This window comes from Hibiscus syriacus, unplaced genomic scaffold (genome assembly GCF_006381635.1).
Source record: "Hibiscus syriacus cultivar Baekdansim isolate YM2019G1 unplaced genomic scaffold, ASM638163v2 tig00111493_pilon, whole genome shotgun sequence".
In the NCBI taxonomy this organism is placed as follows: Eukaryota; Viridiplantae; Streptophyta; class Magnoliopsida; order Malvales; family Malvaceae; genus Hibiscus; species Hibiscus syriacus.
Window position 1 is genome coordinate 47,739 of NW_024063102.1, and position 72,089 is coordinate 119,827.

General features: G+C 34.6%; 1 non-coding gene and 1 pseudogene across 1 annotated transcript; both read right to left on the bottom strand.

Annotated features, from left to right (window-relative positions):
• Positions 1-28,856: 28,856 nt before the first annotated feature.
• Positions 28,857-30,373, bottom strand: LOC120163701 (annotated as a pseudogene).
• A 40,655-nt stretch (positions 30,374-71,028) lies between these two features.
• TRNAK-CUU lies at positions 71,029-71,101 on the bottom strand. Its single transcript has one exon. It is a non-coding gene; the product is annotated as a tRNA-Lys (tRNA).
• Between the last annotated feature and the right edge of the window lie 988 nt (positions 71,102-72,089).

A 72,089-nucleotide genomic window follows, 5' to 3' on the forward strand; every position in this document is an offset into this window, starting at 1 on the left:
GTGAACATTAAAGGAAATATATGATTTGTGTATAAGGAATAAATAAAGGAATAATGGAATAAAGAAATGAAATGGGATTGAGTTAAAGGATCAGACACGATAAAGGTTATATGGAAGTGTAGGTGATAATTTTGGATATACAAGTGAGAAAAGAGTGATTGGTGAAGTGAAAAGATTTTATAAAGTGTTTGTTGAATCATATTTAAAGAAGATTTAAGGTCGTGTTCTTGGTTAAATGATGATGGAAAACGAATTTGGTTATTATTATAAGGTAATTAGAGATGGATTTATGATGTTGATTGATGAAAATGGATTGAAGTTGCTGGTTGTTGTTTAAGTGATAAGTGACATGATATGAATGTATAAAGGAAAAAGGTAATTGAAAAGTTAAAAGATTGAAAAGTTAAAAGATTGAAAAGTACGTTTCCTGATGATGACAAGAAAGAGTAAGTAAATGAAGCAACATGAGAATATTAGAAGATATGTTTTATCAAAATGTTCAGTGAAAATTTGAGAGCGAATTTTCTTAAAAAGGAGGGGAGATTTGTAACATCCGCAATACCGGGTTAGTGACTAAATTGAAAAGTTTTAGAATTTGGTGACTAACGTAGAAGAATGAAATAATTTAATGATTATTGGAAATATATGTTGAAGGTTATTTAGTAATTATTAAAGGAAATTAAGGGTAAAATGGTCATTTGACCAGAAAGATTTTTATCTTTCTTTTAAGGTGATAAAAACGTGGAAAGGGTGAGAAGAAAAGAAAGTTCTGGAGCTAGGTCATCTCCTTCCTCCTCTCTTCCCGTAAGCTCCATGGCAAAGGTAAGTTTAATTTCAGTTGGTCAATTCTTGAGTTTTAAGCTTAGTTTTGATTCTTTGGGTATTAAATAAGCTTAAGGAAAGCTTATATGGGATTTAAACAATAAGATAAATGAATTAAGAAGGAATCTGTAATAAGAGTTTTAAGATGAAATTTTGATATGGTATGGTTGTTGAAGTTTTATGGATGAATTTGACTTGTCATCAATCTAATTAAGAAGTATGAAGTATTAGAATTAGAATTAGAACACATTAAAAATTTAGTGTGATTCTTGAATGCCATGTAAATGATGGAATTTTGGGTTTAAAGAAGTGATTATGGAATAGAAATGAGTTTAAATATGTGTATGGAAGTTAGGAATATTAAAGGAAGTAAAATATGAAGGTTTAAGCTAAAATGAAGTGAATTTCGAGCTCAAAAATGTGATTTCTGGGCAAGGGGAATCGGTACCCATTCAAGGGGAACCGATACCCCCTCAAGCGAGCCATAATTTACAAAATGTCAAGGGGGAACCGATACCCCCACAGGAGGGAACTGATTCCCCCTAAACGAAAAATGTGAATATTGGTTTAATAAGTTTGTTTAAGTTGCTAGTATCCAATTACAAGGTGTAGGTATCTAATGATTGCCTCAAAATGTACATTTATGTAGATTCTGCGCGTAAAGCAATTCCGGAACATTTGACAAGTAAGATCGATCAAGAGAAAGATAAGATATTGGAATTTACTAGTGAGACCAAGGTGAGTGCATACTAGTGATATGTAGTGTTTAATGGAAATAAGACTTGCGATGAGTCTATTTCCTAGAGTAATATGCATGAAGTCATGGACATGATTATGTGTTGTTATAATTATATGTGATTATTTGTATTACATTGATTGTATGTATGCATGACTAAAGATAATAATATGCTTTGTATATGTTATGTGATTAGGAATAGGTAGAAAGGAAACAAATGATGATATAAGAATCTATTATAAGATATATGATATGAAAATATGATAGTGAGCTATGTGAAAGAACTATGAGATATATGAGTTATATAGAAAATATATGTGAACAAGATATGACATCTATGTTTATGAAACAATGCAAGGTGATATGAGCTATGTGAGATATAAATATAAATCATATGAGAAGTGAAAAGAATTACATGAAAATAGACTAAGTGATTACATGTATATGTGAAAGAAGCTATATGATACGATCTATGTGATTACATGCAACATATGATATTAGATATATGTTTACACATACATGTGGTATGTGACAGAAGAGAAGGAACATATGATTATGAGATCAATGATTACACGTACATGTGATACGTGACTGAAAAGAAAAGATATGTGTTTATAAGAGAAAGAATATGAATAAGTAATGTGAACTGTTATAAATGATAACACCCATGTTATGTGATATGAGAGCTAGGGGTATAGTTGGCATGCCAAGGGTCGAGGGTTTACCTATGTTCTTCGGGACATATGGACTGTTTACCTATGTTCTTCGGGACATATGGACTGTTTACCTATGTTCTTCGGGACATATGGACTGTTTACCTATGTTCTTCGGGACATATGGACTGATTACCTAGGTTCTTCGGAATCTATGGACTGGTCCTTCGGGATATTGATCGAGCTGTGGTGACATCATATGTGCGCACAACCTCAATATACTCACATACCTTAAGTTCTCACTAGTGTACATGGGCTAATAAAGTGATTAAACAAGCATACTGAATGTGATATGTATACGATGGGTTTATAAATGGTTATCAAAGGTAAGTGGTTTGAAATGTGTTACATGAACCATATGATGTTATGTGTTTTCTTAATGATAATGATGGTATATGTTTATGTATGCTTTATGTTATATGAAATATTATATGTTTTATATGCCTCACTAAGTCATCGACTTAGCGTGTGATTGTTTCACACGTAGTTTGGAAAGCGAAAGAAAAGTAAAGAGGAATAAGACAGGTCAGTTACTTCTTACCGAAGATCAGATCAGAAAGATCTCTTGAATTAGATGTATTCTGTACATTGAAAATAGTTGGCATGTAATTAATGTTTTGAATTGTATATGCTCTGATCGGTTTTGTCAAAAACATTTAAGCTCTGAATAGTTCTGGAAATATTTTGAATAAGTTACATGTACAAAAGTTTTAAATTACTCACTATTTTATACGAATAAATTTTGAAAAGTCAATGTGACACTTCGGACTCGTATCCTGGTCGGATGCGGGTTGGGGGTGTTACACGAGAAAGAAGAACAAATAACAGTGATGTATATATTTGCTCTATAAGAGCCTAAGGTATATTCAAACTCAAATAAGTTAAATTTACGTTCTTTTAATGAGTTACAAGATGCCTATGATGAATTATTTTCGGAGTTTGAGACCATGAACTCCATATATAAGAAATTGATCTCCAAATTTATAGCTAAAAACGATCTTATTTTGAAAGCTAAAATAGACTTACAAAATCAAAATGAAATGTTGAAAAAGGAGTTAGAGCTTTCAAAAATAAAATCTGAAAACTTTGAAAAAGAAATTTTTGAATTAAACAAACTTCTTCTAGAAACTAAAATGGATTTTAAAAATCAAAATGAAATGTTGAAGAAAGATTTAGAGCTTTCAAAAATGAAATTTGAAAGTATTGAAAAATAAAATTTTGATTTGAAGGTTAAGCTTGAATGCTTAACAAAAGAAAAAGAGATCATTTTAAATAATTCATCTAGTTCAATAATGACAATATTTTCATATTGCCATTATCATGGTCATAAGGAATCTACTTGTCCTTTAAAGAAAGGAAAACGGTTTAAAATCAGACAAGTATGGGTTCCAAAAGGAACAAGAAGCATTGAAACTAACGTTCAAGGATCCAAAGCAATTTGGATACCAAAATCTACTTAAATGTATCTTATAGCTGTGTGGGAGCAATGGTGATGAAAGTAATGATATTCAAGATGCTCTAGCCACACATGAAAAAAGAATGGGTAACCTCTAAATTTAATGTTATTATTTTATTTGGTTGCTCATTTAGTTTATGCATGCATGAGGTTTTAAATCTTAAATAATTATGTTTTATCTCATGTACGTTGAAAAATGCTTTGTGATTAACAATCTAATTTTTTCCATAAATTTTTCATAACTTTAGTTCATCATAATAATTTTTGGTCAATTTTTTTAAATGTAAATGATATATCTTTAACAATTGATATCAAGTTTTTCAAATACTTTGGTTTTGTAAATTTTTGACCTTAAATTTCTTAATGTTTATGCATTGAATTTTTAAATATATATTTATAACAATTGATATCAACTTTTAATGCATAACATCTTTAAAACTTTTTGTATATGCACTTAATCTCGATAATCAAAGTTGCATAATGTTTTTTATGTGAATGGGTTGAAGCATAATCTTCTAAGTATTAGTCAATTATGCGATAAAGGATACAATGTCTTATTTGAATCAAATGGTTGTAAAGTAATCGAAATTGCATCTAATCGGATTATGCTTGTTGGTTATAGAATAGGAAACATTTACATGGTGCATTTAGATTCTATAAATATGACTAATTTATGCCTAGTTGCTAAGGATGAACATGATAGTTGGTTATGGCATAGAAGACTAGGACATACTAGTATGAGTGTTTTAAAAGACTAATTCAAGGAGATTTAGTAAGAAGGTTGCCAAAGCTAAAATTGGACAAAGATAAAATCTGTGATGCATGTGCTAAAGGAAAACACAAAAGAGCTTCCTTTAAATCCATTAATGATGTATCAACTAGTAGAGTATTACAATTGATCCATATAGATCTTTTTGGGCCAATTAAGACTGTTAGTTTGGGTGGAAAACAATATTGTTTTATATTGGTAGATGACTATTATAGATATACTTGGGTTCCATTCTTATATACTAAAGATGAAGCATTAGAAAAATTCATCTCGTTTTCAAAAGTAATCCAAAATGAAAAAGGTTACTCCATGTCTAGTGTTAGGAGTGATCATGGTACTGAATTTGAAAATCTTGGATTTACTGAGTTTTGTAATTCTAATAGAATTAGCCATAATTTTTCAGCACCTAGAACCCCTCAACAAAATGGAGTTGTTGAGAGGAAAAATCGAACTTTAGAAGAAATGGCTAGAAACATGCTTTGTGAAAATAATTTGCCAAAATATTTTTGGGCGAAAGCCACAAATACCGCTTGTTATGTTGTAAATCGAGTAATGATTAGGTCTATTTTAAATAACACTCCATATGAACTTTTCAAAAATAAAAAGCCTAACATTAGTTATTTTCATCCTTTTGGATGTAAATGTTTTGTTTTAAACAACGGTAAAGATAATCTTGGCAAATTAGATGCTAAAAGTGATGAAGAAATTTTTCTGGGTTATTCCTTAAAATCGAGTATTTAATAAAAGAAATTTAGTGGTAGAAGAGTCTATACATGTTGTTTTCGATGATAATCCCCTTCAGAGGAATGATTCTTGTGTTGATGATGACGTAAGTATTGTAAATGCAAATGACGTTGGACATGACGTTGAAGAATCATCATCAAAGAAAGAAACGAAAGATGAGAAAACTCACGATGTTCTCGAGAATCCAACTATTGAAGAAAGGGAAGTTTCTTAATCAAGAGAACAAAACTATGTCAAGGATGGTGAGATTATAGGCGATACATCCAAAGGGGTAACAACTTGATCTTCTCTTAGAAATATATGTAATTATGTTGCATTTATCTCATGCATAGAGCCTAAGAATATTCAAGAAGCATTAAATGATGAAAATTGGATTATGGCTATGCAAGAAGAGTTAAATAAATTTGAGAGAAGTAAAGTTTGGACATTAGTTGAAAGGCCTAGTAATAATCTACTGTAGGTACTAGATGGGTATTTAGGAATAAACTTGATGAAAGTGATAATATAGTGAGGAACAAGGCTAGACTTGTTGCTCAAGGCTATACTCAAGAAGAGGACATTGACTACGATGAAACATATGCTCCCGTAGCTAGAATGGAAGCATTAAGAATGTTATTAGCATTTGCATTTTTCAATGAATTTAAATTATATCAAATGGATGTTAAAAGTGCATTTTTAAATGGTTTTATAAAAGAAGAAGTGTATGTGGAATAACCTCCTAGTTTTAAAGATTTAAAATTTTTAGATCATGTTTTTAAATTGACAAAAGCGCTTTATGGTTTAAAACAAGCTCCTAGAGCTTGGTATGAAAGATTGTTAAACTTTTTAATTGAAAAAGGTTTTTCAAAAGGGAAAGTTGACACTACATTATTTTTCAAGTGAAAAGTTAAAGATATATTATTAGTTCAAATTTATGTCGATGATATAATATTTGGTTCTACTAATGATGCTCTTTGCCAAGAATTTTCTAAGCTAATGCAGAGTGAATTCGATATGAGCATTATGGGGGAGCTCTCATTTGTCTTGGGACTCCAAATCAAGAAAATAAAAGATGACATCTTCATCAATCAAGAAAAATACATCAGGATATGCTCAGAAAGTTTGGATTGGAAATGACAAACCCCAAGACACTCCAATGAGCTCATCTACAAAGCTTGACAAAGATGAAGGAGGTAAATGTGTAGATGTTAAACTTTATATGTCTATGATTGGCTCTTTTCTTTATCTAACCGCAAGTAGATCGAACATTATGTTAAGTGTTTGCTTATGTGCTAGATTTCAATCATGCCGTAAGAAATCACATCTACTAGCCATTAAGAGGATCTTTAGATACCTTAAGGACACTCCTAGTTTAGGACTTTTGTATCCTAGAGACTGTAGTTTTAGCTTGCATGCCTTCTCTGATGCGGATTATGGAGGATGCATAATAGATAGGAAAAGCACCTCCGGTACTTGTCAATTCCTAGAAAATATGTTGATTTCATGGGTTTCAAAGAAACAAAATTGTGTTGCATTATCTACCACTGAAGCGGAATACATTTCAACCGATAGTTGTTGTGCACAAGTTTTATGGATGAAACAAAACTTTTAGATTATGGAATTAAAGTAGGTACCATACATATCAAGTGTGACAATACTAGTGCTATTTGTCTCACTAAAAACCCCATCCAACACTCTAGAACTAAGCACGTTGAAATAAGACATCATTTCATTAGAGATCATCTCACTAAAGAAGATGTAGTTCTAGAATTTGTTGATACTTTGCATCAATTAGCTGATATTTATACAAAACCTTTAGACAAAGATAGATTTTGGACACTTAGGAGAGAATTAGGTTTAACTAACCTATCTTCACTTAGTGTTTAAAATAATTTTAACATTTTTAAGTAGAATTGAAAAATGCTTATAAAAATAACACTTTTGATTACATTCTTTGCTATCAGTTAGGGGGAGTTTATGATCTTTAGTAAAAATTAATAATATGTTCAAATAAAAATTAAGGATAGATTTGATTGATTGAACATTGTTAATTTTCGATATGAGTTGCCAAAACTTCTCTCTCTAACACTCCCGCTGTTATTCTCTAAAATCAACCAAATCTCCATTTTTGCTCAAAACCTTCAATACAAGTGGGAATTCAACTAGTTTTCAACGTACAATCCTACTACATTCATTAAAATCGTGCAAAAAACATCACATTCCACTCAAATCCAAAATTTCAAGGTAATTTTTCTAAAAATTCTATTTTATTGAATTTTGAACTTATGACTAGTTTTAATTAGTTCTAGAATGAATTAGATATCATGCATTTGTTAGATTGTAGTTTAGAACTATAATCTACAACTAATTTCATCAAAAACACACTATTTTTCAAAATTCTTTTTAAATTTTTGAAATTAAAAAAAATTAAAAATATTTTGATTTTAAAATTATTGTTTTTGATTGAATTATGTTGTTTTAATGAAAACTATAAATACTATGATTTTTCGAACATTGTTTTGCAAAATAGTTTTCAAATTTTTCCCATTAGGATATTTTTAGAGAACCTTGAATATTGAGGACTCATATTGAGTTTTGGGATTGATTGTATTGCATACACGTGTTTTCAAATTGCAGGTAACCTTATCCATTCTGATTCTAATCATGTCAAAACGTCATAAGTCATCTTCTAATCGGTCAAACCAATCTCAAAATTGACCTCCGATTCCACCTCAAAATCCAAACCAAAACGAACCGAAAATGACAATCCTAAATTCCTGTTTTAACCAACCTGACCGTCGAGAAAATCTCTACCATAGGCTTGTTAATTTATACCAGTCATATAAAATCCGGGAAGAGCGTATCCCCTCAATCCAAGCCATGATCGATATGAAATTCCAATATATTTCTACACTCAAAACTTGGAAATTTGATAACTCTTTCAGCTCAAACCCATCGTTTATCACCAACTAGTCTGCATTTTCCATTCCAATGCAGTGTATGTCCAAAACGAGTCTCAAAATGCCACCGTAGGGATTTGATCTTATCTCTTTGGTAAATTAATTTATATTAACTCTGACACAATCGCTAACACATTTGGGTTAAATAACGAGGGTTTAGAAAATGAAAAAGAAATTGTGGCTACCAATTATAGGGCTAAGGCGTGGGCGAGTACATTGTTAACTCATCATGAGTGTTTTCTTCATTTAATCATCACTTGGTGGTTTAGACCATACAGAGGAAGATACTTCAGCCTTAGAGCTCTAGATTTATGGTGGATACATTGTATCAAACATAATAAAAATAAATTTATCACAGATCATTTTTGCTGAGCTAGTAGAAACCGTGAACACGTCCCCTCTAAATACATTAAACTTTAGTTTACGGTTATCTTCTAAGTAATCTGTTTATCAAATCCAAACTTAGAGTCACGCTTGATGTAGCCATCCCCCTTAAGAACCAAATAAATCTCACAACCTTGAAGAAATCGAGATGGTTCAGGGAAAAGGATCAATGGGTTCGATCCACCGAGAAAACATCGGGTGCTAGTTCTTCACGAGCAGCACCAACACCGGCAGCTTATGATGATCCCGAGATTCAAGAGATCATGTGAGATATTGACGATCATGTACCCGATGACGAGCCAGTCCAACAAGAGGATCAAATGCCTCTATACTTTCGATCGTTTTTGGAGATATTTGATTTAAGGTTTGCATTCATAAAGTCCCAATTAACCGCTATGGAGGCTCAATAATTGGATATTCAACGGAATATGCGTGCTAATAATGAAGCTATTAACGATAGACTACATGCACTTTCACTCGATATAGTTGCGATGCAGTCACATTTTTCTCCTCCCGATCCACCAATGGATGATTAGGCCTAATCTTGCTTTAGTTTCTTGGACTGAACTTGAACTTATTGTTTAAACATTTTGATGTGTTTGGATGATTAAACTTGGATTTTTATGGATTTTGGATATTTTTGAATGATTTGATTTAATTTGCACTTCATGTTTATATTGGTTTTATTAATATTTACATCATTTACATTTTAGTTAAATATGACCAATTACCATTACACATTTATGAATATTGATTATGAACTAATGGCTAATCCTTCTCTTGATTGTGATCTTAGCAGCTTAAGCTATATCTATATAAATATCAATTGGCTAATTTTTCAAATCTGTTTAAAAACGTTTTATAAGTCTTTTTGATTTAACAAAAAGGGGAGAATAAAGTAAGGGGAGTAATTTTCAAAATTGATTTCAAAAATAATTTTCAAAGAAAATTTAAAATTACTCAAAAGTTTTGTTATATCAAAAAGTAAATTGTTGAAAACATTATGATGTTTCGATATAACAAATAAGCACTATTAAATTTTAAGATTTTATTCAATTTTAAATTATATATTCGATTAAATTATTCGAATATCAAAAATATTACTCCAAGTTTTCAAGTGTCAATTTTAATCCTTACTTAAGTGTAAAATTATGTTTTAATCATAAATATTTTTGAAACAATTTCTACAAAGTATTTCGAACCTTAATCTGGCCAAAAATGAATTTTAAAAAGGGAGGTACCGATACACTCTTGGATGTATCGATATACCACCAACTTCAAATGTAATATGGGTATCGATACACAGCTGATGTACCGATACACCCTTGGCTCCAAGAAACATCGAATGTAATTTGGGTACCGATACACTCTTGAGTGTACCGATACACTATGTCAACCAACGATCAAAATATTTGAATTTTACACTGAGTGTACCGATACACCTTGATAGTGAACCGATACACCTACGCTCCCAACATATTTTTTTAAATGGTATTCACACCACAACGACTCTATTGACTTCACCAATGATCCCTAATGTTCAGAATCAATCCAAGGTGTATTTAAACAAGTTCTAAAGCCATTGATCAACAACAATTGTGAGAAAAACAAAGAGAAAGCCTTAAACATCACGTTTGAGCAATTCAAGCCTAGTTTCTATTCAATATTCATTTGCTTTCAAGAACACCATTTGTACTCATTGTATTCATTCTTGAGTGTTCTTTCTTTGTTCTAGAATTGTGCAAACATCTTGCCTAGTGATGTTTTTCTGTAAGTTTGCAAAATTTGTATTCTTCTCTTTGGGAGAGAGTGTTCTGAAGAATTTGGGGTATAATTCTTGATGGAGTTGTAAGGTCACTCTTTGTCCTCAAAAGAAAGAACAAATTAGTGAATTTATTGGAAAATCCTTTGTGTGGATAACTAAGGTAGTGGACGTAGACTTTGGTTAAGAAAGTCGAACCACTCTAAATCGCTGTACAAATATTTTCAATTTTCTGCAAAAGCTTCCACCAAAATTTTTATTGCCAATTTAACCCCTCTTGGCTATTTCGTCGATCGATTAACTCAACAGATTCGATCTGGGGTGTCACATTAAGGCCATCGAAGCGACAATAAAATTCCAGGAAAATTAATTTTTTTCTTAAAACATGTAAAATCATAAACAATTTATAAATAAAACAAATTCAGAAAACCATTTATATATTACGAACAAAATTAAAATCATACAAGTTCTATACTCAGCATAAAAGTCCAAAATAACATACATGCCCCCTGATTACACCTGTACCGTACTCTCAAGCAGTGCCTAAAGAACTCATTACTGTTGTTTACAACTTCACAAGATAGATTTTTTAACCTAAAATGGTGTGTAACAAAGTGAGCTTTGGGAAAGCTCAGTAACACAAAACTACCATAAGTTGCTAAAGGACAAGCAAATAAATGGCAAAACATAAATCTAGGTATATAATGGTTCTAGTGATGAGTTAAAGTTCCACTAATATTTCTTTAGGAAATAAAAAGGAATCTTACAGTTCAGAGAAAACGTTTAGAGGAACAGATTTAGGAGATTGAAAATGGTTGTCTAGTGTGTTCCCACAAAACCAGAATAAATGTAATCATAGTTTAAAAATAGTAGTAGTTTATTTCATTAAAACAAATTTTTAGAAGCACAGTAATACACTCCAACCAAACACTCCATATGCAGTTCCCCAGAACTGCATCAATAAGGACTTACCCTAGGCCTAATGGGCGTAGGAGCCAACCTAAGGGAGCCCCTTGGGTCCATAAGGACTTACCCTAACTGAAGCGTAAGAGCCACATGAGGGGAGTGCCCCTAGATCCATAAGGACTTATTCAAAGCAAAACGTAAATGAGTCCCTAAATGTGAGTGCCATAGTGTCCATAAGGTCATACCACTAGGCCCACTGAGCCTAGGAGCCCGCCCAAAAGTCGTCTTGGTCCATAAGGATTTACCAGCCTGATAGGGGCTAAACCTGCAGAACTCCATAACTGGAGGCAAATATATCTAGTATCAGATACCAGAGATTAGAATCCAAAGATCAGAAAACATATTTTTATTTCAAATATCAGGGTCATACTTTTAAAACAAGAGAAATATTTATAAACATTTACTATGCATAAAGATTTAAAATCTTGTTTCTTTTTAAACTTTCACTGTTTCAACTTTTAAACTTTTATTTTATTCATATAAAATCATAAAATAATTTAATCACTGAAAAACAAATCCAATTTAGGATCTAAAACATTTTAAAATAATATATTTATACTATTCATTCATAAATAAGATTAATACTAAATTAGCCAATTTAAAGAAAATAATCCTAGTTACTAATACATGCCCTTTAAAAAAATGAATCTAATAAAGCAACCCAACATATATGATGTGCATGCCATTAATAGTCAAAGTTAGGATCTCTTATTGAAATTATCGATAGGTTTGATTTCCATAAGATGGTGGCAATCTCCTCACTTTAAGTCATCTACTTTATTCGAACCTATTATGAAAATCATCACGCGCTAAGTAAACTTAGTGAGGCAATAATAAAGCTAACATGATATAAAACATAATTCCATAAAATATAAAGAAATAATTGTAATTTAAATAAAAATTAAAACTTCAAACCATGCTAGTCAAGATGTTTTCTTCATGAAAACTTGAAAATCATCATCTCATGTTTTTATCAAAATCATGTAACTCAACATCAAATATCATAAATAACTTGTGTTTTCTTCATTCGAACATATTTCAAAACTTTATTTCCAATTCTAAGTTCCTTTCTTTCATATATTGTTATAAATTTCACATTTACTATTATAGCCCAATATATATGTAAGAAATATAGTTACGTGAATTTAAGGAGTGCAATAGGCACGACACAGTGTCAAACCATAACTGAAACTGTGATATGATGCACTTCAGTGCAATCATAACCTGAGCACCAACGGTGCTGAACATTTGTACACAAATGTACCAAAGCTGAACTGATAACTGATAACTGAAAAGTACTCACTAAACGGCATGAAAAATGTACCTGTGACTCTCAATGTAACATACAATGGGCTTATATGTATCACCATAGAATCATTTATTAATATGTGTCTGATAACTGTAAACATCTGATATTTGTAAATATCTAATAATTGTAATCATCTTATATATGTGAATATCTGATAATTGTAAACATTTAGAATTCATCATCATAAATATCATACTTGGACAGTTCATACTCAAAATCATTCATAAAACCTAATGAAAAATATTATAGAAATATTCCATACATAAAATTTATAAATCATAATGTAAAATAAAATATGGTTTACTTATCGCAAGTCATTCTGAATTATAATAATTAAATAAATAAATTGCACACACTTTAATACATTATTTTTTTAAAAATCAAAATATAAGCCTCAATAAGTTTAGATTTAAATCATTTGCCTTCCACAACTATCAATACACAGTTTATCGAAATTCATATTATGGCAGTTTATCTACCTTCAAACAATATTATTCTGTATTAATACATATACTGAAAAATTATTCTATTTGCACAACGAAAACTAGACTTGAATAAAATATAACTATAAGTCACTCAGTCTAGTTCCACTTGTACAATTTATAGTGAATTTTCAAATTTGACTGACTGACAGAAGTATTTTGAGCAGAATATGTTGCCCAATTTTTTGACCTATCATTGATTAAATTCATATATTTTTGTATACACCTCTAAATTAGTTTTCGTTTGTTCTAAACGAACTAGACTAATAATAAAATCCAATAGTATCATATTCATCCTTCAATTATTTTTATAAATTTCTGGTAATTTTCTAAACTCACTATTAGACATAATTTCTAGGCAGATTTCACCAACTTGCATCCTTAACTTATTCACTAATATTAGCTTACCAAATGAACATATAAGCTTGAATCACGCTTCTCATACATTAGGAGTCACTTCTTAATGTAACTCCAACATTGGCTCATCGAAAGCCAAGTTTGTTCAATAATATAAACACAAGTTAAATGCATTCCCCTTGCCTCATTATCGAATATTCTCCCGATAATCTTCTAATTCCGCATATTTTCCTTCTCTTTTGTGTTACTTGTATAACTAAATTATCGTAGTCTGACAATGTCATATAACATCATAAAATATTCAAGCTATATGTTAGTATTGAACTAACATAATTTAAACTTAAATATAAAATTTGATAAAAATAAAATCGATACTTAAATCGATATAAAACTAAATTGTACTTCCATCATAATTTCAAACTTCTCAAAATGGTCCTTAAATTCTATGAATATTTAGTTTCACTATCACTCTTCAACTTTTACTAATTTCATAATCTAGCCACGAATTATGAATTCTTTTTAGAATTCATATCAACTTCCTATTTAATCTATAACGACCCTTCACAATTATGATCATTTCACATTAATCACATAAAATTTCAGTATCTCAATAAAATATTCAAATCAACACTTAAACATTCAAAAGCTTGCAATTTCATCCTAAACTTTCTTAGACTTTTCAAATTCAACCACATTTAATAAACTTGAAATCAAGTTTCCATAATACTGAGACTTTTAAAATTCCACCCTCAACTTTATCAAACTTGCAATTTGGTTCCACTCAACTTTCTAATTTAAATTTCCAACATTAAACTATAAAACCATCATTGAATCATCCAAATATTACATTCTTGCAATAATATCCCACAATTGTCAAAATTTGTATACTAACCCTTTTCTAACTCAAGGCTCCAAATTGATCCAAATCAATCTCTAAATCACATAGAACACTTTTAATATCATTTCTAGACCATAGGAAAATTTTCAATATTTTCCCCTAATTTTCCCCCAATTGGCCGAATATCACCATGTACATAGGGTGAACTTTTTATTCAATTTCAAGCATGAATTCAACTTCCTTAGATTAAATTCATGTTATTCTAACCATAACAACATCAATTTACATCAAATTCCAAACATTTTCAAAAACCCTAATTAGGCCAAATGGTATACAAACATGTACACATCAAATTAATCATCATACATGTCTTAGAATTAATCTTTAACCTCAAAAACATCAAAATTCTTCATCTCAAACTCACCAAACTTCACATAAACCCTAATCATCAAATTTCAACACACAAGAATCTTCACCATGAAATATTGGTACCAAATGATAGAGAATTTCATGTAGATTAATTCTCTAGTTTACAACTTAATCCAAAAATTAATCGTATAAGCTTAAAAACTAAAAAATAGATTTTTTTCCTTGGTAACTTGTATGTTTCGACCATGAGGAGAAGGATAGCCAAAAAAATATGCTTCATCTCTTGATAATTCTAGTATTTATTAATTAATACACTTGTCATTTAACTAATTAAATTGAATTTAAAATTCAATTCTTAAGAAATTCGGTTTTTACCATTAATGAACCTTGATAATTACCAAATGTCATTGCATTATCTTGCATTAAAATATTCCTTAGTAAAAGATGAATCAATTTGGCTTTGACTTTCTATTTTAGCCATGGAATTTTCAAAAATTGCATTTTAGTAACTAAAATTTCAATGTTTAATCAAATTAGAAAAATTACACTGATCTGAACAAAATTTATCTGATCTAAAATATGGAAATAATATTTCCAACTATTTTCTAACATCCTTCAAAATTTTGTAAAATTTTAATTCAATCCGATTATTGATTATCGCTGCCAAACTTTATCGCTTTATAGCTTTTAACACAAATCACATATTAAAAATATATTTTCATAAACCCCACTTTCAGAGTAAAATATCCATTTATGAAATAAAAATTCTTTTTAAGAAAATTACAATGTAGGTCCCTAGACTTTTCTCAATTTATACTTTGGCCACTAAACTTTTAAAATTTATAATTTAGTCAATAGTCAAATTTTGGGGTATTACAATATTTATGTGTTTGAGGAACACAATAGAGGATTAAGATATGTCTCAAGAGGCACTAGGTAATTATCAGGAAGGGATAGATGAAAACTATTGTTATTAATCAGATTTCGCAAGTAAGATCCATATTAAAAGGGTTCGACTATTAGTAGATCAAAACATGCATTTAGAAACTTATACTTTGGAACCATTTACGATTTTAGTGTTTCAAAAAGGAATTCAGGAACCTTTACATCATAATTATTTAAGATTTATATATACATGAATAATTCCATCATTCAGCTATTAGGGCATTTCAGATATTTTGATTTCTGGAGGATTCCTAGTAACTTAATCCGATAAGTGTGAAATGATGATTTACGATATTCAAGATTCATGTCGATTTATCATGATATCAGGTCAACTTGAACTGAACAAATCCCAACACTACGATCGACTGAAATATCTTACGAAAATTCACTTGTTAACACTGGCTGCACTAACAAAATTGATCACCTTTAGAGTCCTCGATGAACGTATCTTGAAGAATTGAACTAATATTTCAAGGGGTTTAAACCATTTATGAATTATAAAATTTCCAGAGTGACCAAGTGTTTGGGTTGTCTCGATAATCTTTAGCGGCCATTACAATATTTAATGCTTACTGGTACTCTTAGAACTTGACCTCAAGTATTTCCTTAATCCACATCATGAGGGTATTTACGTTATTTTAATGCTCGAGGGTTATTCTGGTCATTTTAGAGTTTATGTTATTTTGGCCATTTTAGGGTTCAAGGGTAATTTGGTTATTATGTTAAATCCAAGTATATTTGTTGTTTCTGGTAATTTGATCTTCGGATATGTGTTCCAAAAATCAGTAATTCTAAGTCACTTATCTTCTCAGAGGTTAGAAAACGATTATCAGAACTTTCCAATCAAATTATGAATTTAATATACAAACTTTTGGTTCTATCAAGACAATAATGGATTCTTAAGTTATTTCCACTACCAGGGAAGATATAGGTCCTTTTTATCTCAATGGTATTTCAGTCATATAATTCAATTCTGACATTTGCCATATTTTGTGAAAATAGTCTTCGGGTGTTTGCTCGAAAATAAGAAATTCTAAGCATGTTTTTGCATCACAAAGGTAAAAAAAATTATTATCAAGGTTTCTCTAAATCGATTGAGTATTTAATAGGTGAAACGGTAGTTTATCAGATCGAATATGACTTTTCAGGTTTATTTTCCAATTTTAGGGATAATATTATCTTTTTACAATATAAGGGTATTTTTGTAATTTTATCGTATAGGGGTATTTTCATAATTTCTTATCCAAGTATTCCAATATTTCACCTTTAACAAAAGTAATAAGAAAAAGATCTTAAGGTCAATTGATTTATTGATTGATCATTGACTTCAATTTATTTCTTATCGGGCATAAAATTTTTTATGCAAGTCATTCGAGTCTTATTCAGTTTACTAATCTTTTTACCGTAATACGTTCGAGTACAACAATAATTAATTCCACACAATTGACCAATATTACTTATTCATGCAGTAACCATTATCAACGGGTATTGAAAACATGCAAAAAGTAGTATTGTATTACCTCAATTTACGAGCCACATCGATTGACCATTTAAACTTCATTCGAATGCCCTTAAACTTTAATTCGACGACCCATAAAGTCTCGGATACATTTCAACACTAATTGCATCAGAAATAAAACTAAAACATGAAAATTCATATTGAATATGGAGGTAAAACGCCAAAAATTAGCTTATCGAGTTCGAATTTGGCGAAACGAAATTCGAATTCAGACTCATGACATTAAAAAACATAATATAGGACTTTTAAAAAAACTGACTTTTTGGTCAAAGTTAACAATCAACCCTGGTCAAAGTCAAAGTCAACTGTTAGGTCAACAGGTAATGGTTCAGTCAAGGTCAACGGTATGAGTTGACTAGGATCGAGTTGACTCAGTATGTTAACTTAGTGAGTTGAATCGGTTGGAAAAAACAGGCCGATTCGATCTAAGATATATTGATTTAGTTCGGCTCGATCTAAGGCAGATCTAAGGGGAGACAAAGAAAAACGATCACCAGGGTTCTGATCAGATATGCTCAAAGAACTTAACAGTGTAGGTAGTGAGGTTAGTGAAGCTCGAAATCGGTGTGAAAAAATGAAAAATTAAGGCAATCAGAGGTTTTTGTCGAAGCTACGAATGTCGATTCATGGTTAACAACAATGATTTATGAAGAAAGGCGATGTGGGTCTTGGTCGCGGGTGAACGGCGGTCACGTTGGTGGTGGCGGTGTGATACACGGACGATAGGAGGTTGTTGAAACTGACGGTGAACATCATTGGGGAAGGTTTAATAATTTTGGGTATTTTCTAGTTTTAATTTGAATGTCATTATTTTTGTCCAGATCTCATTTAAATCAGAGCTAAAATAAACATTTTATTATTTTGAGGCAGAAACAGTGCCCTAGCCTAGTGGCTAGTGGCATGGCTCCCCTCATTTCTCAAAGTACACGGGTTCAAGGCATGAAAACTATACATTTTTTTATTCTTGTTAAAAGCTAAGGGGAAAATTATGGGTCCAGTCCTTCAATTAATATGAAGCCCACAAAAATAATTCCAAGTTCTCTTAATATCATAATTTGGTCCCTTTAAAAGATACTTAAAAATTACTAAAATTTAAACAAAAATTTTTAGGTTATGACAACTATCATCCCCATAAAAGAATTTTGTCCTCAAAATTCACCCGAGTCGAATGGATACGGAATCTAAGTCTCTAATTATTCCTCTATCTCTTAGGTAACTTCTATTGAACTACGATTACTCCACTGAACCTGTACCATTGAAATATAACTATTCCGAAGAACTCTCTCTCATATCCCAAATTTAAAATATGAACAAACTTCTCTTTGCAAATGCATTAAGGACATCCAAAATGCTTTTAGGATTCAATATCAACTTAAGTTTATAAACGACTAATCTTATCATCCAACACATCCAAGTAACCATAGTTTTGGGCAGATAAAACTTGTTTACCTTCAGTGCCACATGAAAACATAAATGTTTTCTTTCAGATGTAACAGAATCACTCGAGATTTACACTTTTACCATGTACGTGAATGCTTTCTTTTAATCTAATATTGATCAAACCACTAAGGTATGAGGCCCAACACTTATTGAGTTTCAGTACCATAACATTGGATCAAGAATGATTCAAGAATTTCTTCAATTCAATTCATCAATGTACAACTTTAAGGGGAAAAACACCTTGTCAAAACTTGTACCATAATATTTTTCTCTTCGATCCACTTGGCAGCAGTTCCAAATCTTAAAATTTTTTCTTTATTATGACACACAATTAACTTTAAGGTTCCAATTATATAGCTTAGCTATGGGGTTAGATTCATAGAATGGGTAACATGTTCCAATTTCATATCAAGAGTAGGATTATAATTCTTCAAATAAGAAACCCTCACGTTCTCGTGAGGCATTTTACAGGATCTGGTCGAATGCTGACAATATTCATTTCCTGTAGATGTCGAGCCCTTACAGAGATAGTACTTAGGTTAGCTTAATTCAGAGATGAGACTCCACCTTGGAGTTCATACTTAGAGAAATATCGTTATAATTTAGGGGCATGTACTAACCAGACATCCTATTGATAGTTGACCAGCCGATCTACCTAGAAGAATTGACTCAACCTAAGCTCTAATACCAATAAATGTAACATTTTCAGACCGTGTAGATAATCCGATCCAATCTGGGTGTCACATTAGGGCCACTGAAATGACCCTCAATAAAAATTCTAGGAAAAATTAAAATTTTCATTAAAACGTGTAAAATTATATAAAAATTTATAATTAAAATACATGTTCAGAAAATCATTCATTTATTATAAACATAATTAAAATCATACAAGTTCTAGACTTAATATAAAAGTCCAAAGCGACATACATTTCCCTTAATTACACATGTACAATACTCTCAAACAATGTCGAAAGAACTCTCATTACTACTGTTGACAATTGCACAAGATTGATTCTTTAACCTGAAATGATGAGTAACAAAGCGAGCATTGGAAAAGCTCAGTAATACATAACAACCATAAGATGCTAAAAGAAAAGCAGCTAAATGGAAAAACATAAATCCAAGTATATATTGGTTCCAGTGATGAGTTAAAGTTTCACTTATGTTTCTTTAGGTAATAAACAGGAAGCTTACAGTTCATAGGAAACATTTAGAGGAACAGATTTAGGAGGTTGAAAACGGTTGTATAGTGAGTTCCTACAAAACTAGGATAAATGTAATCATAGTTTAAAAATAGTAGTAGTTTATCTCATTACAATAGATTTTTAAAAACAAAGTAATACCTTCCAACCGGGCAATCCATATACAGTTCCCCAGAACTGAATCCATAAGGACTTACCCTAGGCCCAATGGGCATAGGAGCTAACCTAAGGGAACACCTTGGGTTCATAAAGACTTACCTTAGTCGAAGCGTATGAGCCACCTAAGGGGAGTGCACCAGTTCCATAAAGACTTATCCAAAGCACAAAGAAAATGAGCCACCCTATAGGAGTATCATAGGGTCTATAAGGTCTTACTACTAGGCCCACTAAGCTCATGAGTCCACCCAAAGGTCTCCTTAGGTCATTAAGGATTTACCATCCTAATTGGGGTTGAACCTATAGAACTCCGTAACATATCCCAGATAGTACCCTAGTATAAAAATGTTAAAAAGTAATATCAGAATCAAAGCCAAATGTATCTAGTATCAGATACCAGATATCAGAATCCAGAGATCAGAAAACATATTTTCATTTCAAATATCAGAGTCATACTTTTAAAATCAGAGAAAATATTTATGTGTATGAGGAACACACTAGTGGATTAAGATGTCTCTCTAGTGGCACTAGGTAGTTATCAGAAACTGATGCACGAAACTTTTGTATATTGATCGAATTTTGGAAGTAAGATCCCTATTAAAAGGGTTCGACTATTAGTAGATCAAAACAAACATTTTGAAACTTATACTTTGGAACCATTTACGATTTCGGTGTTTCAGAAAGGTATTCATGAATCTTTACATCATAATTATTTAAGATTTATATATAACATGCATAATTCCATCATTCAGGCTATTAATGGCATTTCAAACATTTTTATTTCTGGAGGATTCCTAGGAACTTAATCCGATAAGTATGAAATTATGATTTACGATATTCAGGATTCATGTCGATTTATCAAGATATCATGTCAACTTGAATTGAACAAATCCCAACACTGCGACACCTATAAATCAATCGACCGAAATACCTTACGAATATTTGCTTTTTAACACTAATTGCACTAACTGAATAGGTCGCCTTTTGAGTCAATGCTGAATGGATCTTGAAGAACTAAACTAATCTTTCAGTGGGTTTTAAACCATTTATGTAGTAATAAAGTTTCTAGAATGACCACGTGCTTGGGTCTTCTTGATAATCTTTAGGGGCATTACAATATTTAATGCTTTACTAGTACTCTTAGAACCTGACCACAAACATTTCCTTAATCCAAATCAAGAGGGTATTTGCGTCATTTCAATGCTCGAGGGTTATTATGGTCATTTTGGAGTTCATGTTATTCTGGTCATTTTATTGTTCAAGGGCAATTTGGTCATTCTGTTTAATCCAAGTATACGTTTTGTTTCTGGTAATGTGGACTTCGGATATGTGTTCCAGAACTCAATAATTCTAAGTCCCTTACCTTATCAGAGGTTAGAAAACGATTATCAAAACTTTCCAATCAAATTATGAATTTAATCTACAAACACGTGGTTCTATTAAGACAATAATGGATTCTTAAGTCATTTCCACAACCAGGGAAGATGTAGGTGCTTTTTTTTTTTATCTCAATGGTATTTCAATCATATAATTTAATTCTGACATTTTCTATATTTCTCAGAAAATAGTCTTCAGGTGTTTGCTAAAAAATCAGAAATTCTAAGCACGATGTTGCTTCTCAAAGGTAAAAATTTATTATCAAGGTTTCTATAAATTGATCGAGTATTTAATAGGTGAAACGGTAGTTTTTTCAGATCGGATATGACTTTTCAGAGTTATTTTCCACTTTCAAGGATAATCTTATCTTTTTACAGTATAAGGGCATTTTCGTAATTTTACCACATAGATATATTTTTGTAATTTCTTATCTGAGTATTCCAACATTTAACATTCAACAAGAGTAATTGGAATTTACAGAACTTATGGTCAATTGATTCATTGATTGATTACTGAACTTGAATTTATTTCTTATCGGGCTTCAAATTTCTTATGCGAGTCATTCGAGTCTTATTCAGTTTACTAACATTTTTACCGTAAAAAGTTTGAGACCAACAATAATTAATTTCACATAATTGACCAATATTATTTATTCAAGCAGTAACCATTATAAACGTGTATAGAAAAGCATGTAAAAAGTATTATTGTATTATCTCGATTTACGAGCCACATCGATCGACCATTTAAACTACATTTGATTACCCTCAAACTTTAATTCCATGTCCCATAAAATCTCGGATACATGGAAACACCAATTGCATCAGAAACGAAACTAAAACATGAAAATTCATACCGAATAAGAAGGTAAAACGCCAAAAGTTAACTTATCGGGTTTGAATTTAGAGAAATAGACTTCCAATTTAGACTCAAAACGCCGAAAAACATAAAATATGACTTTAAAAAAGTTATTTTTTGGTTAAAGTCAACAGTCAACCCTGATCAAAATCAAAGTTTAACGGTTCAGTCAAGATCAACGGTCTGAAATGAATAGGGACGGACTCAGTACGTTAACTTAACGAGTCGATTCGATTGGGAAAAGACCGATTCAGTTCGGCCTGGTCTAACTAAACCAGTTCAGAGTGTTTTCAAACCAGTCAAGAAGCTCACGCGCCAAGGCGGCATGTGAGAGGCCAACACGGTCGACCCCGATCGTCTGATTACTCGTCAAGCACTAAATCACCATTAAAACACCAAATTCAAGTCCAAAACGTGAATAACTCAAACGAAAAATAGTTAAAAAGTTTACCAATGGCGAATGGTGGACATGCGACGTGGTAGGGGCGTCAAAGCAACACAATCGCGAGGGTTATGATCGAATTTGCTCAGAAAACTCAGCGGTGTAGACGGTGAGGTTACTAAAGCTCGGAATCGGTGTGAAAAAATGAAAAATCAAGGCGGTCTGGGGCTTTCGTCGAAGCTACGATTACCGATTCAAAGTTAACAACATCGATTTACGGGGAGACGCGATGTGGGTTTTGGCCTCGAGTGAATGGTGGTCACGTTGGTGGTGGCGGTGTGATACACGGAAGACGGGAGCCGACTGAAATAAACGGTGAACGGCAATGGGGAAGGTTTAATAATTTTGGGTATTTTCCGATTTTGATTCGAATGACCACTATTTGTTTCAGATCTCATTTAAATCAGAGCTAAAATAAACTTTTTATTATTTTGAGGAGTGAGTCGCTAGGGGCATGGCTCCCCTCATTTCTCACAGTAGACTAGTTCAAGGCATGGAAACCACACACTTTTTATCTTCTTAAAAGCTAAGGGAATATTTGTGGGTCCAGTCATTCAATTAATATGAAGTTAACAAAAATAATTCCAAGTTCTCTTAATCTCATAATTTAGTCCCTTAAAAAGCTAATTAAAAATTATTAAAATTTAACCCGAAAATTTTGGGGTGTGATAGTATTGTCATGAATTCTTACCGATAAAGATATCATTGATATTATATTGATAATTCGACTAAAAAACAGATTAAATATTTTTGAATCATGATAATTTACATCTATTTTATAATATAATGAATCATCTTATTTACTTTCTACAAATTGAAACAATAGAATGAGTTTTGAAAGCTAAACTTTTAACACCAAGCAATCCTCGATAATCGAACAAATTCGTCAACACTCATGCTTCCCTAAACACATTGTGGCTGGGAATGGGCATAGGTTGAAAATTTTACAACCTTCACCCGACTCTATCCTATCCAAAAAATATATATTTTTCACTCGATCTGATTTTTTTAGATAAAATTTGAATCTGACTCGATTCGACCCGAAATAATAAAAAATATTATTTTTATTCAATAGAAACAATGATTTAATTGAAAAAATAATATATAGAGGAATATTATTATAATTATTCCTAAATATATAAGATAAAATTATATTTTTTTGGTCGAGTCGAATATTTTTCACCCTGAACCCAAATCCGACCCGATATGAACATCACCTTTAAAAAACACGACCCGAACCCAAAATGTTTTAAAAAACCCGAACCAATTAGGTCGGGTCAGAAACCGTCGGGTTCGGATATCATGTCCATCCCTAATTGTGGCTATTATGCTATCATATTAACGTGAGTTTTTTTTTTTACTTTTAATTTATCATATCAATTTTTTTTCAAGTTGAAAGTATGGTGTTTTTATGATCGTATACAGACATCACAAAGTTATTATATAAGAAAATATATAACAATAATTATACCTTTTTGTAATTATAATATTTTTAAGGGTTAATTATCCCATTCATACATGAATTATACTCGATTCCCAGTTTCATCCATAAAGTTTAAAAATTCTTAATTAACTACATAATGTTTTACGCCGTTAACGGGTATACCCATTTCTGTCATAGAAGATGACGTGGAACCTCTGACCCATAAAAATCTGACACGTAGCGAATAAAAAATATTTTTTGAAGATTTTTTTCTGAAATTTATTTCACCCATTTGGCTCCTAATTTCCACGTCGGTTCAACGGTCTGAAGAAACCAATATTTGCAAAGGGTTCTCTTCAGAAAAATCGAAGATTGCAATTCTCAGTATTTCGAATCAATTCAAGAGTTGTCTTCTAAAATTTCAGGTAAACACGTGTTCGTTTGGATTTCATTTGGGTTTTATTTGGATTATTTTCTATTTATTTTGGTTAATTTGACGAATTTGTTTCTAGGGTTCTTTATTTGGGTACTTTGACGAATTTGTTTGCAAAGACATTTCTTCATTTGTGTATTTTCACGATTTGTTTTTAGAGTTCATTTCGATTTCATATGAATTTTTGCTTATTTCATTTTGAATTTGTTTTTCATTATATTTTTTAAAGGATGTCATCATATTCCTCAAACTCAAAGGGAAGAATCTGTCGAGAATTCATCTGCAATTGTGGGAAGAAAGTTGTAATTCGTGCATCCAGAAAAGAATTAAGCAAAGGCCAACGATTCTTCGGTTACCCTAATTGGTTTGAGGTTAGTTCTTGTACATGTTAATTCTTTTGAGAGTATGAAATGTGATCCATATTGGTTAGTTATGAAATGCTTCACTATGATTTGTTCTTTGGTTGTCCATATTGGTTCATTGTTAATTCTTTTGTTTTAACTGGACTTTATGAAATGTGATTTATGACAATGGATGTAACTTCTTTCGTTGGGTTGATGAAGATGTTGGAGACAAATACGATAGGAACATTCTTCTCGAAGTTATGAAAGAAAATAACATGTTGTTAAGAGTGAATCGAGAGTTGAAGGTTGCTCAAGTATTGCTGAAATGCAAAAGAGATTGTTGTGTAAGTGATGGTTCAAAATTGTTGGAAGTGGAGGAGAAATTGAGGAAGGCCAAGTGTGAAGCATTTATGTTCAAGCTTGTGATATTGTTGTCTATGTTTTTTGGTGTACTGTTCTCCATGAGTAATTGATATATTAGAATTGGTTGTTTTAGTTGTTGTTCATAGTGTACTTTTTATGTAGTTGTTAATCTTAAGCTTGTTTTAGTTGTATAAGGTTGGTGTACATGAACAATTGAAATGTTTATGAAATGTTACTTTTTATACATCTATTGCACATTTACAATACCAAATATGTTAACCTTCATTTAAATTTACAGTTATATAAACTTGACCAAAATTTTCATTCAAGATTAATAAAAATATTTAAAGTTACCATATTTCCATTCAATATTTGACAAAATACATAAAGTTTAACTAAAGTAAAGTTGTACAAAATATGATAAAAACAGTTCATTTACTAGTTCCTTAACAGAGTTTAATAGAAAATGCAAAGGGACATTCTATCTACTTCCATGGTGTTGTTGCATGTGGTGTTGATGCATGTTGTGTTTTTGTTTTCTGTTGAGGTTGTTGTTTACTAGGACATTTCCTTGAGTTATGTCCCTGTTTGAAACATAGTTGACACCTTTGTCTGACTCCTCTTTTAGACAATCTTGTTCGACAACTACTTTCACATTGTTCTTGCCTTCTCTTCTTTTTCGGTCTCTCAGGCATTTCTTCTTAATGGGTGATTTTAGAGGACCCATATTTGTTATCAGCCAGAACTTATCACCAAGTAATGCAGAGAGGACACAACTATAAATATGCTCGTTAACTTCTTTCTTGTACAAATGAAACACATAATCCTCAATTAACTCATTTCTAAACAAAATGACACATATTATGAGGTCAAGGTATACCAGTTAAATCCCATGCCCTACAGGAACATCTTATTCCATTCATGTCAACAACATAAGTATCTTCCCCCACACTACTTCATACCCGTCAGAACCATTCCAAATAACATGATAGTAAGAACTCAACTCCTTATTGACTTGAACTTTTCCCATGATTTTAGGCCCAAACATTGATTTCTAAGACAGAGTTTTTTTTCTGTTTTTCACAATCCTATTCATTACATAGTACCTAATGTACTCAAGCATGGATATTATGGACATGAACCTTGATTGCAGAATAGCATCATTAAAGGCTTCAACAAAATTATTATTAACTACATGAGAAGTTGTTTTAAAAAAAAACCCTGCTCCAGTGTATTGAGTCTTTTAATAACAAATCCTCTAAAGCTTTACTTTGCAACTCACCCAGTCTAGATGCATGATGATAGAAATCACCTTTATTGGTGCTCTTCATGCTCAACATACACATGCAGTACCCTTTTCATACTATGTAAAATCATAGTCCTAAAAGATGCATCATCATAATAAACTATAGGTCCATCCTTTAAAATTTTTCCTGGTACTATATAGCTAAACAACTTTACTCCTCTATAACCAACCTTATGTACCAAGTCAAATAACTAAAAATAACTTAATAAATCCATGTAAATTTCCCACTCAACCTCATCTCCACCAACATATTCCAAATCTCAGTTCTTAACAAACTTGTCACCCATGCGCATAACAATTATTGTTCCGTCTACACTTATTTTTCAATTGAAGCCTAATATATACAAGAACAAATTTAACTCAATATTATATTCAAATTTTTAAGCATTTATACTGTAAATATGAAGAATGTATAAAATAAACAAAAACGTTGCATCTCTTTCAAAATATTCTTTACAATTCACTTACTTTCCCCAAATCTCCAGTAAAATCGAATCTTTAAAAGTAACAATAATCACTCTCTAAAATCAATCAAACTGAAAAAGTAAATTTTAAAAAATTACCCCAATTTATAACTGTTTTAAAAATAATAACACCCAAGAACCTCAAACCCCTGTTCAAAATCGAATAACAAAGAACATTTCCCCCAAATATTGAATGCATTATTATAATTTAGATAAGGATACTTACCTCAAATCAAATGCTAAGACGAAGAAGATTAAACCCCTTTTTTCAGATTTAAGAAATTCTTCAAAATCGATTAATAACGAAACCTTGCTCTCGCGTACAAACTCTAACCCTGATTGTTTAAAACCTTAGTAAAGTCAAAGTCGAAGTGGGTATTCGCGTAGAAACATCAGTTCACACACTTCTCTCCGATGTACAACCTCCTTCTCCGATGAACAGAGGTGTAAAACAAGATCGGTTTAATCCACGTGGGAATGAGGCAATTTAAAATCAAATGGGGTTTCTTCTGACCGTTTAATCCACATGGAAAATAGAAGCCAAATGGGTGAAAAAAAAATCGGAAAAAATCTTTAAAAAATATTTTTTTATTCGGCACGTGTCAAATTGTTATGGGTTCTATGATGGAAATGGGTATACTCGTTAACGACAGAAAACATTATGTAGTTAATCGAGAATTTTTAAACTTTATTTATGAAACTGAGAATCAGGTATAGTTCATGTATGGATAGGATAATTAACTCAATTTTTAAAATTTTTGACTAATAATATGTAATTACATAAAATTTAGTATCATCATTATTTAAAAATAAATAAAAGTGTTAAAACCAACGGGGTTGGTTCAAGTAATAAGCAACTTGATATTGATTAAGCAATGTCTCAAGTTCGAATCCTTGTGTATGCAAAAAATCCCCGTTGGAAAACTCACCCATCGAAGACAGGTGTGTGAGCCGAGTTGGTCCAGATTAGTTAAAACGAAGACTTGGAATTGAATGACAAAAAAAGTGTTAAAATCAATATGACTAATTACATATGTAATTATTTTATTTTTCACCTTTCTAAAAAACTAAAGATCCTTAATACAAGCAATCTCTTAAATATGCTATATTATGCAAACAAGATCCTCAATACAAAATTATTGATAAGTTTGTAAAACCTTTCGGTGCGAAATTTAAAGATCTGACTATTAGATCTATTTAGCATGATGGTCATATACTTGACATCATTAGATAGAATCATTATAAATTCTCCTCATTTATGAGTTAGGGGGGTTCCCTTTTTTTTCCCCTCATTCCTCGTTGAACACATCATTCCATAAAAAAAATATCGAATGACGATCACTCTCTCATCGATCACGGCTTCCTCATTTAAAATAGAATGGGTAAATCACTTATCACGTCGTCAATGGACCAAACTTGTTCCATCACCAAAAGAGTGTAATTGAAATGTTTCAATTGTACGATATTCAATATAGCTCACCAATTAAAATGGCTAATAAAAATATTTATAGTTATAATCTATATAATTAAATTAGTTATAATTAATTCTAATTATTTTATGATTTTAAAATAAATAAAAATTCCATATTAATATTTGAATAAAAAGCAATTAATTATTTTAATAATTTTATCTAACCAATGATCTTATAAAAAAAATAAAATACCATTTTATTTCAAATTAAAGTATATAATAGAATTTTACGAATCAAATGATCTCAATAGTTAAAATAGTAATGTTTTCTCTTAAAGTTCTAAATTCAAGTATTGTGTATATAGGAGTATGACGATAACTATCAAATGATCTCAATAATTTATAGATTGTTGAGAAATGACAACCTACTTAAATTGAATGTTATTTAGTACAGATAAAATGTTGGAGTCTTTTATTGGAGTGAGACCAAGTTGAAGCACAAAAACTTCAATCCAAGGATAAGGGATTTGTCACTCAGAGAGCAACACTTGATTGATCAAGCTTTCCAAATTCAAAAACGATGGGCCGTTCAAACTAGCAGCTTCCTCTGCTTTTTTCTTCCATTCCATGGATTTTTTCTTCATCTCCCTCCCTTTCTCACCCTCCATCAACTCCCTCACCAGCTTCTCCACTTCCTCGCTCTTCACGTGATTGTCGATTTCCATGCCGATTCCCCATTCACCACAGGCGAATCGACAATTGGTTTGTTGCTCGGCGAAAAACGGCCAAGAAATCATCGGCACCCCACTCGAAATGCTTTCCATGGTCGAATTCCACCCACTGTGCGTCAAGAAACCAGCTATCGCCGGGTGGTTCAAAACTTCCTCTTGCGGGATCCAGCTCGCCATTAAGCTTCGCTCCTTGGTTTCTTCGATGAACTCCGGTGGCAATACGGCCGAGTCGCCCCTCACCAAATCGGGCCTGATGATCCACAAAAAGAGTTGCTTGCTGTTTGCCAGACCCCAGGCGAACTCAACGAGATGATTCGCTGTCATCACCGTGATGCTCCCGAATTAACGTAGACGACGGATTTGGGTGCCTTGGAATCCAGCATTGGAGACACTGGGGCTCTTCTTTCCACAGATTGGATCCGATGGAGTTCAAAGATGATGATTTTGGGATGTTTTTGAGAAGCAAATTAAGGGGTCCGATGGCGTAAATTCGAGGGAGCATAGAGGAAAGAGCTTTGAAAACATCGTGCTCCAACTCGTCGAAAGTGTTGATGATAACGGCTGAAGCTTTCGCGGTTCTCTCGCTCTCTGTTGCGAGGAAGTTCAACATTATATCATCGGGATTCGTTGTTCGAACAAAGCTCGGAAGGTCCCGTACGCGGATGTTTTTCATGCCCGGAATCCAGTCGATGACGGTTTCCAAATACCCGTTCAATAAATACGACTCATCTGTCGAACAAAAGACAATTAATGGATCAATAAATCAAATTATTATTTTTTTACAAAATGTAGAAGCATGTACCTTTCAATGGTGTAACACCTTTTTCAATAAGTTGGCGATAATGACAATACGCCAGGAACCCGCACGCGCTGGGGGTCCAAAACAACACTTCGGGGATCCCCAGCTCTTGCGCCGCATCGAGAGTGAAAGACATGCACCCATCGGAGACAACACAGGTGACGGGCGGAACAACACCATAGGAAGAGTTGAGCTTAGCAAGAAGTTGACGGAATGGGACCAAGCAGTTCTTGCTAGTCGATTCGCAAAGCGCCGGAATGTCTTGCGTTCCCTCGATATCCGGCGGAGGAAGCCCGTCGGGGATGGTCTCGAACCGGAAGTCCGGAAGGCCGTCAAGGGCGTTGGGGCCCCTGTATTTGAGCAACCGCTGATGGTTGTACTCGGTGTTGACGAAGGTGATGTGGAAGCCCTTGTGGTGGAGGAGTTTGGCCACTTTGAACATGGGATTTACGTGACCCTGTGCCGGGTATGGTATGCATACTGCACGCGGCTTATTGGGCAATGAGTTTGATCCCATCTCTCTTCTTCCTCCCTGCACTAACAATGGCGGATTCCCCCCGTCTTTGGAGCACTGTTTATTGGGTAATTGAACGCTTAAATTAAAATATATTTAAAGTCAAACCTTTTTTTTTCCTTATCGATTTAGCTGTCATTTGATATAAATATCAGATTGGATCCGATTTCGTTTTTTTAACCATGTGCGACGTAATAAATATCTAATAAAAATCGAGTTAATTATATGGTTGATCAATTATATTAGTGTTTTATCGACTTTTTTTCATTTATTTTGAAAAATATAATATATGATTTTTTTTATTTAACTAAAATATGATCACTTTCGTTTTTATTTAATTAAAATGTTGTAGATATTCAATTTGTCCGGGGTCTTATTCAAAGCCCAAATTACAAAGGGTCATTTGATCCAATTCCAGCAACCCAACCCAAGACCCGTTTGGGGCTAGAACTGATCCAAGCCTAAGGGAAACCCTAAATTTTGATAAGGTTTCTATAACCCTCTAGAGTTGCGCATCAGGAGTCGTTGGATTCAGGGAGATCCAACGGCATGCATGCTTTAGTCATTAGGGTTTTAGGACCCTTCAACCGCCACCTTGAAGCGCAACCTTCGGATCTGGACCCATCCAACGGTCCAGATCACGTTCTGCTGCTAACCCATCTAGATCACTAAGTTGCCACCGCCGTTGGACCCAATTACGACGGTCGACCATCCCACGTGAACCTTAGCAACCTGCAATATCAAGAGAAACACGACAGAAGACTCAGAACCAAGTTTCAAGGCAGCAAAACCCAAGTCAAAGAAAAACTTGCAGTAGACTCACGGATTTTGAAAGAGAAATCAGAAGACAAAATATTGTAAAATCTGGTTCTATATAAACCAGAACCAAAATGTTGTAAAGGGGGGACCCTCAGATATTTTTCCAGAGAAGAAAAAGCAATAAATATCAAATATTTAAAAAAAAAACTACCAGCCATCAACAACAAAAACGGGAATAGAGACCAAGCAACCATCCAAGAAGAAAACATAAAAATTAGAACGACCCGTACCTTTCTCGTCTGTAAAGACCCTCGTCGCCCTCATCAAGAGGCAGTGCCTCGTCGAATCGAAGGTAAACCCTTCACCCTTCGTTGGTTCCTGGTTGGTTTTAGGTGTTCATGTGCGTTTTGGGTCTGGAGTTGGAAGCTGAAGGGGTAGATCGGGTTTAGGCCATCGTTTTTGGGTTAGGCTCTAGGTAGGTTTCTGGTCAAGGTTGCTCATCGGAGTCCTCCGGGGAGGTAAGAGGTCACGGTGGCCGTAGTGTTGTGAGGTTACTAGGAGGTGAAGCAGGTTTGGTTTTCAAGTTTAGTTTGGGTTTAGGTCGCCGGTTTAGGTTGGTATTTGAAGGGGTTGTCGTCGGAGGATCGGTTTAGATGGAGTCTTAGCTCCTCGTCGAGCGTAGGGCGGCAGATACCAGGGAGGCTTTGGGCTTCGTCGAGGGTTAGGAGAGAGTTTGAGGGAGAGAAGTTGAGAACGGCGGGGGGGGGGGGGGATAAGTTTGCTAAAATGAAACTAAAGGGAGAATGAAAATTAGGTTAAAAATAAACCAAAGACACCTAATATGTTCAGTTTCCAAAACGACGCCGTTTGGAACCCGAGCCTAGGAGAGGTTTAAACCACGTCGCGGTCCCTGCAGTTCTCAGCTGTTTTGTTTAATCCTCGCTTTGATTTTGTGGAAATCTTAAATTGGGCTCTCAATCTTTATGTTTGTTACATTTTAGTACGAACCATGTTGTTTAAAGTTTTTCACAGTTTTATGTATTCGACTCTTAAATTTCAGGACATTTATTTTAGTCCATCTCGTTTGTTAATTCATATCTTGTGTTATTTATGTTTCTGGCCTGTTGTTTCGAGTTCTTTTATTTTAGCCCTATGTTTTGTTGTATTTAAATCTTTGTTGTCTTAAACATTCGACATCCACATTTTTGTATGTTGCATTTTAGTCCTGAGTGTGTTTTGTTTTATTTGTTTTTAGTCCCTTGCAATGAAATAGTTTCATTTCAGTTCATAGTATTCAGTACGGTATAATGCTAGCATTTCTACCTTAATTTGTATTTTATTCATAATTAGGATATTAAAGTTTAATTTAAATATAATTATTTTCTGAAATTTTATAAGTTGTTATGCTATGTTTTCGTTGGTTGTGTTTAGGTCACCTTTGTTCATTAAGTATAGCTATGTATAGAGTACATATATATATATTTTTTTTGTAATTATAAAATATGTATGTGATTTTTATTGAAATATCACATTCCGAGCATGTTGTTAGTGTTTGTATATTTAGGTGTAGTTTTTTTTATGCATGTTTAGCCTCATGTGCATGACTCAGCCTGATCACATAATTGGATTAAGGGTAATACACTTTTAATTTAAAATCGTCAGAATGGCTTTTCTTAACTTACAGAAAAGTCATTTTTGACGATTTTAAATTACAAGCGTATCCTGTCATTGTCACCAAAAAAAAAGGTTGATTTCTCACTTTAAAATTTTGGGAACGAAAGAAAAGGAAATATTCGGTTATTTAAAATTTTCGAGAAAAGGTCGTTAGAACTGAACTAAAGATTTGGTCTCGATATTTTTAAATAATCGAATATTCTTTATCTTTCTAATGACTGGGTAATTTTAAATTAAATCTATTTTGTTGCTTTGAATGTTGCAAATTTGCATGTTTGTTGTTTAAAGGGATCATTAATCAAATTAAATTTGAACTTGCGAAATTCTTTGCAAAGAAATTAATTAATCAACTAGGTACCGATTTAGGGCGTTGTGGGGGTGCTAATCCTTCCCCACGCGTAACCGACTCCCGAACTTGGATTTTGGTAACGTAGACCGTAAATTTGTCGTTTTAATTTAAATTAATTTTTTTTAAAATGACAATGTTTTTGGGTGCCCAATCACACCCTAATCAGAGATTGGTGGCGACTCCTCGAACCTTATATTTTTATCGTAAAGGAATTTCCAATTTTTCGAAACGAGAGGTTTTCTAAAATCGCACTGTTTTTAATTAAAAATTCAATTGAAAAGATAATAACTAAAGATGATGCGGTTTCCAAAATCTCGCCCCTGCTCCCGTTAAAAATCGTTTCGACAGCTTGGCGACTCCGCTGGGACTTTTTTTAGAGAGTCAGGCCGATCATCGATTAATTAATTGTCTTTGCAACGAAATTTTATAAGTTTTCTTTAATTTGGTCTTTGATCCCTTGTTTTTTTGAATTGTTTTATTTACATCTTAATTTGTAATTTGGTGAATGAATAAATAGTTGTACTAATGTGTGTTCTACATGTTTCAGTTTTCTGACCTTCGTTTTAGTCTATTGTTTTTCTTGGATCGAGGCAAAGGATTATGGGTTTCCCCTCACTGTCGTTACAACCGTTTTGATATTTAGAGCCTTCTTACTGTGCTCTATCCCGTTAGGTAGGGGTGAACGCTACGCTTACGTGAGAAAAATTACTTTTCTTCGCATGGGCTTTAGCAAGTAACCTCTGGGGTACATGCCTTATGTTTACGAGTGAAACATTGAGTTTCCTCGCATGGACATAGGGAAATGTATCCTCTCGAAATTGAACTTGATCCGTTTTAAGCATATAATGGGCGAGGATCGAGGGTCTGGCAAGCCCAAGGGGGGCACCAGCAAAGGACAATTCGAGGACCCTTTTATTGATACCAGAACTCTACCCGTCCTATGCTAAATCTCTGTCCACAGACACAAAGGGGAAACTCATTCTAACTTTTCCCTCGAATTTATTTTTTGCAAAAAAGTATGCGAACTAGAGATCATGTGGTTAGGTTTATTTTTCGAACAGGCATGTGAATTAGATACCATGCGGTTAGGATTTTTCATGAATAACGAAACCTGAGAGTAGATACCATGTTGGGTAGGATCTACTAAAGCATGATTGGGTAGATATCATGTTGGGTAGATATCATGTGAATAAGGTTTAAGATGTATATATTTTCTATCTCCATGTTGTTTATGTATTCTTCGACTATTCATTGTATATACTAACACAATTTTATTTTTGTTTGTGTTTTGTGTTTTATTTATTACTGCTGCATTGCATCATCATTCATTAAGAAAGGTGTTGATTCACAAGGTGGTCATAAAAGTAGAAGGCGGTCATAAAATGGACAAGAGCTTTCATAACAAGGAAGTGGATAACACAGAAGTGAGGTCGTGGTCCGAGGAAACTCAGAGGAAGAAAGGTGACAGTTTTACTGAAGATTACATATCAGTACTACCAGAGGTTGCTCCGGTCAGTCTAAAGCAAAACGATTTGCAAGAGTTACGCGAAATTTGGGAAAGTTGGAATTCTGATGTGAAATACTCTTTCTGGCAAAAGTATGGTGACATCGCCCTTCTGTTGTACGTGAAAGTAAACGAACCCCTAATCAAAGCTCTCGTCCAGTTTTGGAATCCCGCATATAGCTACTTCACTTTCAACAAGGAAGACATGACTCCCACGTTAGAAGAATACACCTCCTTGTTTCATTTCGAGACGATACACTTGGACCGTATCTACTCAAAAGCCTCAAGGACACAATCCTTTAAGAGCAAGCTCGCAAGGATTACTGGGATGGGAGAGAAGTGGGTTGCTGATCGAATCCAAAAGAAGGGAGAGTCCGATTGCTTCCCTTGGTTATGCCTCAAGGAGCTTATCGTCAAGCATAGCGATATCGAGAAGAGCATGGAGATGTTCGCCTTGGGAATTTATGGTTTGATGATTTTCCCGAAAGTTCTTTATCACGTGGAAGCCGCAGTGGTCGATTTATTCGAGCGTTTGGAAAAGAAGGTAAACCTTGTTCCTGCGGTTTTGGCTAAAACGTTCAGAGCACTTAGCAGTTGCAGAAGAGCTGAGAGTAGCCGCTTCACCGGGTGTGTCCAGCTGCTTACTGTTTGGATACGCAGTCACTTCTGGAAAATTGACCGAGAGTATAGTCGACGGTTTTCTATGGCCTATTCACCCTTAAAAGATTTTCTCACTAAAGAGTGGCCAGAGCATCTCACCAGGAAAGATTGGGTTTCACTTTTCAGAAATTTACAGGAACATGATATAGTGTGGCGTGTCCCCTGGTTAGCTTTTGTGGATGTGTTGTACAAATACGGGGATTCCGATTGGGTAACCCTATTAGGGTTATGGGGTGGAGTAGGTTATGCGCCACTGATGGTACTAAGGCAATTTGGGGCACGCCAATTCGTCCCAGCTACATCCGGTCTGAAGGCATCTGAATTTGTGTACTGTGGAGATCACTACAAGAAGACTGCTCGTGCAATGTCAGAGGCATGGAAGTCAACCTTTAGAACTGATTTCATAGCAGCTGAGGTCATGCTGACACCAGATTACGTGGCATGGAGGGCGGTGCGAAAGAATGATATCCTTCCGTTAGCGGATCGTGACCAAACAATTCCTTTGGAAGCACAGTTTAAATACGTACCGTCTAAGTTGGAGATACTGAAGAGTGAATTCGAAGCGGAAATCGCCAGGAAGGAAGCAGAGTGTGAGGCCCTTAGACAAAAGAATTTCATGTTGGACATCAATAGGGGATTCTATAATACACAGTTTGAGCTTATGCGCAAGAGAAAGGATGAAGTGGAGGCCAATCTCACTAGTTTACAGAGCGATTACCAAAAGATGAGTCGAGCATGGGCAATTGCTGGCCTCTGGAGAACTTCAGAGCAGTGGCGGTTAGAGCTCCGGGCTGAGAGGGATCGTCGAGTTAGAGACGTCAGAGCCGAGAGAGAGCACCGAGTCAGAGAAGTAGAGACAGAGAAGAAGAAAAGAAATCAAGAACTTGAGTCCGAGAGAAGGTCCTGGGTTAGGGCACTGAAGAGCGAAAGGACAGAGGCTAAAGAGTTAAGACAAAGGTACACCTTGAGCAAGAAGCGAGAAGAAGAATTGCATGCTAATATTGAAGAACTCAGAATGAAGGCAAATAACATGCAACTTGAACTTGAGGTTAGAAAGCAAAGAATCGACGAGCTCGAAACTGAGAAGAGGCAAAGCAAAGAAGAGCTAAAATTAGAAAGGCAACATCGGGAGAGTGTGCTCCAAGGCAAACAGGATGAAGTATTCCTCTGGATACAGAGGTGTGGAGCAAAGAACGAACGGATAGAGGTACTCAATCAAGAGATGCACGAAATGGAATCAAGGCATGAGGAAGAGTTAGCTCGAGCCAAGGCAAAGAATGAAGAGTACAGTGCCTACGTTATGCAGCTTGAAAGTTCCTTATCTGCAGAAAACAGTTAGCGTTGCCCAGTGGATCAAAGGGTTAGCCTCGAGGAGAACGCTGCTTTGCAAAAGAAGATTCATGATTTAGAGGCTGCCTTACGAAGCTGCCAGACACAAATCGCTGGTCTCGAGCGCACCGTCCAAGGCACCAGACTGCAATGGCAAAACTCAAATGATCACTTTAGAGACTGGAAGACAAACGTGAATCACGTGATCCGAGAGACCATGAATCAGTTAAGCGGCGTTGCGAGGCAATTGGGAGAGATGGACCTCCAAGCAAAAGTCATCCAGAGCTATGCCAATCCAGCATCAGGCGTAGGAAAGAGGGTCGATTTGCTTGTCAATCAGATCTTAGAGCTGAACATGAGAGCTAGGCTATTTCTGTAATGGACTTTTCTTGTAAAGATGATGCTTTTGTCCTAAATGAAAGTTGTTCTAAGACTGATCGCGTCTTATGAATCAATGCCTTTCTGCATGCATTTGCATTTTATTTGCAATTTAAGTTTTGTATTGCATTTTTATCACAATTTACATAATTTGCATTCATCCTCAAAGCATTAAAATTAACAATAAGGGATACATTACAGAATACTGAGAAATTTCAAGCATCACTATAACACAAGGAAGGCCATGGATGATAAGATTGCTCAAATCGAAAGAACTCAACTGCAATTGCAAGATGATCTAAGGAAAATGCAAGAAGATATGCTTAAGGCTCAAGAGGATATGTTGTCTAAGTTGGCAAATATGCTGGGAGGGAGAAATCCAGAGCACGGAAAGGCCCATGAGCAAACAAGTGAAGAACCACTTTACCCTCCAGGGTTTACCCCGGTACAGTCTCCGAATATCCAAGGAACATCTATCCATACCAAAGTACACATAAATCCTGACGGCGTTGCAGTTAATCCACAACCGGGATCTTGTTCGCATCCCGAAGAAAGCCCATATCACCAGGTCCCGGACCTTGATGAAGAAGCAAAAAAGAGCGAAAACAAGTTGTTGCAGGAGCAATATAAGCAGCTAGCAAATGAAGTACAAGCTATGAAAGAAGATACCAGCTTGTATGGTCTCGACGCTAAGGAACTGAGTTTAGTTCCTGATCTGGTCCTACCTCACAAGTTCAAAACTCCTGACTTCGAGAAATACGACGGTACCCAATACCCTTCTGCCCATATCATAATGTTCTGCAGGAAAATGACTGGTTACGTAGGGGACGACCAGCTGTTGATCCACTGTTTCCAGGAAAGCTTAGTAGGCTCAGCATTGCGATGGTATAATCAACTAAGGAGAGTTGATGTCAGGACGTGGAAAGACCTGGCCAAATCTTTTCTTGACCAGTATAAGCATGTGAAGGACGTCAGGCCTAACAGAATGGTGCTGCAAGCAATGGAGAAAAAGCATAGTGAAAGTTTCAGACAATATGCTCAGAGGTGGAGAGAGGTAGCAGTACAAGTCCACCCACCGTTGGTAGAGGAGGAAACGAACCTACTTTTTGTTAATACCTTGAAAGCTCCATTTTTCTCACATTTTGTTGGTAATCCTTCTCGAAGTTTTGCTGATATAGTTACGGCGGGAGAAATGATTGAAATGGCGATTAAAAGCGGGAAGCTTGAGGGAGGAGATTCCAGCAAGAAACAGCCGATGAGGAAGAAGGAAAACGAAGTCAGCAACGTAAGGCAGTATGATTCCCATAATATCACAGTGTCCCGACCACAGGGAACGGTAGCATCACCCCAAATTGACAATAGGCAAGGGGCAAGAGATCCAAGGAGAGAGAGGCCTCAATTTGATCCGATTCCTATGACTTATAAGGAGTTATTCCAGGAATTATATGATCGACATGTAGTCTCACCTTATCATGTGGACCCTATACAACCCCCGTATCCCAAGTGGTATGATGCTAGTGCTAAGTGCGAATACCATGCAGGGGTTTCCGGACATTCTATTGAAAATTGTCCCGCTTTCAAAAAGGTCGTCCAAGCTCTGAGAAGAAGAAACGTCATCAATTTTGGTGACAGCGAACAGCCAAACATAGCCTAGAATCCATTGCCAAACCATCCAGGAGCCGGGATTAATGCAGTCGCTGAAGAGAAAGGAAGAATGACTGTAAAAAATATTAGTGAGGTGATGTCACCCATGTCTTGGGTGTGGTGCCAAATGGTCAAGGTAGGACTATTAAAGACTAATCTTCCATGTGAACAGTTCAACAATGAAGAGATGTGCCACTACCATAACTGCACGAGACACAGTATACAACAGTGTTCTGATTTCTTAGGGCTGGTACAAGAGATGATGGATAGTAAGGAAATCGAGTTCTTCAAAGAAGTGGCTGAGAAAGAAGAAGCGGAAGTTTACGCCTCTGAAGGATCATCCAAAGGGGTCTATAGTGCTAGTTGTCCCCTCGTCATTACTCCTAAGAATCGAGTGGCTGGGAAGGTAGCTCCAAAGGTGATTATTACACCTCCCTCTCCGTTCCCGTACAAAGACAATAAACAGGTACCCTGGAGATATACTTGTCAAATAGGAGAGGTGACAAAGCAACAGGAAGAGGTAGATGAAGTGGGACACATGACCAGGAGTGGTAGATGTTATCACAAAGAACCTGAGAAAAAGATTGATGTCGAGAAAGGAAAAAGTATCGATGTGCAGATAAGAGAAGATGAACCCATCGTCAATGAGCCAGTAACGGAGAATGAAGCGATGGAATTTTTAAAATTTTTGAAACATAGTGAATACAGTATTGTTGAGCAATTGCACAAGCTGCCTGCCCGTATTTCTGTCCTATCACTTCTTCTGAGTTCAGAGGCTCATCGCAACGACCTGTTAAAAGTTTTAAACCAAACATTTGTCCCGAAGGAGATACCCACAGAAAAGCTGGACCGACTAGTTGCCAACATCCAGGCCGATAATTTTTTATCTTTTTCTGAGGACGAGATCCCTTCTGGGATGATTGGCAATCATAAGGCCCTACACATCATAGTTAGGTGCAAAGGGCATGTTCTATCCAGAGTACTGATAGATAACGGTTCGGCGTTAAATGTGATGCCCTTGGTGACCCTGAAAAAATTGCCAGTGGACAGCACCCTGATGAGAAGCTGTCAAAGTGTGGTTCGAGCTTTTGATGGAACGAAGAGAGAAGTTCTAGGCAAGATCGATATCCCTTTGACTATTGGCCCGGCGATATACGAAGTGGAGTTTCTTGTGATGGACATCATGCCTACATACAACTGTTTATTGGGAAGGCCCTGGATTCATCAGGCCGGTGCGGTTCCGTCAACATTGCACCAAAGGATAAAATTTGCAATTGATGGGAGGCTTATATGCATTCATGCTGAAGAAGACATTATTGCTTCGGTTTCTACTACTGCTCCATACGTTGAAGTGGAAGAGCAAGCTGTTGAATGTTCTTTCAGATCGTTAGAATATGTCAATGCCATGTTTGTGGCAGAAGGAAAGAAGATCCCGAAGCCTAGATTGTCAAACTGCACCAAAATGGGGCTTAAGCTGACTCTTGGAAGAGGAGCAAAAACTGGCAAAGGGTTTGGACGTCGGTTGCAAGGACTGGTGGGCCCAATCTACCCTGTAACTAAAAGAGATAGGTTCGGTTTAGGGTATCAGCCGACTTTAAAAGAAAAACTGAGAAGCATCAAGAAGATTCAGGAATTGAGAAAGGCAAGATTGACTGGTGAAGACCCAAGCTGGGAGCCCATGACATTCCCGCCATTGAGCAGCATTTTCGTATCAGGAGGATATATGTTTCAAGGGACTTTGGAAAGCAGTAAAGTGATAGTTGAGAATGCCTTGGAGGATTTGGGCATTAATTTCATAACCAATGAGGAGTTCAAAGAAATGAGAGCTACAGGCATTTACCCTGCGCCACTGGGCTTTGTGTTGAACAACTGGACTGCAGAGGAATTGCCTGTAGTTTACAAATCTTTTGCAGAGTAATACACTAGAACTCTTCCCTATTGTTCATACCCTGGGACAGTAGGTGATTTGATGTAAAGGGTTAAGTTGTGTGTTTTTACTTGCTTTCAATAAAAGATGTGTTTTGTTAATTCCCGAATGGCAAACATTTCCTCATGCATTTTTGTTTGAATATACGCATATATTATTTCTTTCTATTTGTTTATATGGGAAAAGATTCTCCCATATGTATATATGTATATATATCTTCTTTTTCGTTATCATTTCAGGAACTCAGATATCAATAATACGAATGCTAATGACTCTGACCCGGAGATTGATTTCGAGATGCCCATATGTCAAGAGGAAATCGAAGGTTGTGATGATAATGAGGGATGTGAACCACCCTCAGAATTACTAAAGATGGTGGAACAGGAAGATGAGCAGATTCTACCTCACGAAGAGCTTACAGAGATCTTGAACCTGGGCACATATGAGGATAGAAAGGAAATAAAGATTGGTACCACCCTGTCTGCTGAAGGAAGGCAAAGCTTGATAGAATTACTTCAAGAATTCAAGGATGTATTTGCTTGGTCGTACGAGGACATGCCAGGGCTGGATACAGAATTGGTTGTCCATAAATTACCGATAAAGCCTGATTGTAAGCCCGTACAACAGAAACTGAGAAGAATGAGACCCGAGATGCTGCTCAAGATTAAAGAAGAAGTGAAGAAACAATTTGATGATGGGTTTCTCACAGTGGCCAAATATCCTGAGTGGGTAGCAAATATTGTCCCAGTACCAAAGAAGGATGGGAAGGTATGAATGTGTGTCGACTATAGAGATCTGAATAGAGCTAGTCCAAAGGATAATTTTCCTTTGCCACATATAGATACGTTAGTGGACAATACTGCTGGAAATTCCTTATTCTCATTTATGGATGGTTTCTCCGGCTATAATCAAATTAAAATGTACCCTGAAGATATGGAGAAAACAACGTTTGTCACTATGTGGGGGACGTTCTGTTATAAAGTCATGCCGTTCGGATTAAAGAATGCAGGGGCAACCTATCAGAGGGCCATGGTGACGTTGTTTCATGACATGATGCATAAAGAAATTGAAGTCTATGTCGATGATATGATTGTCAAAGCCAAGACGGAGGAGGAACACATTAAGAATTTGAGGAAGCTCTTTCAAAGATTAAAGAAGTGCCAACTAAAACTTAACCCAAATAAATGTACTTTTGGGGTGATATCGGGAAAACTGTTGGGATTCGTAGTGAGCCGAAAGGGAATTGAAATAGATCCCGATAAAGTAAAAGCCATTCAAGATTTGCCAGCCCCAAGAACACAGAAAGAGGTTCGAGGATTTTTGGGGAGATTAAATTACATCGCTCGATTTATCTCGCAGCTGACCGAAAAATGTGATCCCATATTCCGCCTTCTTCGTAAGAATGATTCAGGAGAATGGAGTGAGGATTGTCAAGAGGATTTTGAGGCAGTAAAGAGATATCTTTCGAATACACCGACCCTAGCGCCACCTATCCCAGGAAAGCCTTTAATTCTTTACTTGTCCGTTTATGACAATTCAATGGGATGTGTGTTAGGGCAACATGATCAAACTGAGAAGAGGGAGAGGGCTATCTATTATCTCAGTAAGAAGTTCGCTGAGTGTGAGGCCAGATACTCACCAATTGAAAAATTGTATTGCGCTTTAGTATGGGCTACCAGAAGACTTAGACAGTATATGTTGTATCATACTACCTGGCTCATATCTAAGCTGGACCCTTTAAAGTATCTAATGGGGGTACCTGCATTATCGGGAAGGTTAGCCCGTTGGCAAATCCTGTTGTCCGAATTTGATATCCAGTATGTAAGCCAGAAGGCAGTTAAAGGGAGCGCCATAGCAGAATTCATTGCGAGTAGGGCTTCAGAAGAATATGAAAAGTTGAACTTCAATTTCCCGGATGAGGATTTAATGGCTATCTCGGAAGAAGAAACAATTGCTCTCACCGGTAAATACTGGAAGATGAACTTTGATGGTGCTTCAAACGCCTTGGGGCATGGGATTGGGGCAATCTTGGTCTCACCAAGTGAAGAGCATTATCCTTTTACCAGTCGGCTCAATTTTGATTGTACAAACAATATGGATGAATATGAGGCTTGTGTTATGGGTCTTAGAGCAGCTATTGAACTCAAAGAAAAATTGCTGAGGGTATATGGGGATTCAGCTTTGGTAATTTACCAACTCAGAGGAGAATGGGAAACTAAAGATCCCAAACTTGTGGAATATCGTAAATTAGTTCTGGGACTTATTGAAGAATTTGAAGAAGTGACTTTCAATTACATCCCCAGAGAAGAAAATCAAATGGCGAACGCCTTGGCTACTTTGGCAGCGGCCTTTAAGATGAACGAGCATTCAAATATGATGCCTATTGAGATGAAGGCTTATGAGTATCCAGCCCACTGCTTTAACATTGAAGAAGAAGATGATGAAGGACCTTGGTACTATGATATCTTCCAGTATATAAGATATCAAAGTTACCCCGAACAGGCAACTGAGAATGACAAAAGGACCATTAGAAGAATGGCAGCAGGGTATGTGCTTAATGGTGAGATCTTATATAAGAAAAGCATGGATCAGGTCTTATTAAGGTGTGTGGACACTAAAGAAGCGAAAATGATTCTTGAAGAAGTACATGAAGGAATATGTGGCACCCATGCTAATGGGCATGTAATGGCCAGACAGATTATGAGATTTGGGTATTATTGGTCAACTATGGAAACTGATTGCATCAATTATGCCCGAAAGTGTCACAAGTGTCAGATTTATGGGGATAGAATGCACACCCATCCTCATCCGTTGCATGTGATGACAGCTCCGTGGCCGTTTTCTATGTGGGGCATGGATGTTATTGGGCAAATTTTTCCAAAAGCGTCAAATGGTTATCGCTTCATTCTGGTAGCAATAGATTACTTCACCAAGTGGGTAGAAGCAGCTTCCTATGCAAGTGTTACCCAGTCAACGATATGTAGGTTCTTGAAGAAGGAAATCATCTGCAGATATGGCTTACCAGAGAGAATTATCTCTGATAATGCATTGAACTTAAACAACAAGATGATGAAATCTGTATGTGAGCAATTTAAAATAAAGCATCACAATTCCACAGTTTATCGCCCAAAGATGAATGGGGCAGTGGAGGCGGCTAATAAGAACATTAAGAGGCTTATAGAGAAGATGACTGAAACTTATAAAGATTGGCATGAGAAGTTGCCATTTGCTCTGTTTGCTTATCGGACTTCTGTACGGACGTCAACTGGGGCAACTCCGTTTTCTCTAGTTTATGGGATGGAAGTTGTCCTCTCTATTGAAGTGGAAATTCCCTCGCTCCGGGTTTTATCGGAGGTGAAGCTAAATGAGGCAGAATGGGTACAGGCTAGATATGACCAATTGAATCTGATTGAAGAAAAGAGACTGAAAGCTATTTGCCACGGTCAGATGTACCAGAAGCGGATGATACGAGCACACGATAAGAAAGTCCGCCCTCGAGAAATCCACAAAGGCGATCTGGTGCTCAGGAGGATATTGCCCATTTAAAAAGATTTCCGAGGGAAATGGATGCCCAAGTGGGAAGGACCCTATATTGTCAAGAAAGCCTTCTCTGGGGGAGCTCTAGTCTTAACCGAGATGGATGGGTCTGAATTACCCTACCCAGTGAATTCTGATGCAGTTAAGAAATATTTTGCTTGAAAAAATAATGAAAAAATGAAATAAAAAAAAATGAAAAAGAAAAATGAATGAAAAAAATGGAAAAAAAAAGAAGGGTTCAAGATGAAAACTCGAAAAGGGCGTCTTGAAACCAAAGGAGGTCTCGAGTCGAAAACCCGCAAAGGGCGACTTGAGTTTTAAATTCAGAGTTCGTGCATGGTGGATGATCTGAATTGTTTTTGGAAGTAGGAAGAGCTCCTGACATGGGTAACGACAATGGCAGTTGGGGTTGAGACCAAAGATTAATGGGTATCGATGGAGACAACCAGAGGATAAGTTGAACGCACATGAGATTCAATACTAGTTTACGATATCCAGTAATGGGAGATTTTGGGGTTCAGAAAGAGCTTCGCACTCTTAGGTGTCATCACAATTTTGGAGATCCTTTTCACAGAAGCTACACTCGAGTCATTCTGACGGCATTCAAGTTCAAAAGCATTTTTGTTATTGATATTTGAAGACACCCCTCCTTTTGTTCTTTTTCCAATTAAAATTTTGCCATGTAGTTGCCTAAAAATTCTCTGCATGTATATAAATAAAGAGACATTTTCCCTTTTCAATTTCCCTTTTACAAGTATCTAATTTTGAAAAAGTTAAAACGCATAGCTTAACTTGTGGTACATGAAATCATTTTGTATTATTATGCAAAAGGTTTTGGAAATGCAGGTATCCTGAAGCTAGCAATGGTTTTAACCCATAAGCTTGTGTGGTTGCGAAAAGCTAAAACTTTGGAATTCATAGAAAATCACAGCCATTAATAGATGACCCAAGGATGTTGTCATTTATCAAGAAGATTGGTCAGGGGTACTGGCAGGCCTCAAGAAAGAAAGAAGTCAAAGCCTTGTCAAGCCAAAAGTTATAGTAGTGAGAGTATCAACTGGGGTGAACTGGTGAAATGCTCTATGCCCAAAGTGAAACCGAGTTCCATTGAAATAAAAGGGGATAATATTCTTTCGAAGAAGAAAGTGCATTAAATTGCATAATTGCATACATCGTAGGCATGAATAGGATCATGACATTGCATGATTATTTTAAATGTTTGCAGATTTCCCAACGATTATTGAAGATTGATCGAGTCTTATACTCTCTGAAGAAATAGGGAGCAGACGCGATTGTTGAAGATTGTTCGAGTCTTATACTCTCTGAAGAAATAGGGAGCAGACACGATTGTTGAAAATTGTTCGAGTCTTATACTCTATGCAGAAATAGGGAGCAGACACGACTGTTGAAGATTGTTCGAGTCTTATACTCTCTGCAGAAATAGGGAGCAGACACGATTGATGAAGATTGTTCGAGTCTTATACTCTCTGAAGGAATGGGGAGCAGACACGATTGTTGAAAATTGTTCGAGTCTTATACTCTATGCAGAAATAGGGAGCAGACACGACTGTTGAAGATTGTTCGAGTCTTATACTCTCTGCAGAAATAGGGAGCAGACACGATTGATGAAGATTGTTCGAGTCTTATACTCTCTGAAGGAATGGGGAGCAGACACGATTGATGAAAATTGTTGGAGTCTTATACTCTCTGCAGAAATAGGGAGCAGACACGACTGTTGAAGATTGTTGGAGTCTTATACTCTCTGCAGAAATAGGGAGCAGACACGACTGTTGAAGATTGTTGGAGTCTTATACTCTCTGCAGAAATAGGGAGCAGACACGATTGATGAAGATTGTTCAAGTCTTATACTCTCTGAAGGAATGGGGAGCAGACACGATTGATGAAGATTGTTCGGTCTTATACTCTCTGAAGAAATAGGGAGCAGACAAGATTTGTTGAAGATTGTTTGGGTCTTATACTCTCTGAGGAAATAGGGAGCAGACACGATTGATGAAGATTCTTCAAGTTCCTACTCCCTAAGAAAGAGGGAGTGAACCCGTTGACAGAAGATTGTTCGAGTTCTATACTCCCCGAAGAAAGAGGGAGTGAACTCGTTCGCAGAAAATTGTTCGAGTTCTATACTCCCTAAAATGAGGGAGCGAACCCGTTTTCCGAATATTTTTCAAGTCCCACTATCCTGAAGTTGCGGTGAAACGGATTAATCTTTTGAATATTTCATGACCAGACAAATTTGTTCATCTATTGATCTTTGCTCTATTCTCGTTACACGACAATGAGCAAAGAGGGGCAGCTGTAGATATTCAATTTGTCTGGGGTCTTATTCAAAGCCCAAATTACAAAGGGTCATTTGATCCAATTCTAGCAACCCAACCCAAGACCCGTTTGGGGCCAGAACTGATCCAAGCCTAAGGGAAACCCTAAATTTTGATAAGGTTTCCATAACCCTCTAGAGTTGCGCATCAGGAGTCGTTGGATTCAGGGAGATCCAACGGCATGCATGCTTTAGTCATTAGGGTTTTAGGACCCTTCAGCCGCCACCTTGAAGCGCAACCTTCGGATCTGGACCCATCCAACGGTCCAGATCACGTTCTGCTGCCAACCCATCTCGATCACTAAGTTGCCACCGCCGTTGGACCCAATTACGACGGTCGACCATCCCACGTGAACCTTAGCAACCTGCAATATCAAGAGAAACACGACAGAAGACTCAGAACCAAGTTTCAAGGCAGCAAAACCCAAGTCAACGAAGAAAAACTTGCAGTAGACTCACGGGATTTTGAAAGAGAAATCAGAAGACAAAAATATTGTAAAATCTGGTTCTATATAAACCAGAACCAAAATGTTGTAAAGGGGGGACCCTCAGATATTTTTCCAGAGAAGAAAAAGCAATAAATATCAAATATTTAAAAAAACTACCAGCCATCAACAACAAAAATGGGAATAGAGACCAAGCAACCATCCAAGAAGAAAACATAAAAATTAGAACGACCCGTACCTTTCTCGTCTGTAAAGACCCTCGTCGCCCTCATCAGGAGGCAGTGCCTCGTCGAATCGAAGGTAAACCCTTCACCCTTCGTTGGTTCCTGGTTGGTTTTAGGTGTGCATGTGCGTTTTGGGTCTGGAGTTGGAAGCTGAAGGGGTAGATCGGGGTTAGGCCATCGTTTTTGGGTTAGGCTCTAGGTAGGTTTCTGGTCAAGGTTGCTCATCGGAGTCCTCCGGGGAGGTAAGAGGTCACGGTGGCCGTAGTGTTGTGAGGTTACTAGGAGGTGAAGCAGGTTTGGTTTTCAAGTTTAGTTTGGGTTTAGGTCGCCGGTTTAGGTTGGTATTTGAAGGGGTTGTCGTCGGAGGATCGGTTTAGATGGAGTCTTAGCTCCTCGTCGGAGCGTAGGGCGGCAGATACCAGGGAGGCTTTGGGCTTCGTCGAGGGTTAGGAGAGAGTTTGAGGGAGAGAAGTGAGAACGGCGGGGGGGGGGGATAAGTTTGCTAAAATGAAACTAAAGGGAGAATGAAAATTAGGTTAAAATAAACCAAAGACACCTAATATGTTCAGTTTCCAAAACGACGCCGTTTGGAACCCGAGCCTAGGAGAGGTTTAACCACGTCGCGGTCCCTGCAGTTCTCAGCTGTTTTGTTTTAATCCTCGCTTTGATGTTGTGGAAATCTTAAATTGGGCTCTCAATCTTTATGTTTGTTACATTTTAGTACGAACCATGTTTTAAAGTTTTTCACAATTTTATGTATTCGACTCTTAAATTTCAGGACATTTATTTTAGTCCATCTCGTTTGTTAATTCATATCTTGTGTTATTTATGTTTCTGGCCTGTTGTTTCGAGTTCTTTTATTTTAGCCCTATGTTTTGTTGTATTTAAATCTTTGTTGTCTTAAACATTCGACATCCACATTTTTGTATGTTGCATTTTAGTCCTGAGTGTGTTTTGTTTTATTTTGTTTTTAGTCCCTTGTAATGAGAATAGTTTCATTTCAGTTCATAGTATTCAGTACGGTATAATGCTAGCATTCTACCTTAATTTGTATTTTATTCATAATTAGGATATTAAAGTTTAATTTAAATATAATTATTTTCTGAAATTTTATAAGTTGTTATGCTATGTTTTCGTTGGTTGTGTTTAGGTCACCTTTGTTCATTAAGTATAGCTATGTATAGAGTATATATATATATATATATATATATATATATATATATATATATATATATATTTGTAATTATAAAATGTATGTGATTTTTATTGAAATATCACATTCCGAGCATGTTGTTAGTGTTTGTATATTAGGTGTAGTTTTTTATGCATGTTTAGCCTCATGTGCATGACTCAGCCTGATCACATAATTGGATTAAGGGTAATACACTTTTAATTTAAAATCGTCAGAATGGCTTTTCTTAACTTACAGAAAAGTCATTTTTGACGATTTTAAATTACAAGCGTATCCTGTCATTGTCACCAAAAAAAAGGGTTGATTTCTCACTTTAAAATTTTGGGAACGAAAGAAAAGGAAATATTCGGTTATTTAAAATTTTCGAGAAAAGGTCGTTAGAACTGAACTAAAGATTTGGTCTCGATATTTTTAAATAATCGAATATTCTTTATCTTTCTAATGACTGGGTAATTTTAAATTAAATCTATTTTGTTGCTTTGAATGTTGCAAATTTGCATGTTTGTTGTTTAAAGGGATCATTAATCAAATTAAATTTGAACTTGCGAAATTCGTTGCAAAGAAATTAATTAATCAACTAGGTACCGATTTAGGGCGTTGTGGGGGTGCTAATCCTTCCCCACGCGTAACCGACTCCCGAACTTGGATTTTGGTAACGTAGACCGTAAATTTTGTCGTTTTAATTTAAATTAATTTTTTTTAAAATGACAATGTTTTTGGGTGCCCAATCACACCCTAATCAGAGATTGGTGGCGACTCCTCGAACCTTATATTTTTATCGTAAAGGAATTTCCAATTTTTCGAAACGAGAGGTTTTCTAAAATCGCACTGTTTTTAATTAAAAATTCAATTGAAAAGATAATAACTAAAGATGATGCGGTTTCCAAAATCTCGCCCCCGCTCCCGTTAAAAATCGTTTCGACAAATGTGATCACCACAAGTTAATTGTCGTTAATAGTTAATAGATTAGGTGACGTGTCAGTTAAATATTTTGGTATAATCACACATTTGATCCATGTTATTTATATATTTTCTCAATTTAATCATACTTTTAATAAATTAAAATAAATTTAATATTCCAATTGAATGATGTCATGGTCGATGCTTGATCTAAAATATACAATATGATGTATATATTTTGTATTTTAGTGCATAAATGCTTAACTTAAATTCATAATATTTTATATACGCAAACTTTAAAAAAATATTTTTATATTAATTTATTAAATATATTTTATTATTAACTTAATTTTAAAATATATTATTTTTAATTTAAAATTTTATATTTTATTCCTATTGAAACTTTTAAAACTATATATTTAATTTATTTTAATTTTATTAAAAGGACTAAATTGAGAGAATGTATAAATAGTAGGGACCAAATGTATGATTATACCAAAATATTTAACTAGTACATCACCTAATCTATTAACTCTTAACGGCAGTTAACCCATGATAATCACATCTTAATTAAATAAAAGTAAAATTGATCATATATTATGGTTTTTAAAATCAATAAGGAAAAGTGGATAAATCACAAACATAAATGATAAATCATGTAGTTAATCCTAACAAATTTGATTAAAACAATATTTTAATTAAAAACTCAGATAAAATTAAAGTGACTTTGTATAATGATTAGCATTATGATTGCAGATCAAACTAAAACACTTGTCTATTTCTAATACAGCTATGATTAGAAATATAATAATTATATCAACAATCAGTTCGTCTAGTGAATGAGGTATTAGGTCCTTAAGTAAGGTCAGAGATTCGAATTATGATGTTTGCGAATGGAGTAAATTGGGTTGGAAGGGTCGCCATCGTGTCTGCAATACCCGATCTGAATTAACCGGTCAATAGATCAATATCATTGATTAATTAAAAAAAGAAATATAATAATTAGTCAACCTCTGAAATAGATTATTATATATTGTTATCGAGATTGTCATCCTTTTCTTAATAGTTGCCAATGTACATTCGAGATTAACTCTATTTTCTTTTGAGTAAATTACGTCTATGACCATTTTATTATGAATTAATTTTATTTTGATCATCAATCTTTTAATTTATTAATCACACTATTTAGTTATATAAATAATGTAAATCAAGTAATCTCTCATTAATATCCAACGAAAAAATTAACATGTCAGTTAACAAAATTGGAGGATTATACATGTGATCCTTATTGAAGTTACTAAAAAAAAAATTTTTACTCATTTTATTATTATTATTAGTATTATTATAATTATAATTATTATTATTATTATTAATATATATTATTTATTCATATTACAAACATACCCAGATTGGACCGGCCCAATTACAAAGGACCCAACTGGCCCAAATCAGAAACACTAAAACCCAATTAGGGTTTTCTATCCATCTGCCGCTGCTCAATTTCAGCCGTTGGATTTGGTTTGATCCAACGGTCCACAGTTTGCCAGAGGAAACCCTAGGGTATCAATACCCTAGGGACACATCCCTACGCCGCCGTAGATTCCAGAACACCACGCGGCGTTGCTTCAGCCTCGCCGCCACTCCGACCGCACACCTGTCGTCCCAATGGTGAGTCACCACTGGGAGTCCGGTGACTCACCAAACTCCACCCTTCGGACCGGTCCGAGACGAGCGCCGGTGATGGCTATAAAGCCATCACCCCATCTGCGAACAAAGACAGAGAACGACAGGGAGAGACTAGCAAAAACAACCGAAGAAAAACGAAATCCACAACACAGCAACCAAAAATAAAAGAAAAGAAAGGAAAGAAGCTTACCAAAGAAGCCTTGACCATCGCCGGAAGCAATAAACATCGCCGGAGAACAGAAAATACCGAAGGTATTTTCATAGATTTACTCCGATTAGGAGTCTTTTTGGGGAAACAAAGGCCAGATTCGGTCTTAGGGTGTTTAGATCTATATTTTAGGTGAATTTAGGGAATTTCCGACCACCGGAGACGGTGGTCGGCGGCAGAATTTGCGGCGGCAGACGGCTGCCGGATTCCCTCTGTTGAGGGAAGATAGAGAGAGGCCAGAGAGAACTCTGGCTCTCTCTCTGTTTGAGAGAGAAAAAAAAAGGGAAAAATGGGATAGCTGGCCCGAAGGGCCAGCCGGTTAAGGGCTTAAATAGCCCTTCCCAAACGACGCCGTTTTGGGGAGGGCTATTCGTGTAATTAAATAATAGTTAAATCCTCTCCGCAGTCAGCCTAATTTGTAAACTTTACATTTTAGTCACTAAATCAATTTATAATCCTTTTAATTCGGTTCTTTAATTTTAATTTTATTTATTTTAGTCCTTTGTATTAAAATAATATATTTAGGATAAATAACAGATTTAATCCCTTATTTTTAATAATTAATATTTTAATCTGAATAATATGTTTTAATTTATTTTAATCTGATATCTGAATTTTATATAGTTTTATTTTAGTCACTAAATTAATAAATAAAGAAAATAGCATGTTTAATCCCTATAATTTTGATTAATTATGAATTAGGTTTTTAATTTTAATTTTACTATAATTTAGTCACTAATTTTAAATGTTTTCATTTATTTTACTGCTTTTAAATATATCTTTCTAATTGTATTCTTATCGTTTTAATTTTACTTGTTTATATATTTAAATATTTTTATTATTATTATTATGTAATCATAAATATATATAATAAATAATAATTTATATTTTTTAATAAATTATTTTTAATATTTATTTTTTAATATCGAAGAAAAGGGCAGTCTTAATACAACTGGATGTCCTATTCTGGTATTTTAAAATTAAATATTATAAAAAATTATTATTAATTTTATATTTATTAATATCAAAGAAAAGAGCTGTCTTAAGGCACCTAGAAGTCCTTTTCTGATATTTTTAAATAAATAAATATTTTTTTATATAATTTTGAAATAATAGGATTATAAATTTTTAATAATAGAGACAATTTATAATTAAAAAGTACCAATTTTGGGCGTTGTAGGGATGCTAATCCTTCCCTAAACGTACCGACTACGAATCCCTTTTTATTATTAAAAAGAACGAATTTTTTGTTATAAACGTAGATCAGTTCATTTTTTTGATGTTTTCTTAAAACTCTTTTAAAAAAATATATAATAATTTTTAGGTATTCGACCTACCTGACCCTAAAGGCCGATGGCGACTCTCAAATTATTTTCAAAAACCATTTATTCACATCAATTTTCCCGCCAAATAAATATTTCGTACCCGGACGAAAACCGGTTACGACAGCTTGGCGACTCTGCTGGGGACTGGTCAAACTTTTAAAATCAATTATAAATTGTCTCTATTAATTATAAATTAAAATTTATATATTTAATTTATGATTTTTCCTTTTCAAATTTTTTTTATATTTATTATTTTCATAGTATGTATATATTTTCTTATTAATATTTCATTTTTATTTGCAAGTATTTTATTTCATTATTTATTTTTCTGTCAGAGGTTTGAACATTTTCTCCTCACACACAACACTTGCATTGCATAACATAAAGCTCTATAATTGAGTTTGTCCCTTTTAAGTGGGAGTGAAAGCGACGTCTTCGTGAGAATTTATTCTTCGTGTCAGACCTAGCAAGTAACTTTCGGGGTTCATATGCTCTATGTCTTCGTGAGAATTTATTCTCCGTGTCAGGCATAGAGAAATGTATCCCCTCGAATTGAACTCGATCCATTTTAGTCTGTAATGGACTAGGATTGAGGGTTAGCAACCCAAGGGGGCACTAATAAGGACAATTCGGGTACCTTTAATCTTAGATCTGAAACCCTGCATATAATAAACCTTAGAAACTCTTCTAATCCGAAGTCATGCCGAAATTTTGTCCAAAATAGGTATACACACAGGAGAAATGAATTCTAATTTTCCTGTTAATTTATTTTTTCTGATTAAATTACATATATGTTTAAATTATTTAAATTATGAAAAAGCATGTTTAAATAAAAATATTTAGGTAAATGTTATTATTAAATTTCTTTATTATGTAAACTAATTCATTTTTTTTGTGTTCTTTATCTTTTCTATTTGCATAGCATCATACAGGATAAAAAGGAATTGATCCTCGTGTTAATTGTCTCATTGGAAAGCCTTTATCCATGGATAAAAAGTGTTCAAATCAAATAATTCTAAACTCAGAAGTAAGACAGTGGGCTGAGGACTTACAAAGACAAGAAGGAAATAGTTTGCAGGATGATTATGTATCTGACTTGGCCAATTATGTTCCAGTTTCGCTAAAAAGAAATGATATGCAAGATTTGCGAAGCATTTGGGAAAGTTGGGATTCAAACAAAAAATTGCAGTTTTATCAGACTTACGGAGACATCCCATATTTGCTCTATGTCGAAGTTGATGATGAATTACTCAGAGCCCTAATTCAATTCTGGAATCCAGGGTACAATTGCTTCACTCTCAATAAGGAGGACTTGGTCCCTACTATTGAAGAGTACACAACTTTGCTACATATCGAAGGGGCTTTGGAGAATCGAATCTATTCAAAGTCAATTAAAACTCAACCCTTTCGAGTTAAATTAGCAAAGATTGCCGGGGTAAGAGAAGAATGGGTGACATCCCGTACAAAACAAAAAGGAGAAAGCGAAGGCATTGCTTGGACCAACATTAAAGAACTTATTCAGAGTCATCCAGACACTAAAGTACGATTCGATCTATTTGCTCTGGGTATATATGGTATGCTCATCTTCCCAAAAGTATTGGGATATGTTGAAGCTGCAGTGGTAGATTTGTTTGAACAGCTACCGAAAAAGATTAATCCTGCTTCTGCAATTCTAGCAGAGACCTTCATATCGTTAAATGCTTGTAGAAAGCTAGGAGGTGGACGATTCTCAGGGTGTACCCAGTTGTTATATGTTTGGGTCCGTAGCCATTTCTGGAAGACATAAAAGGTTTCATACCGACGCTTTAACACGGATTACTCACCATTAAAAGAATTTCTGGAGCAAGAATGGCCAAAAGAAATTAAGAAAGATATGTGGATTAATGCTTTTCGAAATCTGCAAAGTAATGACGTTGTTTGGCGAGCCCCGTGGCAAATCTAAAGGGAATTCTTTTACAAATGTGGTGATTACAATTGGATAATGCTGCTCGGATTATGGGGAGGAATTGGATATGCACCACTTCTGGTCATAAGACAGTATGAAGGTCGTCAATTTGTACCTGTCACCGCTGGATTACATTCATCTGAGTTCGCATTTCACAGCAAAAATTATAAAAAAAATATCATGGAAGCCGTTACAGCCTGGAAAACAACTTTTTGTATCCGAGCTAAAGCAGCAAAAGAAATGCTAACTCCTGATTATGAGGAATGGAGATATGTCAGGAAAAATGAAAATATTCCTCTACCAGATCAAAATGAGGATATCTCTATGGAAGATCGCATTAAGGTGGTTCCATCAGAGATTGAAATCCTAAGAGCTGAGTTTGAAGCAGAAAGAGAAGGCTGGTCAAGAGAATTATAGCAAATGAGACGAGATAAAGCTATGTTGGGTGTTGATATTGACTTTCATTCATCACAATGTGCAATGTTGAGAGAAAACAAAGAAAAAATTGATGGTGAATTTAGAACATTAAAAAAAAATTACCAAGAGTTATATAAATCCCGGAAAGCATCAGGACCAAGTCAATCAACGGTACAGATGACCAGAGAGTTGAACATCAAGAAAAGTCGAGTTGAAGATCTGAAAGGAAAGAATAACCGTCTACTCAAAAGCCTTGAGAAAGGAAAGCAAAAAATGGAAGATTTTGAGGTCGACATAAGAGAGCGAATTATAAAACACAAGGCTGAACACTGCGAGATCATGAATGAAATGCAAAGAGAAAGGGATCGAGCCAAAGATTTAGAAGAAATGAAGAATGACATCTTTGATAAATTTGAAGGTGAGAAAAATATCATGTTCAAGGGATTTGAATCTGAAATGAACCAGCTGATTGCTGAACTTGAAGTCAGGGGCCAAAAGATTGAAGAGTTCAATATTGAAAAAGAAAAATGGGAGTTGGAAAGAAAGAATTTCAACACCAAAATTGAGGTAGAGCAAGAAGTGGCTAGTAATTGGATGCAAAGATGCAGAAACAAGAATGTTCAAATCCAGAAGATTAATCAAAGAACGCAAGAAGCACGAACAAAACTTGAAGAAGATCTGGATCAGTCTAAAAACAAAAACTCAGAGTTTAACGCTTACATTTTGCAACTTGAAGAATCATTATTTCAAGAAAAGGTTCGTCTAGGACCTAATGATCTCAAAGAAAATAATGAGGAAAGTGCTTCACTGCGAAGACGCATTAGAGATCTTGAAAAAAATTCTGCACAATTGTCAAGTCAGAATCACTGAGTTAGAGCAAACTCTTGAAGGAACGAATGAACAATGGCAAAAGTCAACTGATTTCTATGTTGAAAAAAGTGAAGGAAGAAGTAATATGGTGTTCGAGGCCATGGTACAAATGAGCGAAGTTGCTAGATATGTTGGGGAACTAGCTGTTGAAGCCAAAATAATTGAGCATCATGTTGATCCAGTTTCTAAGTACGAAAAGAAGGTGTCATGGTTAATGAAAGAAATTATAGAGCTTAATAGGAAAGCTACGCCTTATCTGTAGTTATGAACTATTATAAAGAAATTTTTGTATGCCGATGAAAGTTATTCTATGATAGTTAACTTTTTGGGATCAATACCTTTTTGCATACATGCATTTTGCATACATTCATTATTCATTTCATGATTTTCTTTATGTATAATTTATTATTAAGATAAAATTCATTAATTAAAATTTGGAAAAAATAATATTAAAAGATTTTTCAATCGCAGTTATTCTGGCCAAAAGAGAAATACAACATCACTACGGTACTAGACAAGCTACTAAGAGAATTATGGAGGATAAAATACAACATATTGAGGAACAGCATCATAAAGAACAAGAAGAAATGAGAATGAAGCTGGAAAAAATTGAAGCCAGTATTGCAAATTCACAAGACAGCATGATGCAGAAAATAGAGGACATGTTTAAAAGGCAGGCTATCATTGGAAAAATGCATGAAAATCCTGTATCTTTCGACCAAGAACCTATGTATCCTCTAGGTTTTCCACCAGAACCAATTTATCACTCTGGTACTACACCTATACAAATCAATGCTCGTACATCAGCATTTCAAGAAGCCAAACCACATGAAAATAGACAAGTGGATCATGCATCTTCAAGCAAAAATCCACTTATATCGGATGTGAAAATAGGGGATTATAATACTGAGCATTTAATCCCAGATTTGAATGAGCTGAATGAGAAACAAAAAGTAAATGAAGAATTGACCAGACAGATCAAGAGCTTAGAAGAACGAATGAAATCCGTGGAAATAACTGAATCATTTTATGGGTTTGACGCTAGTGAGCTGAGTTTGGTTCCAGACCTAATCCTCCCCATCAAGTTCAAAGCTCCCGAATTTGATAAATATGATGGTACTACATGCCTTTCATCCCACATTACTATGTTTTGTCGCAGAATGGCAGGATATGTGAAAGACGAGAAATTGTTAATTCACTGCTTTCAGGATAGTTTGACAGGACCAGCTTTAAAATGGTATACTCAATTGACCAAAGCCAACATTAGATCCTGGAAAGATCTGGCTAAAGCATTCTTAGAGCAGTATCGCCACGTAACAGACATGGTCCCTGATAGATGGACTCTCCAAAATTTAGAGAAAAAGAATAATGAAACATTCAGACAGTATGCTCAGAGATGGCGTGACACAGCAGCCCAAGTTCAACCACCTTTGTCAGAAAAAGAGGCCACAGTAATATTTGTCCATACATTGAAAGCTCCTTATTTAAATCATCTAATGGGGAATACAACCAGAAATTTTGCAGATTTGGTCATTTCTGGAGAGCTCATTGAAAATGTCTTGAAAAGTGGCAAAATTGAATCAAATGAGGGGTCTAGTTCCAAAAAAACCTATGTACCGGAAAAAGAGAATGAAGTCAACAATGCAAATTCTTACAACAAGGATTCATCGAAAAGTGTTACAATAACCCAGCCAAGGGTTAAGAAGAGGAAACAACACTAATCGAGCAGAGTCCAGAGGATCTCGAAAGGAAAATGAAAGGTTGTCTTTTACACCTTTACCAGTACCATATGCGGAGATCTATGATTCGCTGTTCAAAGCAGATGTCATACGGCCCTATCCTTTGGTTCCCATGCAACCACCATTCCCTCCTTGGTATGATACAAAGGCACACTGTGTTTACCATGAAGGAATTACGGGTAATTCTATTGAAAACTGTTTGGCATTCAAAAGGGTGGTTCAAAATTTGATCAACACTGGAAAGTTGGAATTCAATACACCATCTACATCAAATCATCCATTGCCAAATCATGGAGATAAAAACGTGAATGCAATTCAGGAAGAGAACAGAAAGAAAGTAAAAAACTGACATTTCTGAAATTAAATCTCCTTTTGTTTGGGTATTTCAACAACTCTCTTTAGCCGGTATAATTTCACAACAATTCAGGCCAAAGCAGAATGAAGGCAAGAATTATTGTGAATATCATCAAGAGAAGGGGCATAAAATTCAACTATGTCCTGAGTTTAGGGATTTGGTGCAAAAATTGATGAACAACAGAGAAATAGAATTCTTTGAAGAAGAACCAGGGAAAAAAGAAGATGATGTTTGCTCATCGGAGGATTCTAAACCTAGTCAAAGAATAAATGATCCTGTGATCATTAATGTAAAATCATCTACGATGATTCCTACACCAATAAAGCCGAAAGTAGTTATCACCACTCCTCTACCATTTCCATACAAAGATACCCGCAGGGTACCTTGGAATTATACTATCAATGTTTCAATGGTAGGAGGATCTGTTTCTCTAGAAAAAACAGAAGAGAAAATACAGAGTTTGAGTACAACATCGACGTCTGAAGCAGTAAGCGAAGTCGGTTTCTTTACAAGAAGTGGGAGATGTTACTCTCCCGAAACATCCAATGCTTCAGAACAAGTGAAAGCAAAAGGAAAAGCCATGTCAATACCTCAGAAGGTATTTGATGATGAATCCCCTCCAGCATTCAATGAGCCTGTGACAGAAAAACAAGCCCAAGAATTTTTGAAATTCCTGAAACATAGTGAGTATAGTGTGGTTGAACAACTACACAAACAACAAGCGAGAATTTCTATTCTTGATCTATTGATGAATTCAGAAGCACATAGAAATGCTTTGATGAAAATGCTCAATCAAACATTTATCCCTGAGGATATATCCGCCAATAAACTTGACAGAATTGTGGGACATATAGCCGCTGACAATTACATAACGTTCACGGATGATGAAATACCGGAAGGCGGAATGGGGTCAGTAAAAGCTTTGAACATCACGACACATTGTCATGGTCATGTGTTGCCAGGAGTATTGATTGACAATGGATCCGCTCTCAATTTGATGCCTCTAGTCACACTTCAAAGAATGCATGTGGATCAATCACACATGAAGAGTTATCAGAATGTAGTGCGAGCCTTTGATGGTACTCAAAAAGAGGTGCTCGGGAAAATGGAAATACCGTTGTTAATTGGACCAGTTGTGTACAATATTGACTTTGTGGTGATGGACATCCACCCTACATATAATTGTTTATTAGGGAGGCCATGGATTCATTCAGCAGGAGCCGTTCCTTCTTCATTACATCAGAAATTGAAATTTGTTGTTGATGGACAACTAATATGCGTCGGAGCTGAAGAAGAAATCATTGCGTCTGTAACAAGTGATGTTCCATATATCGAAACCAATGATGATGCTCTTGAATGCTCTTTCCGAGCTCTTGAATTTGTAAATGCAACCTTTATTGCAGAAGGAAGCAAAATTCCATATCCCAGATTATCTGATTGCACCAAGATGACGGTACGATAAACTTTAGGCATCGGAGCTAAAGCTGGGAAAGGTTTAGGAAAGAATCTTCCAGGGATTTCAGTTCCTGTAAGTATAAAGACGAAGAAAGATCGTTTTGGGCTTGGGTTTAAGCCCAATTTTCAGCAAAAGAACAAAGAGATGAAAAGAAGATGTGAAGACAGAAAGGCAAGGTTGAAAGGGAAAGAAATCCTTTGGGAACACATGTTTTTCCCACAGTTGAAGACCACATTCAGATCAGGGGAACAATTAATGTAGAACAACAGCTTGTGAGGCCTTTAAAGAAGAAAAGTTGATGAAAGATCAAAGCATATTGAAGAAGCTATGAATGGATTATTATCAACATGATCATGAATGACAACAAGACTGGCAAATACTTGGATAGGATTCGCCCATGTTTTCCTGGAGAAATACTCAACAAATGGACCACTGAAGATCTTCCTATAGTTTTTAATATTAACGCAGAGTAATATTCAGAACTAATCTTTATGTTTAGCTAAAAAATATGAAAACTTTTTGTTATCTTGTAAAGGAAATTATGTTAAATATAAGAAATTTTCTTTAAAATTTTCAGATGGCAATCATTCTTTACATTTTCTTACATTTTTACATTTATTTATTTCATAAATTTACTACATTCTTTCAGAAATATGTCCGACTTAAATTTGCAGGTGTCACCATGTTAATAGCATGTTTATTCCTAAATTTAATCAAGAGATTAATTTAGAGCAACCCATATGTCTGGAAGAAATCAATGGGTGTGAGGATGAACTGGAATGTGATGTTCCTACTGAACTGTTAAGATTGGTAGAAAAAGAAGATAAACAAATTCTACCCCACAAAGAAGAGATTGAGACTGTGAATTTGGGAACAGATGACGAAATGAAAGAGGTGAAAATTGGTACTACTCTGCCAATCCAGATAAAACAAGAATTGATAAATCTCCTTCAAGAGTTCAAAGATATCTTTGCCTGGTCTTATCAAGATATGCCTGGTTTAAGCACAGATATAGTGATACACAAGCTTCCAATCAATCCAGAATATAAACTGGTCCAACAAAAGCTCAGACGAATGAGGTCAGAAATGTTGTTGCAAATCAAAGAAGAAGTGATGAAACAGATCAATGCAGGTTTCCTACAGGCATCTAAATACCCAGAATGGGTAGCCAACATTGTTCTCATACCAAAGAAAAATGGGAAAGTTCGAATGTGTGTGGATTACAGAGATCTCAACAAAGCTAGTCCGAAAGATAGCTTTCCATTACCCCACATAGACACATTGGTGGACAATACTGCAGGACACGCATGGTTTTCTTTTATGGATGGCTTTTCAGGATATAATCAGATAAAAATGAATCCTGAAGACATGGAAAAAACAACATTTGTAACCATGTGGGGCACATTCTGCTATAAAGTGATGCCATTTGGATTGAAAAATGCAGGGGCAACGTATCAAAGAGCCATGGTAACTTTGTTTCATGATATGATGCACAAAGAGATTGAAGTATACGTGGATGACATGATTGCCAAATCCCGAACTGAAGAAGAACATATTCAAAACCTGAGAAAGCTTTTCCAGAGATTGAGGAAGTATCAATTAAAGCTCAACCCCGTAAAATGCACTTTTGGGGTAACTTCCGGGAAACTTTTGGGATTTATGGTCAGCAAAAAAGGAATTGAGATTGATCCAGATAAAGTAAAAGCAATTCAAAATCTCCCACCACCCAATACAAAAAAAGAAGTTCGAGGCTTTTTGGGAAGATTAAATTATATATCTCGGTTCATTTCTCAATTAACTGACAAATGTGATCCAGTGTTCAAATTACTTCGAAAGAACAATCCTGAAGTCTGGAATGAAGAATGTCAAGAAACTTCGGATATTATTAAGAAATATTTATCCAATGCCCCCATTTTAGTATCACCAATGCCTGATAGACCATTAATTCTCTACTTGACGGTCTTCGAAAATTCGATGGGATGTGTACTGGGACAGCATGATGAATCTGGAATGAAAGAAAAAGCTATTTATTATTTGAGTAAGAAATTTATTGATTGTGAAATTCGATATCCACCAATACAAAAATTATGTTGTGCCTTGGTGTGGACTACTCGAAGACTCAGACAATATATGTTATACCATACTACTTGGTTGATATCAAAACTTGATCCTTTAAAATTCTTAATGGAATCACCAGCTTTGACAGGCAGAATGGCTAGATGGCAGATGTTATTATCTGAGTTTGATATTGTATATGTCAACCAAAAAGCGATAAAAGGAAGTGTCATAGCTGATTTTCTGGCCAGTCGTGTATCAAATGATTATCAACCTTTGAGTTTCAATTTTCCCGATGAAGATTTGTTGTGCATATCCATGAATGAAGAAGTCAGAAAAAATGATGAATTTGCAACTTGGAAGCTTTACTTTGACGGAGCATCTAATGCTTTGGGACGAGGAATCGGGGCAGTGTTGATTTCTCCAGAAAATATTTATTATCCCTTTACAAGTAGACTGGAGTTCTTTTGCACCAATAACATGGCGGAATATGAAGCTTGTGTCATGGGATTGAAAGCAGCTATAGAAAGAAAAATCAAATGTCTCAAAATATATGGAGATTCATCGTTAGTGGTGTATCAATTGCGAGGAGAATGGGAAACAAAAGATCCCAAATTATTGGAATATCAAAATTTTACCCTCGAATTAGTGAAAGAATTTGAGAGAGTTACCTTCAATTATCTCCCTCGAGAAGAAAATCAAATGGCAGATGCTTTGGCTACATTAGCTGCTATGTTTCAAGCAACTAAGAAAGTTGATATGATGCCAATCAAAATGCAAGTATATGAAATTCCTGCACATTGTTATAGTGTGGAAGAAGAGGTAGATGGTAAACCATGGTATCATGATATTTTGTAATATATCAAAAATCAAAGTTATCCACCAAATGCATCGGAAATTGATAAAAGAACCTTGAGAAGAATGGCTGCTGGATATTTTCTTGATGACGAGATTATGTATAGAAGAAGCAATTATCAAATGCTATTGAGATGTTTAAATACCAGCGAAGCTAGAAGCATCATTGAAGAAGTACACAGTGGAATATGTGGAACACATGCAAATGGTCTTTCCATGGCCAGAAAAATAATGAGATATGGATACTATTGGGCTACCATGCACACAGATTGCATTGATTATGCAAGGAAATGTCATAAATGCCAGATATATGCAGACAAGATTCATGTATCCCCATCTCCTTTACATGTAATGACAGCACCCTGGCCATTTTCTATGTGGGGAATAGATGTCATTGGTGCAATCACACCAAAAGCATCGAATGGACATTGTTTCATCCTTGTGGCAATTGATTATTTTACCAAATGGGTTGAAGCTGCTTTATATGCCAATATTAAGAGGTCCACAGTCTGCAAATTCATAAAGAAAGAGATAGTTTGCCGGTATGGCCTACCAGAAAGGATCATTACAGATAATGCTCTGAACTTGAACAACAAAATGATGACCGAACTTTGTGCACAGTTTAAGATCAAACATGCAAACTCAATGGCGTATCGTCCAAAAATGAATGGGGCAGTTGAAGCAGCAAATAAGAACATCAAGAGAATCATTACAAAGACCACTGAAAATTACAAAGATTGGCACGAGAAGTTACCTTTTGCTTTATATGCATACCGAACTACTGTTAGAACATCTACTGGGGCAACACCGTTTTCTTTAGTCTACGGGATGGAAGCAGTCTTACCAATTAAAGTTGAGATTCCATCGCTTCGAATATTGAGAGAAATAAAATTGGATGAATCTGAATGGATCCAAGCTAGATTTGATCAATTGAACCTTATTGAGGAGAAAAGATTGAAAGCTATTTGCCATGGACAGATGTATCAGAAACGGATGATGAAGTCTCATGACAAAAAAGTACATCCAAGAGAATTCCAAGAGGGTGATCTAATACTAAAAAAGATTTTGCCTATACATAAAGATTTCCGTGGGAAATGGATGCCTAATTGGGAAGGGCCATACGTTGTGAAAAAGGCCTTTTCCGGAGGAGCGTTGATCTTGGCAGAAATGGATGGAAAAATTCTGAGAAATCCAATAAACTCAGATTCTATCAAGAAATATTATGCTTGAAGAAAAAAAAAGAAGAAAAAAGGGGGGTCAAGGTGAAAACCCGCAAAGGGCATCTTGTAACCAAAGGAAGGATTTGAGTTGAAAACCTGAAAAGGCGGCTCAAATGCAGGTTGATATTAGGCATCTGGCAATTGAACCCTCTTAAGATTTTGACAGTTTGGGAGAAACTTCACATCTACAAGCATTTTGACAACGTTTGAGATCTTCCAGACAAAAGCTTACATCATTTCTCTAAATTGTGTCAACTTGATTAATTTAGAAATACTTATGCTAATAATTTGTTGAGACATTTGAATTTTTATCAATCTTATGCTTGCCATAACTTTGAATACAATCCTATCTATTTCAAGTTCAATTTATTTGAGATTCAATTTATTTTCGAAAATTCAATTTATTCTTCTATGAATTAACATAATTTTGAAATAAGTTAACGATTTCTGAATATCACTTTATGTTAATACTTTTAAATACATGGAATACAAAGTAAGCAAATCATCACCATCTTAAAGCCATAAACAATAAGGTTGTTATGCTAGATACAACCGACAACAAGGTCGAATTCGACAAATCTACTCATCAATTGCTCCAATCGATCATCATTCAGTTCTTGCACATCTGCTTTCAAAAGTATGCCAAGACAGTAAAAGGCAACTTCTGCATCATTGATCCCAGAGAAAAGAGACAGGACATTGATACCACCATGGAACATGTCTCTATACAGATTATTGTGTATGGTTTTTAGAGAAACCTAGAAGCATTTCCACCTCATCAGATCCAAGTGGAGCAACTTTATTCCTTCCAACCCATACTAGATTCCATTTTCAGCACTCATCAAGAACATACTTTTGGACATTCGAATGTGATTCATTGTCATAAGCTTCAAGAGCCTTACAGATCCTTTCTATCAATTTGGCATTTCCTGAACATGTTTATAAACAGTTCAACTTTGTTCTTGGATCCCATGAAGGCCATCATTTCTTTGTCAATGGAAAAGCATCAGCACATGGAAGAAGCAGAATAAAGAGAAAATCTGTTCTTAATTGGCAGAATTATGAATATAGCCCTTTTCAGTATAGTAGCATGAAAATGCTTCGAATCTACAAATTCTGGCTTTACATCTAATAAGTACTGTGATATCCCAGTCCAAACATTAACTGGAACAAATGCAATGTACTCATAGCATCTTCTGGAAGTGTTCTTTGAGTTATCTGATCTGGTTTGGTAAAACCAGTTATTGAATTTGGAAGAGGAATGTGCCAATAGCATCTTCTGGAAGTATTCTTTGAGTTATCTGATCTGGTTTGATATGAAACCACAGAACCAATCATTAAATTTGAAAGATGAATTTGTTCATAGTAGAAATAAGGAGACCCAATAGCATCTTCTGGAAGTGTTCTTTGAGTTATCTGATCTGGTTTGGTATGAACCACAGAACCAATCATTAAATTTGAAAGATGAATTTGCTCATAGTAGAAATAAGGAGACCCAATAGCATCTTCTGGAAGTATTCTTTGAGTTATCTGATCTGGTTTGGTATGAACTACAGAACCAGTTATTGAATTTGGAAGAGGAATGTGCTAATAGCATCTTCTGAAAGTGTTCTTTGAATTCTTTGATTTGATTTGATATAAAACCAGAAACAATCATTGGAATTAAAAGATGAATTGCATGATCATCTTCATTAAGAAGTTTCTTTTCAAGCTTCTTTTGCTTATTCCTTTCCCAAAAATCATAGCACAAGTTTCGCCTTTTCTTGTAATTGGGATCATCGCATAATGGCTTCCCATCTTTTACCGGAAGAAGTGCGTCAGCAGCCTTAGTCATTTGAGCAGTATATATAAAATCTATCAATTTTGTAATTGATGAATTTGAACCACATCTCTTCCTGGCTATTGAAGTCTCAGCCTCTGAGAATCCCATTTTTGTCAAGTATAACAGTTTATTATCCTCATCAGAATCAGAATTCAAGATTTCTCGGTATTAAAAGAACTATCGATATCTGTGAAATCATCTTGAAAGATCACTTCATAATCAGATGAGTTGTTATCAGAATTAACATGTTGCATGAATGCAAGCTTTTCAAGAGCCTATACTATTGAGTTTTATTCTCAATAAGTTTTGTGACATTATATCTACATCTACATTTGTCAAAGTTGATAGATTCTCTGATTTGAAGAAGAAAGATTTATTGGGTTTCTACAACTGAAGAAATATTCAGTTCACCAATCTGAAATCAAATAACTTAACAATCATGCATCATATTTAGGCATTTGCAAAAATAGGTGCATTTTCATTCATTCTCATCCATATTGAATTTTGACAGGAATTTCAAAGATTTTGGCAAAGATTTAAATCCATCACTTGATGGATCAGCTTTTCCAGAGAAAGTTCATAATGAGAAGAACTCATCTGAAGAAGGAAGAAGAAATTCATAATGAGAAGAATTTGTTCAACCTTAGGCTCAAATCCATCACTTGATGGATCAGCTTTTCCAGAGAAAGTTCATAATGAGAAGAACTCATCTGAAGGAGGAAGAAGAAATTCATAATGAGAAGAATTTGTTCAACCTTATGCTCAAATCCATCATTCGATGGATCAGCTTTTCCAGAGAAAGTTCATAATGAGAACTCATCTGAAGAAGGAAGAAGAAATTCATAATGAGAAGAATTTGTTCAACCTTAGGCTCAAATCCATCACTTGATGGATCAGCTTTTCCAGAGAAAGTTCATAATGAGAAGAACTCATCTGAAGAAGGAAGAAGAAATTCATAATGAGAAGAATTTGTTCAACCTTATGCTCAAATCCATCATTCGATGGATCAGCTTTTCCAGAGAAAGTTCATAATGAGAAGAACTCATCTGAAGAAGGAAGAAGAAATTCATAATGAGAAGAATTTGTTCAACCTTAGGCTCAAATCCATCACTTGATGGATCAGCTTTTCCAGAGAAAGTTCATAATGAGAAGAACTCATCTGAAGGAGGAAGAAGAAATTCATAATGAGAAGAATTTGTTCAACCTTATGCTCAAATCCATCATTCGATGGATCAGCTTTTCCAGAGAAAGTTCATAATGAGAAGAACTCATCTGAAGGAGGAAGAAGAAATTCATAATGAGAAGAATTTGTTCAACCTTATGCTCAAATCCATCATTCGATGGATCAGCTTTTCCAGAGAAAGTTCATAATGAGAAGAACTCATCTGAAGGAGGAAGAAAAATTCATAATGAGAAGAATTTGTTCAACCTTATGCTCAAATCCATCATTCGATGGATCAGCTTTTCCAGAGAAAGTTCATAATGAGAAGAACTCATCTGAAGGAGGAAGAAGAAATTCATAATGAGAAGAATTTGTTCAATCTTATGCTCAAATCCATCATTCGATGGATCAGCTTTTCCAGAGAAAGTTCATAATGAGAAGAACTCATCTGAAGGAGGAAGAAGAAATTCATAATGAGAAGAATTTGTTCAACCTTAGGCTCAAATCCATCACTTGATAGATCAGCTTTTCCAGAGAAAGTTCATAATGAGAAGAACTCATCTGAATGAGGAAGAAGAAATTCATAATGAGAAGAATTTGTTCAACCTTATGCTCAAATCCATCATTCGATGGATCAACTTTTCCAGAGAAAGTTCATAATGAGAAGAACTCATCTGAATGAGGAAGAAGAAATTCATAATGAGAAGAATTTGTTCAACCTTATGCTCAAATCCATCATTCGATGGATCAGCTTTTCCAGAGAAAGTTCATAATGAGAAGAACTCATCTGAATAAAGAAGAAGAAGTTCATAATGAGAAGAACTCATCTGAAAGAAGAGATTCATAATGAGAAGAATTTGTTCAACTTTTGCTTGAATTCATCACTTAATAGATCAACCTTTACAAAGAAAATTCATAATGAGAAGAATTCATCTGAAAAAGAAAGAAGAAGTTCATAATGAGAAGAACTTATTCAACCTTTGGAATGACTCTATCACAGAAGGAAATATGTCAACATCATCCCCAGCGGAAAGTTCATAATGAGAAGAACTTATCTGAAGAAAGAGAAAAATTTATTCAACATTGCTATCAATTGAAGCCAAATGGATAAAAAAAAATTTATCTTTTCGTCTTTGCCTTATTCTTGTTAACACAAGAATGAGCAAAGAGGGGCAGCAGAAGTTACTAAAAAAAAATTTTTTACTCATTTTATTATTATTATTAGTATTATTATAATAATTATTTTTATAATTATTATTATTATTATTAATATATATTATTTATTCATAATACAAACAGGCCCAGATTGGACCGGCCCAATTACAAAGGACCCAACTGGCCCAAATCAGAAACCTTAAAACCCAATTAGGGTTTTCTATCCATCTGCCACCGCTCAATTTCAGCCGTTGGATCTGGTTTGATCCAACAGTCCACAGTTTGCCAGAGGAAACCCTAGGGTATCAATACCCTAGGGACACATCCCTGCGCCGCCGTAGATTCCAGAACAGCACGCGGCGTTGCTTCAGCCTCGCCGCCACTCCGACCGCACACCTGTCGTCCCAACGGTGAGTCACCACTGGGAGTCCGGTGACTCACCAAACTCCACCCTTCGGACCGGTTCGAGACGAGCGCCAGTGATGGCTATAAAGCCATCACCCCATCTGCGAACAAAGACAGAGAACGACAGGGAGAGACTAGCAAAAACAACCGAAGAAAAACGAAATCCACAACACAGCAACCAAAAATAAAAGAAAAGAAAGGAAAGAAGCTTACCAAAGAAGCCTTGACCATCGCCGGAAGCAATAAACATCGCCGGAGAACAGAAAATACCGAAGGTATTTTCATAGATTTACTCTGATTAGGAGTCTTTTTGGGGAAACAAAGGCCAGATTCGGTCTTAGGGTGTTTAGATCTATATTTTAGGTGAATTTAGGGAATTTCCGACCACCGGAGACGGTGGTCGGCGGTAGAATTTGCAGCGGCAGACGGCTGCCGGATTCCCTCTGGTGAGGGAAGATAGAGAGAGGCTAGAGAGAACTCTGGCTCTCTCTCTGTTTGAGAGAGAAAAAAAAAGGAAAAATGGGATAGCTGGCCCGAAGGGCCAGCCGGTTAAGGGCTTAAATAGCCCTTCCCAAACGACGTCGTTTTGGGGAGGGCTATTCGTGTAATTAAATAATAGTTAAATCCTTTCCGCAGTCAGCCTAATTTGTAAACTTTACATTTTAGTCACTAAATCAATTTATAATCCTTTTAATTCGGTTCTTTAATTTTAATTTTATTTATTTTAGTCCTTTGTATTAAAATAATATATTTAGGATAAATAACAGATTTAATCCCTTATTTTTAATAATTAATATTTTAATCTGAATAATATGTTTTAATTTATTTTAATCTGATATCTGAATTTTATATAGTTTTATTTTAGTCACTAAATTAATAAATAAGAAAATAGCATGTTTAATCCCTATAATTTTGATTTATTATGAATTAGGTTTTTAATTTTAATTTTACTATAATTTAGTCACTAATTTTAAATGTTTTCATTTATTTTACTGCTTTTAAATATATCTTTCTAATTGTATTCTTATTGTTTTAATTTTACTTGTTTATATATTTAAATATTTTTATTATTATTATTATGTAATCATAAATATATATAATAAATAATAATTTATATTTTTTAATAAATTATTTTTAATATTTATTTTTCAATATCGAAGAAAAGAGCAGTCTTAATACAACTGGATGTCCTATTCTGGTATTTTAAAATTAAATATTATAAAAAATTATTATTTAATTTTATATTTATTAATATCAAAGAAAAGAGTTGTCTTAAGGCACCTAGAAGTCCTTTTCTGATATTTTAATAAATAAATATTTTTTATATATTTTGAAATAATAGGATTATAAATTTTTAATAATAGAGACAATTTATAATTAAAAAGTACCAATTTTGGGCGTTGTAGGGATGCTAATCCTTCCCTAAACGTAACCGACCACGAATCCCTTTTTATTATTAAAAAGAACGAATTATTGGTTATAAACGTAGATCAGTTCATTTTTTTGATGTTTTCTTAAAACTCTTTTAAAAAATATATATAATAATTTTTAGGTATTCGACCTACCTGACCCTAAAGGCCGATGGCGACTCTCAAATTATTTTCAAAAACCATTTATTCACATCAATTTTCCCGCCAAATAAATATTTCGTACCCGGACGAAAACCGGTTACGACACTTATTATTCATATATTTTATCAATTTAGTCTTAATTTTTATTTAATTCAAAAAAAATTATCTTCCAATCAGATGGTAACACATATAATAACACAACACCACATGATTAGAGGGACTATTTTTATTTTCCATTTATTTTCTCTCTAATCGAATTGTGGCACATATTACCATCTAAATAGAAAGAATAAATTGAAGCGAGCATGAAATTGGGGAGATTTAATCATTGGCAAAGAGGGCGAGAGTCGGACGCCCTAATCATTCGGCTAAATGCAAATTTTGGTTTTAGATTACAACAATAAATAAATAAATAAATATATATATATATATCTTATAATATAGTTAATGATAGAGTTGAAAAAAGAAATAAAAATGATTATTGATGTAATTTCATTGTTTTTTATTTGTTTAGTTAACATCTTTAAACATATAAACAAACACATTCGTGAACGTTAAACGAACATATTTGTCAATGTTAAACAAATCGAACATGAATACCCTTTAAAAATAAACAAATGAACATGAACCATTTATGAACGTTTAAAAAAATAAACAAACGAATATAAACACAATCTTATTTGTTCAACCTCAATTCATTTACACTCTAAACATAATCTCATAATGTCATATCACAGAAAATATCAGAACTTTAAATTATATATATGTGTCAAATTATAAAAAAATTTAGAGAAAAATATTAAAATTTAAAGATTAAATATTATTGTAATACCCAATTTTCGTTTGACACGCCCTTTTACCAAGGCCCAAATATTTTTATTGAAGTTGATTTTGAAGCATGAGACACCAATTGACTTGTAACAAATTTTCAAGCTAGATTGAAATATTTCTAGGACATGATATCTTCTTGAAATAGAACCGACTTTCAGTTAGCTTTCCAATACATTTTGAAATGCTTTAATCGGACTCCGAAAACTCAAGATATACTTATTTTGGCAAATATAGCATGTTCAGAAAACTAGATACGGGTCCAATTCAGAAATTTTGATTTATTATGAATTTTCAATTATTTTATTGATTATTTATAATAAATTCATTTTTGGAATTTCCATTGTTTATTTAGGGAAATTTAGGATTTTTATGGCAAGATTTATTTTTCTTTTATTTTTTGTATATAGTATTAATGAAAAGATACTAGGGTTCTCTTCTTTTTTTAATGTTTTTAGAGACATATAAATATAAATAGACACTCATCTTACATAATGGGAGAGAGAGAAAAAAGGTAGTCACCCAAAACATTATAATTAGAGAATACCAGTAATAAAGGAGTCTCCCAAACATTGCAATTTGAAAATGCCATCAATAAAAAGATAAAAAAATTAGCTGACCCTATTCCCATATGTAATGGAATAAAGGGAAGGTCAGATAGTAGGCTGCCCCTAACGCCAGGTTGAGAGTAGCTTCCATGGGAGACCTCTGGCAATCAGAATTATGAATTGTCCACCGTGGGACTCGATCCCACGACCACAAGGTTAAGAGCCTTGCGCTCTACCAACTGAGCTGGACGGGCAATTTATCGATAAAAAGATAACTTTTCTCTTAAATACAATTCTTTATTTTCTTTTTCTTATTTTTCTTCCATTCTTATTGTTTCAATTGATTTCAACTTTATCTTTTTTTAAAAAATCTATCGAAAAAGAGAAAACCGAAGAATAAAGAAAAATACTTTCGAATAGATTTTTAAATCTATCATTCCTTGAGATTTCTCAATGAAATTGATAATTTTTTTATTTTTCTTCTTACTTTATTTTATATTTTATTTATCATTGTTTCGGTCATCACATCTTACTTTGTTTAAAAATCTCATCGGAAGAGAGAAAACAATGAACGAGAAAAAGGGCTTTTAAATAAATCTGTGCAGATTTACATTCCTTGAGATTTCTCAATGGAAATTAATAGACAATCTTGAATGAAGAAAAATATATTTTTAAAAAAATTGAATTTATTATTCAATTAAATGGCCCAATGACCAGTCTTGAATCCTTATGTTTTTATATAGGTAGGAGATAATTCTTTTCATAATCTACTCATTTTATTTAAAATTTTGTTTAGATCTTTTTCTTTTTGAATCAACTCGTGTTTTTTTTTTTTTGCATGATTTGAAAATAATTATTATTTATATTGAATTTCTCTTCAAATATTTTATTTTAAATAATTATGAATTATTGAACTTGAGAAATGTCACTTTATTAAATATTATTTTTTAAGTTCGAATCAAACACAATTTCTTTGAACTTGAGAAATGTCACTTCAATAAATATTATTTTTTAAGTTCGAATCAAACACGATTTTTTTCGTGGGAAATGAATTTCAATTGGACTCTCTAAACTTGAACTGATTCTTCTAGGTCGAAATTAGGGGTTAAATTACTAATTTTGAATGAGTGCTTGTATATTTCACTGATTACACAGTAACCTATTTAACAATGAAGGTGGACACATGTCCATAGAGAGAGGACACCTGTACATAAATAGAATAACTGAATGACAGCTCAGCTA